General features: G+C 31.1%; 10 protein-coding genes and 1 pseudogene across 16 annotated transcripts in view; 4 read left to right on the top strand and 7 right to left on the bottom strand.

Moving 5' to 3' along the window:
* Window positions 1-8470: 8470 nt before the first annotated feature.
* LOC106796085 (probable LRR receptor-like serine/threonine-protein kinase At1g53440) lies at window positions 8471-9604 on the bottom strand. The gene is made up of 3 exons (XM_014767569.1): window positions 9580-9604; window positions 8800-8918; window positions 8471-8707 (listed from the first exon to the last, which is right to left on the bottom strand). The coding sequence occupies exons 1-3, from the start codon at window positions 9602-9604 to the stop codon at window positions 8471-8473; spliced, it is 381 nt and encodes a 126-aa protein (XP_014623055.1).
* A 2311-nt stretch (window positions 9605-11915) lies between these two features.
* Window positions 11916-13426, bottom strand: LOC732627 (pyridoxine biosynthesis protein). Its single transcript, NM_001251112.2, has one exon. The coding sequence runs from the start codon at window positions 13368-13370 to the stop codon at window positions 12435-12437; it is 936 nt and encodes a 311-aa protein (NP_001238041.2). The 5' UTR covers window positions 13371-13426; the 3' UTR covers window positions 11916-12434.
* Window positions 13427-21154: 7728 nt separating this feature from the next.
* On the top strand, window positions 21155-22326 carry LOC100786396 (probable C-terminal domain small phosphatase). The gene has a single exon (XM_003546000.5). The coding sequence runs from the start codon at window positions 21241-21243 to the stop codon at window positions 22105-22107; it is 867 nt and encodes a 288-aa protein (XP_003546048.1). The 5' UTR covers window positions 21155-21240; the 3' UTR covers window positions 22108-22326.
* Window positions 22327-23032: 706 nt separating this feature from the next.
* On the bottom strand, window positions 23033-25976 carry LOC100785881 (uncharacterized). The gene is given in 2 exon segments (XM_041009950.1): window positions 23033-25656; window positions 25658-25976. Coding segments are annotated over 2 exon segments (354 nt in total). The 5' UTR covers window positions 25748-25976; the 3' UTR covers window positions 23033-25392.
* A 3504-nt stretch (window positions 25977-29480) lies between these two features.
* Window positions 29481-33845, top strand: LOC100785341 (uncharacterized). Its single transcript, XM_003545999.5, has 5 exons — window positions 29481-29866; window positions 30215-31141; window positions 31725-31925; window positions 32313-32508; window positions 33435-33845. The coding sequence occupies exons 1-5, from the start codon at window positions 29753-29755 to the stop codon at window positions 33617-33619; spliced, it is 1623 nt and encodes a 540-aa protein (XP_003546047.1). The 5' UTR covers window positions 29481-29752; the 3' UTR covers window positions 33620-33845.
* Window positions 33846-34367: 522 nt separating this feature from the next.
* On the bottom strand, window positions 34368-39498 carry LOC100795405 (uncharacterized). Of its 2 annotated transcripts, none has more exons than XM_006597430.3 (6): window positions 38883-39498; window positions 38256-38405; window positions 37222-37431; window positions 36270-36314; window positions 35649-36169; window positions 34368-35252 (listed from the first exon to the last, which is right to left on the bottom strand). In XM_006597430.3, the coding sequence occupies exons 1-6, from the start codon at window positions 39457-39459 to the stop codon at window positions 34593-34595; spliced, it is 2163 nt and encodes a 720-aa protein (XP_006597493.1). In that variant the 5' UTR covers window positions 39460-39498; the 3' UTR covers window positions 34368-34592. The 2 variants fall into 2 exon arrangements, with proteins under 2 accessions (XP_006597493.1, XP_006597494.1); XM_006597431.3 differs by having other exon boundaries at window positions 37222-37413; window positions 38883-39490.
* Window positions 39499-40033: 535 nt separating this feature from the next.
* Window positions 40034-40294, bottom strand: LOC121173638 (bZIP transcription factor 44-like). Its single transcript, XM_041010100.1, has one exon. The coding sequence runs from the start codon at window positions 40292-40294 to the stop codon at window positions 40034-40036; it is 261 nt and encodes an 86-aa protein (XP_040866034.1).
* A 1297-nt stretch (window positions 40295-41591) lies between these two features.
* On the bottom strand, window positions 41592-43909 carry LOC102659473 (ankyrin repeat-containing protein ITN1-like; annotated as a pseudogene).
* Window positions 43910-44340: 431 nt separating this feature from the next.
* LOC100784815 (transmembrane protein 230) lies at window positions 44341-48415 on the top strand. Of its 6 annotated transcripts, none has more exons than XM_014768347.3 (6): window positions 44341-44497; window positions 44609-44709; window positions 44897-45007; window positions 46674-46728; window positions 46836-47129; window positions 48081-48415. In XM_014768347.3, the coding sequence occupies exons 5-6, from the start codon at window positions 46859-46861 to the stop codon at window positions 48158-48160; spliced, it is 351 nt and encodes a 116-aa protein (XP_014623833.1). In that variant the 5' UTR covers window positions 44341-44497; window positions 44609-44709; window positions 44897-45007; window positions 46674-46728; window positions 46836-46858; the 3' UTR covers window positions 48161-48415. The 6 variants fall into 6 exon arrangements, with proteins under 6 accessions (XP_014623833.1, XP_040865885.1, XP_006597489.1 ...); XM_041009951.1 differs by having other exon boundaries at window positions 44592-44709; XM_006597426.4 differs by lacking the exon at window positions 44897-45007.
* A 7474-nt stretch (window positions 48416-55889) lies between these two features.
* Window positions 55890-57827, top strand: HSF-31 (heat stress transcription factor 31). The gene is made up of 2 exons (NM_001353464.1): window positions 55890-56567; window positions 56697-57827. The coding sequence occupies exons 1-2, from the start codon at window positions 56349-56351 to the stop codon at window positions 57654-57656; spliced, it is 1179 nt and encodes a 392-aa protein (NP_001340393.1). The 5' UTR covers window positions 55890-56348; the 3' UTR covers window positions 57657-57827.
* A 6451-nt stretch (window positions 57828-64278) lies between these two features.
* The window catches only part of LOC102670537 (transcription repressor OFP5), a 7663-nt gene continuing 657 nt past the window's right edge, over window positions 64279-71284 (bottom strand). Inside the window, exon 2 of the mRNA XM_026125757.2 lies at window positions 64279-65462. Within this exon, the coding sequence (XP_025981542.1) occupies window positions 64419-65462 (1044 nt within the window). The 3' untranslated portion in view covers window positions 64279-64418. The remainder of the gene's footprint in view (window positions 65463-71284) is intronic.

Raw genomic sequence — 71284 nt, 5'->3', positions numbered from 1 at the left:
TCTCTTTCCTTTACAGCAATTTCTTTCTTAAAGATAGTGATTGCATGAGTCATTAGTGATGTATTGCTTATGAACATAAAATGTCTCACTGACTCACGTAGTCCACGGGCAAGATATATATTTAAAAAGTTATAGTAATATTAATATATTATTTAATACACTTTTTTATCAACTAAAATTTATTAAAAATTATGTAATTTTACGAATTATATTTCATATTTAATAAGCTCACTTATAGATATATAGAGTTTATATATACGTTTAATTTTCTTTAAATAATTTTTGAGCCTTTTTTTTCAAAAAAAAAAACCATAGAGAGGATCAGCTCTATCTTGCTGTCAACGTGCTTATTTAAGAAAAACAAAGGAAATAACTAATATACTGATAGAGTTTTGTGCATCTATTTGCGTAATTTTCAAATTGCAACCTCTACGGGCTTACAGTAGACAAAGTTCTTGTTCATTTAATCAACAGCCTATGCATGTTGGTCACTACAGATCGTGAATTAAATAGATTTTTTATCGTGAATTAAATAGATTTTTTCAGCTAGCATATATATGTTGCAAACTAATTTCTTTATTTGCATAAAAATAAAAAACCTTCTAGCTATTTTTAAAGTTAAAAAATACCATTTTAAATTAAATACCACAAACTATTTGAGTTGGTTGTGAAGCAATTATTTTATAAAAATAAAATAAAATGTAGGCATGTAAGCCAAACTATAGTCCAATTCCAAACTCAGTACGGAAATAATAAACTTATTAAATGCCTATCAATTAATTTATGGGGAAATGGGAACAATTCTCTTCAATTAAATTAAATTCATTTTTTCTTCTTTAATTACTAATTTATCAAAGTAAAATTTTAGTTTCTGACCATGCTATAGATGTTTGTAACCTAAATAAAATTGTCTCTTGTAAAAAATACTAATGGTTCTTGACTGAAAAAACTAGGTTTAGTTTATTTAGTTTTTTAATCAATAATCAATTTTCTTCAATCAAATTAGTTTATTATAAAAATTTTATAAATACAATTTTATTATAAAAATTTTCTTATAGACTAAAAAATACTAATGTTTGAAATAATGTTTTTATAAATAATTTTTAATATAACAATTTTATTAATTAAATTAGTTTTAAAAATTTTAAAAAAAATCTATAACTTAGTATTTAGTTTTTTTAACAAACATTTTTTTTTTAATTAAATTTTTAAAATATTTTTAATATTTTCTTTTTACGTTACTTTAAATATTTGTGTGATGCAAATACTTGTCTATTAAGATTACCTTTTTAATAATGTTATTATCATGATGCAATCGAAGGAGAGAAAAAAAAAAGTATAGAATAGTGGTACGCACGTAGTTTTGATTCCTGAATTGCACGTGTATTTACTAGTAGTCGTTAGTTTTTCGTTATAACATGAGATGTAAGTTAATGGAAAATTAGGAAATAGATTAACTATTTATAAAGTAATTTAATCTTAAAATTTAAAAGATGGCGTTATGGACTAAAGTACTCGTATGAATGCTATAAAATATAGAGCTGTCGGTGGGAATTTTTTTCATTAAAAGTGACAATAACTAAAATACGATTGTGTTGACAATAGAACATTTAGGAGACAAAAAAACAGACCGTTTAATTTGTTGACGCCGTTGACTCGGAAAGTGTCCTTGCCTTGGGTGGTTGGGTTACTAAAATGGTAAGTTAGTTGGTCCGGCTGTGCTTTGTTACATAGAGTAATGATTATGTCCATAATTGATAACAAAATTTTGGTTCAGTAATCAACATGAATTGAACACGTTGTGTAACACTGTAACTTCTCCATTTCAGTTTCGTCTTTGTTCACACAATGTTTTACTCACTAAAATAATTACATTTTTTTACAATATTCTTAATAATCTTCTAAGTAATTAAATAAAAGAAATATTATATATGTCATAAAAAATAAATGGAATATTTCTTTCTTTTTATGCTCACAATATTTAAATTTTATGTGTGGATCATGCTCATGGTGTGAAAGAGTGCTTTAGTGAACTTTCCACTTACGTTGTTTGTTTATTAAAAAATATATTGACATTTTTTACTCGTGATCCTTTTACTTAAACTTTTATTTATTTGTATGTCTTTAATTATCAGCGTGAGACTTGTTCTTTAATACTTTCATCACGTGCAACTAGCTTAACCAAATTTTAATTTTTTCAGTTTTTACCCTAAACTTATACTTTATATTTGGACTTCCAAGGCCGCTAGTTTAGCTTTTATTTATTGTATGAACTTATGCTTTTTTTCTTGAGTTTCTAAAAGGGAACAAATCTATTTTTATTTACTTTGTCACAGTTTGTGCCAAGTTTAGTTTTAATATAATAATATTCTTTGTCTTTCAAAAAAAATCTTAGAATACAAAGAATATTAAATAAAATAAATTTTCAAAATTTTAATGTATTAAATATTATATGACGTGAAACCCTAACCATAAAAAGAGAATTCATGCTTACATTCTGTTATTTTGTCATTCCTTAATAATGATTAACTTAAAATGGATCCCTCTTTTATGTTAATACCCTATTGTAATTTTAATTTTCTCTTTAATTTATGAAAAAAATGTTATAATGTTCATTCGTATGATTAAATTAATTTAAATTTACTGCAAATTTCCTTCAAAAGGCTCCAATTTTATATATACCCGAAATCAACCCGCCAACAGGCCAATTCTACCCCATACCCAGCTATAATATGAGTGTGCAAAGTCTATATATCCACCACCATCAGCTATATAATGAGTTAAATGATCAACATACAAACTAGCTTATGGTCTTGTCATCTGTTCAGTCTCTGCAAGGAATTGAAGCAGTCAATTGCTTGAAAGAAAAAAAAAAAAAAACAGATTAGAATCCTCTGTAGTTAAAAATCATCGGTAGGGAGATTTCAACCATGCAAAATTTTTATCTTAAAATAATAGTTATAAGTGTCATTTTATAAATACACACCAGGCCACTTGGAATTAAGGATTAATTCTACTTGGGCGGATGGACCTTCCTCAACAAATAGGGTAAGTACAATTGTAACAGTTGGGTCTGCCATCTTGCATCCATTAGATTGTTCATATGTTCATATTTGCCCACATAAGAATTTGCATCATCAGCTTATATTTTAATTAAGATCTTGCGCAGCCAAGTAGTCGTTTTGATTTGAAGTTTAGAAAGAAACCGCTTGTAAATGGGCATCCGAATGCATTCCAAATACTCATTATATGTGCTAAATAAGAATAGAAATTAACCATTTTATATAGGTCTTGATTGGGTGCATGTGAGTTTCTAATTTTTTATTTTTAAATGTAACTTTTAAAATAAAACACGTTTGACATAAATAAAGTCAAATTAACTTTTAATTCAATTTTAAAATAATTTTATATTTATTATCAAAATCAATTTTTTTTGTGCATTTAATTTTAAAAAACACATTTTAACGATCATCATACTACTACTACCATCACTATCTTCGTTAGTGCAGTCGCTCCCATTATCACACCGTTGCCACCATTGCTACTACTGTCATCACATCCACCATTCTATCGCTTTCATCTTTATTGTTGTTGTCGTTGTCACTATTCCATCCCACTACCATTCATAATTTTAAGCATCGAACCAGTGATCGACCTAATCAAATCATTGGATAATTGAGTCACTGGATCACTAATTGACTCGCATGACCCAACCTTTATTAGGAAAATTAAAATTTTATACCTAAGCTTAATTGACTTGCATGACTAAGTGTGTTTCCTTCCATGGGCGTGACTCAGCCCAAGTCAGTGGGTTATTGATTTAATCACAAATCCGACTAGGTTGCACCAGGTTCAATGCATGATCAATCTGATAGGCAACTCAGTCTAACTAGACCGCTGGGTTGTAGTCAAACCGATTTGACCAAGTTTGAATTTAAAATACTATCATCACAATTTCACCTCTACTATCATTATCATTACCATTCCGCCACCACTATTTCATCCTCACTGTGTCAGTGTCACCATTCCATTGACACAACCACTATCGTCACCATTATCATTACTGTCACTCCCACCACGCTATCTCTATAACCATCATTCTTTCATAATAAAACGAGATAAGATAAAACGATTAATTCATTTTATTTATCTTTAATTCCTAATTTTTTAAAAATTAAAAACGAAAAATCATCCTGAAAAGGTTCTTTTAACTTTTGTGTTTATTAGCCATTTGACCTGATAAACTCCATTTGGAATGTACTTCCAAACACGCTCATTCTTCAATCTCAGTCTGAATCCGGTTAATTAATCAAACAAATCTATAGCAAGGGTCCAGATACGTGAGCTCACCATCAGCCACTCCATTGTTAAGTCAATCAGGACACGATAAAGTACAGTTCTTACATATATATGAATCAGACGTGTTAATTTGGTAGGGAACATTTTCAACTAACATCTACACTAGTAGCAAAATTAATAGAATAAAAGTAGCCTCAAATTAAATGAGTGGTGACTAATTTACCAAGTCTATGCCCACAACATGAAAGCTGGGAGAAGCAATCCCTTAGAGCATCAAAATTAAACAAGTTGTTTACAGACCCTGATTATTCTCTATTCAAATAAAGGCGTTTTCTTTGAGAAATTAGTTCAGATCATCATCACCAGTGGCGGATCTTCACTTTCTCTTATTAGTTAGTGTATGTATGTATTATTTTAACACATGGCCCCCTCTTTGTAATTAAAATTATATATGAATGTTATATATAAGACTGTGGCGCTTATATGAATTAGTAAAAGACAACGTCATGCTATATTAAAATATAAAAAATATGAGGAAGTAACTGCAAAAGTGACACTATCAGGACAGAATTTTACCGAGAAGCTTTTAAAGTTTTGGTTTGAAATTTGAATTTTAAAAGATAGGGAGATAGTAACAACTATTTCTCGGTAGTTAAAAGGCATGGAGATAATTTGATAACTAAGATGGTGGAGAATATTGCATTAAATAAATTTGCAGTTTTCAATTTTGTTTTTTTTTTTTTGCTTAAATTTGTTTATTTAAGAGGATTGTTAGACTAACTTTTCATGAGAGAATGACACTCGTAAAACTTTCCATTTTATGGGGACAGCTTTATTTAGATTATTATTATAGATTATAGATTAGTGCAAAAAAGATATATCGTGCTTGCACCTGAAAGTTACCTGTATATGTACTTAGTTGGATATATTTGTTCTTGTTGAAGTTAACATAAAATATAATAATTAAGAATAAAAATATCCAAAAAAAATAACACCAAATAAGATTATTTTCTAGTTATAGATTATTATACGTCATAGATTATAAATTATAGATTTCATTCAGATCTATTGGCCAACCTCTCAAGTTTATCATCGGCAGGGCCGTGCCAAGAGAATTTGAGGCCTAAGGGGAAAAAAAAAATTAAACAGACTTAACGTGATATTAATTATTTTTATTAATTATTCAGTTTTTTGAGTTGAAAAATAATTCATCAATATTTTATAATTTATTAAATCTAATATTTCAATCTTAATAGATAATCTTAATAAATAATGTTAATAATTTATTTAATCTATCTTATAATATTGTTGATTTTAAATAAAAATTTTAAACAACTTTAATAGTTGCAACTGTTATGGGTATAATATTCTATAAGTTCAGTAAATCTTTAAAAATTCAAGATTAATACAACATTATTTTAATTTATCTTCACCTATTTTTTTATTTTAAATAATAAAAAATAGAAGAAAATGGTTTATAATTAGTTTTAATTAAATTATCTTATAAATGGTAAAATTGTCTTAAAAAACACTATATTCTACTATTAGTTTTAATCACCGGTATTATTCCATAACTTTCACGAGCAGTACATGCGGCAATGTCATGTTGAGGCCTTTTTTATTATATATATAATATAATAATATATTAATCAAAATAAACTGCGCAGACTTTTACATTACATATTAAAACATATTTTTTTTACCCTACTATGCACAAGACAAATAAAGTGTTTTAAAATCTGTGTTTGGTCTTTTTTTATATACTTTGACAGTAAATAATAATATGTAAATAATTATTATATTTTGAGAACAAATAACAATGAAATTGTTCATAAACTAGGATACATGACATTATTCTAAATATAATAACATTTTGTTGACCTTTCTTTCGTGTTTCATAAATGAATAACAAATATTAGAAACACATTACTCAAATAATGTTACAATAACTAAATCTTGAATCCTTCCCTTCAATCATAGAGACATCTGAAAATGGATCATAAATAAAAGAAAAAAGTGAAAAGAAGTAATTATAAAAATATATTCTAAATCATACTTATAATAATATTTTCATAAATGTAAAATAAAAGGGATTATAATTTTTTTCGTAAATTTATCATAGTTAAAATAAATAACAAATAATAAAATGTAACGATACCTACTTATGTATTATGACCTTAAAAATCAAAATGTTTGCTTTTAAAAAAAATTTATCGCCCATAAAATTTTTTTTGTTAAAACGAATGTAAAAAATAAAAAAAATAAAAAATAAAATAATCATAATAATTTTATTATTTAATTCTTTTAATTTTTAATAGTGCAATTCCTCTGAGAAACATCTAACATCTACAGAGGGATGAAATATTTTTGAATTTTTGTCATTACATGATGTATTTTGTATAAACATGTAATATTTTCTTTAAAAAAAATACTATAAATTACTTTTTGCACCCACAAAAAAAAAATCCTGGATCCGTCACTTCTGATCTATTATATTTTATATGCTAAGTTAAGTTTAAATTTCTCTTCATATTTTCATGAAAAACATTTATCCTCATTTATTAATTTTTTTTCATACTTTCTACAATGATTATAATCCCGTGAATTTTGTGTGGAGTTGTTTATTATAACCATTAATATATTTCGTACTTGATTAGATACACAATTTTCTAACTATCATCAAAATTAATATATTAACATTAAAAAAGATAATTCATTCATTATTTTCATTTAGATAATTTTAATCGTAGAATTAAGAACATTAATAAAATAAATTTGGTACCAAAATTAACATTTAATTTAATGTTGAAAACCTCAAAATCAAAGATGAATCATTTGATTTAATCAATCATGTATTATAAACCAGTTTTATATTATAATCATTATAAACCAATTTATTTGATATATAGGCATTTCCCCCCGAACATTTTTAATTACACAACACAATGCAAGAATAACTCTTGTTAAAGAATTATTATTTTAATTAAGTAAAAAATTGGTACAATAGATATTTAATAAATTTATTTTTATATAAGTTCCTATACGTTTCCTACCCTAAAAATAATTAATAAATAAAGTTAGAAACCATTTAATTTTCTCATAACGCTTTTTCAATTATATACAAATTTACTCAGCTAGGATGATTAATATTAATTCCTAAGACAATAAAACATTATAAGATGAATAGAAAAGTAAACCGAAACAAAATAATTAATAGTATTAATAAATTTGGTAATTTTTATAATTCATTTTAGTATTTCAACTTAAAAATTGTTTTAAAACATCAAATATCTTACTTTTTCTAATGATCACAACATAAAGATCATGCGGATTGACAACATCTCTAGCAACTTATTTTTTTATCCTTCAAAAACATGAACTATCCAAGACCGCTCCTTTTACCTTCTCTTTTTGCATAATATTTAAATAGACAATTAACCACATATTCTGAATAATATTTAAAACCAGTTAGATAATTTCAAATACATTTATATATAGGTAATTATATTTTTAAAATCGCACCCAAATATATTCAAATTCCAACATGATCAACCAAAAATACATATATATAGAGTAAACATATCAATAAAAAAATTAAAGACCAAGAAATTTAAAGCATATATTTTTCATCCCTATAAATATCAAAAAAATTTAAATTCATCCTTATAAAATTTTTGATATGATTTTCGTCCTCATAAAATTAAAATGTGTTATTTTTGGTCTAGAACCAAACTTAAATAAATACGAGCCTATGTGTCATTTTTTAAAACTAAATTATAGGTTAAAATATATTTTTAATCTTTATAAATATCAAAATATTTAGTTACTAAGTCTTTTTTTCATCCTCGTAAAATTTAAATTTTTGATTCAGATATAAGTTTGCTATAGAAGCCTACATGTCACTCTTTCAAGTCAATTGCTTGCGGAAGTAAAATTGAGTACTACTCAGATGACCAACCTTAACCGCCTGCTCGAAACCACCAACGACAACATCATAGGAAAATAATTTAGACAGAGAGAAAAATATTTGTTAAAAGAAGGATAAAAAAAACTATTTTAATCTTGTCAAGTTGTTTGAGAAAATTAACTCAAGAAGTTAAAACCACTAATATCTGATTTATTCTTTTTGAGTTTCTCATATGACCACTTCAAACATGAGATGTGAAGAAATTCACGGACAAGTACTGAATGACTCACCAAATAAAGCTCGGGCAAGGCTGTTATTTTCCAAGTACTCATATACCAGCAAGAGTTGTTCCCCTTCAGCACAGTATCCATGAAGCTTTACAAGGTTAGGGTGTTGCACACAAGATATCAAGCCTATTTCATTTATAAATTCACGATTTCCCTGCCTTGATTTTGATGACAGTTGCTTGACTGTTATAAAAGTACCATCTAGCAATTGGCCCTGCATCCAAGTAACCAGAAATCCATTATGCTAGACATTGACAGAAAATTCCCTTTGAATGAAATAATATTATTTGGAAGTCATCCAAAAACCTTGTATACGGGACCAACACCGCCTTCCCCAATCTTATTAGCAGAAGAGAAGTCATTAGTAGCATCTCTGATCTGCTCCAAGCTAAAATTGCCTGCCTGAGTATCTTTATCTTTTGTACCTGTCCATGTAAGCCAAGAGAAATGTGTATTAATCAGCAGTTATCTAAGTTCCAATTATTAACAAAAGCCTCAAATCTGATCAGATCTGCAGAAGAATATTGGTTGAAAACAATATAGTTAGGCTGTGCAAGATGTTGGTGATGTTTATATGGCTACTTCTTGAACCTTTTCGGTGATAAATTGATGGAGATAAATTGATCAATGGCTTTCATATTAAGGACTGTGGTGTCCAAGATGTTGGTGATGCTTATATGGCTACTTCTTGAACCTTTTTTGCATGTTCTTATTTTTTTTTCATATACTTAGTTTATGATGAATTTTACAGTTCCCCGTTTGATCAGGGACATAGTTCTAATATATCATGTTGGATTTTTGGCACTGCTTGAGACCAAAATCAGTCATACATACTAAGGCAAATATGATTATCAAGAATCTTGGAATAGATTCTTGGTATAAGGTGGATGCTTAGGATTTTTTTTTGAAGGTATTTAGGTAGTTTGGGATTTGCTTGTGTTAAAGGTGGATATTATTGGTTCTCATCCCCAGTGTATCCACCTTGATTGATCACCAATGGATGGATCCAATGCTTTCTATACTTTCGTGGTTTATGGAAGTCCTACTTCGGTTGTTAGGGAGGGACTTTGGCAAGAACTTCGTCACCTTGCTGAGACTTTGCAACCACCATTGGTAGTACTAGGTGATTTCAATGCCTATTTAGATAAATCAGAAAAGTCAAGTGGGACTGCCCCTAACCGTGCCTCAGTGAAGCAGTTCAAGCCTTGTTTGTGTCCATTTGCACGACCTGGTTTTTAATTAAAGGGTCTCCCTTCCGAGTCTCTCAACACAGTCTCATTATAAAGAGTTTTGATCATTACAAACTACTTTGTTTTATATATATTTATATAAAAATTCATTCATAGTTGAAAGAGTAAATTATACATGTTTCTCTTGAGATTTAAGAAAATTATATATATTTTTCTTTTATTTTTAAAATTCATACAATGTAAATATTATTTAATTATTTGATAATAATAAGTTATGTGTGTTGATAATTTTGATAAAAAAGATTTAAATATATTTTTTGTCCTCATAAATATGGAAATATTTAAAATTTATAATTTTTTTAATTTATTTTTCGTCCTTACAAAATTTAAATGTGTTATTTTTTTATTTGAAGCTAGGTTCAGGTTATTTGAACTTTTACATCTCAACTTAAGCGAACATTGTTATATAGTGTCAGATCTTTTAACTTTTTTGCATCAATTATATGTATAACAAATATAGAAAAATTTTAAAAAATATGACGCTTTCTAAATTTTACAACAACATACAGATGGATTCAAATGTATCTAAACCTAGTTCCAAATAAAAATAATAGATTTAAATCTTGTCAGGACAAAAAAATTTAAAATGATAAATTTTAAATATTTTTCACATTTATGAGGATGAAAAATATAATTTAGTTTTTTTTAATTAAAATTATCAACGTATAATTATTATTGTCAAACATTTAAACTACATTTAAAAAATTTATGTAAGTTTTAAAAACAGAAGAAAAAGAAAAAGGTGTTTAATTTTCGTAAACCTAAATAAAGATATATTTAATTTCTTTAAATCTTATAAGAAAAATATTTGTAGGTTTTAAAAAAATGTATAATTTTTCTTAATCATATTAGGAGAGAGATGTGTACGAGAATGGGCATGCGGAGTTAAAAGACAAGGTGCACATGAGATGCTAAGCTAGGTGAAGATTATAATCATTACTTAATTAAAGGTGGTACAGTTTGGATTTTGCGCACGAAAGTCGAGCAGGAAACGTTAGACTTACATTGTGTAATACATTTTTCCATCTCACAGCATACATAAAATATTTGTTGCCTGTGAACCTAGTAAGCAAGCGGTATGGGGATTCCAGATTTTCTGCAGTCGGTAAAGTGACTGCAAAAACCTACATCCCAAATCCATGGTTTATATATATTTTCTGCAGTCGGTCAAGAATTTTTTAAAAATAATTAATTAATTTTTTCATAAAAAAATATCATATGATGATAATTTAATTCCTAAAAAATATAAATTTAATCCATATATAAAAATACGATAAATTAATTCTGTAATTAAATTTATGAAATTATTTTATTATTAAATTATAATATTTAAAAGTCAATTTAATAATATATTATATTTTTTATGATTTATTTGATATTAAATTACAAAATTTAGATATGAATTTATTATTAAATTATTTGTAAGATACAAAATTTAAATATCAATTTATTATTAAATTATTTATAAGATTAATTTATCGTATTTTTTAAACATCTAAAAATTAAATTTAAATTTTTTATCTTTAATAAACCAATTTTTTTTATTTTTATGAACCATTTTTTTAATCTTTTTTTTAGCTTTTTTATCTTTAATGAACCAATTTTTTTAGCGCTTCTCATTTTTAAGACGGATTTAGTTATCTATCCAAAATTTAAGCTTACCATTTTGTGCACATGTTGTGCCTGCTGGGAATCCCATTCCGTAAGATTTCAACAGAAGATGTTGGGTAACCTGAGGCTGATATTACAGTAAACTGCTCTTGTCACAGCTACTGCAAGGACAGAACCTGGTATTTTGGGAGATGATACACGGACACTCTCATTAACACATTATTTTTCTTCATCTCTCAATTAACTCAGGCATGCAGGCATAATTTTCCATTTTTAAAACTAATTTGATACAATCCAAGCAGTTTCACAACCTTTATTAGCTCGGTTCAGAAAAGGAGTTACATATATGATATATGCATCTCTAAACATCGAGACTGAAAACACGGAAAGGAGAAAAAATAAATTCTGTCCACAACTCAATCTTTGCAACGGAAGAAGGTATCTAGTCTAGTACTAGTAAACATCACGAATCGTACGCTTAGAAGTTCGAATTTAATGCAATTAAGAATACAAGAAAAAGTCAAGCTACTGAATGGATATTAGAGACCGCACATGTACATCAACAGAAGGATGAGCAAAAATTACAAATAAAGTGAATTGAGTTACAATTGATATTCAGATACACAGAACAGTAACCTTCCTTTTCAGCATCCAATTTTCACTTCAGCGGACATAAAAATTGCCAATTTCGAATCGAACTCGTTCAACTAATGCAAAAACTAGAACGAGAAGCTGAAAGCAACAGACTTTGAATCCAATAAAAAAAATTAAACCCAAAAATAGGATTGAATATCCAAAAACAAGAATGATTCGATTCTCGTTTACCACGAACGCACTACTAACTCAACACAATACCACGACGCTGAATATGTAAAAACAAGTATAGGCATATTACAAGGCATGCCCAAATAGCTACCTATCTATTTTTTCTTTTTGGTTTTTCTAAAATCCAATTAACACGGTTCAAAACACCGAAAACTAAAAACATAACCTTATTATAATATATAAGAAGCAACTAAAACCCTTAATAGTCCAAATTGAAGCGCCACAGAGAAACAAATCTGAGAATTATTATTCATTTCATTCAGAGCGATTGGCGAACCTCTCAACCTTGTCATCGGTCAAATTGATACCAACCATGGCTTCACCCAATCCGCAGCTAACCTCCGCCAAAATCTCAGGGTCGCTGTAGTGAGTCACGGCCTGAACAATCGCCCTGGCGCGCTTCGCGGGATCGCCGCTCTTGAAAACGCCGGAGCCGACGAAGACGCCGTCGCAGCCGAGCTGCATCATGAGCGCGGCGTCGGCGGGGGTGGCGACTCCGCCGGCGGCGAAGTGGACAACGGGGAGGCGGCCAAGCTGCTTGGTCTGCATGACGAGGTCATAAGGCGCAGCGATGTTCTTGGCGAAGGTGAAGACCTCGTCGTCGTCCATGTTGCGGAGAACCCTAATGTCGCTCATGACGGAGCGGACGTGGCGAACGGCCTCGATGATGTTGCCGGTGCCGGCCTCGCCCTTGGTGCGGATCATGGCGGCGCCCTCGCGGATGCGGCGGAGGGCCTCGCCGAGGTTGCGGCAGCCACAGACGAAGGGGATGCGGAAGTTGTGTTTGTTGATGTGGTTGGCGTCGTCGGCGAGGGTGAGGACCTCGCTCTCGTCGACGTAGTCGATGCCGATGGCTTCGAGGATCTGGGCTTCGACGAAGTGGCCGATGCGGGCCTTGGCCATCACGGGGATGGTGACGGCCCGCTTGATATCCTTGATGAGCTGCGGATCGCTCATGCGGGCCACGCCGCCCTGGGCCCGGATGTCGGCGGGGACACGCTCCAGGGCCATCACCGCGCAGGCACCGGCCTCCTCCGCGATGCGGGCCTGCTCGGCGTCGACGACGTCCATGATGACGCCGCCGCGGAGCATCTGGGCTAGGCCGACTTTGACGGAGAAGGGGGACTTCTTGGTCTCGGTGATGGCGCCGTTGCCGTAGACTGTAACCACACCGGATCCTGATCCTTCCATTGAGGGACAGAAGAGGAAGAGATATGTTTGTTGTGTGAGAAGAGAAGGAAGGGATTGTTGTTGTGCGGTGAGAGAAGCCTTAAGTAGGACTCATATCTCTCCCATTGGGCCAGCCTTCACCCCTTCCAATCAAAACCACCCACGCATTCTTCTACTCCCTCATCAACTCATTGTTATCTTTCTCTCTTATTATTGTTCAATAATTTACTTTAAAATATACTAACAAGTTATTTTTTAAAGTTTAAGTATAATAGTGATTTTTTTTGCTACAAAAAGTATAATAGTGATTGTTTTAGATATATCAAAGAATAAATTATTTTTCATTTAATAATAATTAATAGTGATAAGGATTACAATAATTATTAGATTAAATTGTATTTCTAGTCATTTTTTAGTCCTTTAATTTCAAATACATGATTTTAGTCTTTTTATTTTTAAATTAAGACATAGTTTTCTTATTTTTTTAAAAATAAGTAATTTTGATCATTTTATCATTTGATAGATGGGTACTAATGTTAAAAAGATTTTAGTAGAAATTGAATTCTTGATCTTTTATTTAAAAATAAACTAATAAACTCTTAAGATGTTTGTTTTGTTTAATTAATTTTATAAATAATATTTTATATGTATCATTAATTAAGAGTTATTGTTTTTTTCGAATTATAAAATTTATAGATTAAAATTAAAAATAATTTTATTTAAAATATTTGGAAAAATTAAAAATATAAATAAATATTTATTATCAAAGAAAATACATGGATTTAAAAAAATGAAAATATTTTCTTTTAATAATGTAAACTCAAATTTATAATCATTAATTAAAATAAATTAATTTCAGCATATTTAATTCATAATTTATTTCTTTATACTGATAAAAAAAATATTTCTTTATGACCAGATAAGGATACTAGCTAGTAATAATATCTTTTGCATTTAATGATAAATTTTAATTTAAAAGAATAAGAATAAGTTTGCACCAAAGATTTTGAGTAAAAATAATTTTTAAATTTGTCAAACTTACTATTTTTCACTAATTTTTGCTCATTTTTTAATTTTTTTTTATTTCCACTCTTTATTCAAACACTTTTTATTTCAATTTTATTTTCCATTTATTTTTACTCATACATCTTATTTTTATTTACTCTATTTCTCTCCTCTGGTCAAACAAGACATGAGGTGGTACATAAAGAATAATCATTGTTAAAGTCAATAAATATTTTATATTTATTATATTTTAAAAAAATTATATAGAATTATTTTATGGCATTAATAATTAGGAATTCAAATATAAATTATTTTAATATAAAAAATTAAAATAATTAATAATTAGACATTTTAGAAATATATAAAAATGTCAAGTTATATAATCAGATATTGTAAAACATTGTCATAATAATGGTCGGTCTTATGATGCATATTTCTGTATTAAAAAATTATTCGGTCTGGATATAGATTTGTGTGTATGTTATGCCATTTTATGTTATTACTAGTTTTGATTTCAATTAAAAATTGCAGAAAAACAACCCACCAAATCATATCATTATCATGTCGTCAAGTCAGCATTTTAGACTTTATCGTAGCGGCGTCTTGAGTGCGTGCTTTTATTAAGTACATATGATTTCTTTCCATATTTTATAAAACAGGGGTTCATATAATATGTTTGGCAATTAGCACCTAGCTTTATGTAGAATTGCGACGCATCAATGTATCATTATGTCTCTTCTCTGTTTAAATACGTTGTATTATGATTGTTTTCTAAAATAGATATGAATTTTTTCCGAAACGGAATTTATTTTTCATATATATTAAATTAATTTTAAAATACAAGTCATTATCTTTTTGTTTATGTTTTAATTATAGTAATAATTTTGATTTTACTTTAATTTTTCATAATATTTTTTATTTTACGTTAAATTAAACAAAGTCCGAATATACCAATAGTTTATTTTTCTTTTCAGAGGAACCTTATTCAAATGAATTTGTGGCTACGATCTACATGAATAAATATTAATAAAGACAGTTTTCCTTAATTATTTAAAAACCCTGGTGGCATATCCTATGCCAAAAAAAAAGGAGTGGAAATAACAAAAACAAAATAGGAAGGTGACAGATTTTTCAGTTATCTACTGAATAAGAGAGAAATTATGACACATCGATGTCCTAAAAGCATGCTTTTATTTAATTATGTACTATTGCATTACTTAATAAATAAATAAAAATCTTTAAAGTACATTTGGTTACCAAAATGAGTAAATAATGATAAATGTACCATTGAATTTGAATATGCTAAAGTTATTACATAGTTTAAATTAAATAAAGTCTGAATATATCAATAATTTGTTTCCTTTTCAATGAAGCCTTATTCAAATAAATTTGTCGCTACAATTTAAACAAATAATAAAAAGCTGGTTCTTTTTAATTATTTTGAGCCCTGTTGCCATATCCTAGGCCAACAAAAAAGGTGGTTAAAAACAAAAACAAAAGGTGACTGATTTTTTGGTTATCCGATGAAACAGAGAGAAAGTATGACACATCGATGTAGTAAAAATATAATAGGAATACAGATATAATTCTGTACGGTCAAAATACATTTAACAATATTACTATATTTAACTAAAATATAAATTGAGAATAACATTACTATCAAAATATTTTAAGTATTTCTTTCCGTTGAGATGACAGCTGCCCTTTATTATATAAAAATAACAGAATATTGTTGTAGTATAAAACTTTTTGGCATGCAAGGATGACAAGTTTTTTATCATGTTAGAAAAAATATTAAACCAAAGGAACAATCGTCGCATAAACAGTTAAACACAATGTTTATAAGAATAACAATATAAAAAAACAAATATCTCAGTTGAATAAAAAAAATTCAAATATTAATACTATAATAATATGCTCAGTTGCTCACATAAAAAAAAAAAAATTATCGTTTAAACAAAGGCTTATTTAGAGGACGAGATAAAGAAATCAAGAATGGCCGTTCGTATCCAATCTTGAGTTTGCTTCCTCTCCAATGGTGAATATCAGTGGAACGTGGAAATGAGAAGAGAAGAGATTATATTTGAATTCAACATGTCCACTACACTACACTCTTCCACCTCCACTTGTCTTTGTTTTTGTTGATTTGTTCCTCAATTACTACGTCACACAAACAATAATCAATTCAATTGTTTTTTTTTTTCGTCATCATGTGTGGTCTGGCGTCGTCTAAGTGTCTTATAACCAATTAGAGTTGCCAGTCTCTTTCACTGAATCCTCCTTTACTCTTATTTTGACTCTCTCTAGACCAATTACGTTTTCTATTAATGAAAAAAAAATCTTCCACTGGTGTCACTCTCACTCCCAGGTTTGGGCTAATATTGGATTCTTGTTTTAGTTCAATCTCAATAATATCATTTATTTTTATTAATTTGGACAAGTTATCATACCAGTTTTTTTACCTAAATAATACAAAAAATTAAAAAATTACCCAAATAATATAACTAAAAAATTATCTATCCAAATGATACACTTTACTATGTTAGATATGAAATTGGTTTCCTCCAAATCAAGTTCACACCGTGATTCTCTTTTTAACGTGAAAAAGTCGGTTTTTTAGGAACTGATTTCTTAATATGATATATTTTTATATTTTTTTTTGTATTTGACATTTTTCTGGAGAACCAATTTCTTAACATGATCTTTTTTTCTAAATTGATTTTTTTATTTTTAATTGTTTTTTGTTTTTATTTTGTAATTATTTTTTGCTTTTAATTAGTTTTTCTAAAAAAATTATTCTATTTTGTTTTTTTTATGTCTTTGTATATTTTTGTTTATTCACTCAATTTCTATAAAATTATCTCAATCTTTCTATAAAAAAAATGTTATTTTTGTTAATAAAATTTATAGTAACCCACACATTTAGTTGAACTAAAACATAGATCATGTCAACATAATATTTAATGATATCAATTTTATTGTTCTACAATAAGAAGAATCATACATGAAATTCATAAAACAAACATAATTAGGACCATACAAAACAAACATAAATGTGAAAACTATTGCTCAAACATATTATTGAAACATTATTTATCATATTTGAAGACATGTTGTACGCACAAAATACACACTTGTTATCATGAGATCAATTCTCTTTCAAAAACACATGTGTCACATATTAACAACACATAGACATACCATGAAAATTTGTGAATACCAAATTTATTTGTAACCTAAAATGAAAAATATTTCCTTGATAATATTATGCAGTGTAATATTCAAATAACATTTGGAGTGAGGAGAAAATGGAGAAAACACAACCACTTGTAGAGTATATAATTTAGTGCCACAAAAAATAAACTTTATGTGACACATAAATTAAGAACCTAACAAGAATAGTAAGAAACTTTCCTCTTGCAGAACTAAGACACAACTAACCATATATTGGCCAAAATCTTCATCTTATATGATTGTTTGTCACAAAGTGATATCAGTAATGTTTGTAGGATCTTGAAATTAAAACTCCCATGAATGAATATCCCAAAAATAATAATGTAATCATTAGAGATTGAATAAGCTAAACTACCTTGAGTGTAACTCTCATGTCACCAAAACTGTTGGTGGTACAAGTTTTGATAATGACGACTTTTAAAGGTACACGGTCAAAAGTATAATCAATGGACCCAACGGTGTCTTGTGAAGTGTGTCACTAGCATTTAAAAATCCTATAATTATACGAATCAACAATCAATTGAGGGTTTAGGTGTATCAAATACAAGAAATGTTTTATAGTAGCTGACCACATGATTGAACGAATTCTAAGGCACATAACCATGAATTTATGTTAAATTCACGTTGGTTTTCTTGGTGGGCACACATTATGAATTCTTGAGTTGAGAGTGACTCCCTAGATTGGCGATTCACTATGATAGCTTGTACGACCCTTGCAAGACCAAGGACAAGTGCTATTGAACTAGAGGATGACTAATTTGGGTTAGAAGGGCGAGCAAAGAATGGGAGGTTTGATTCGTCAATGTCGAGAAATTTCCCCGATGTACTGTCCATGATGAATGGGAGCTTGTGAGAAAAATAAATGATTTGAAAATTATGAGATATTAAAGTTAACATCCATACATTACCCATATTTATACAAATACGTTGTCGAGCATTTTCATTCATTGTCATCTTGGTCAATCCTTTTTTGGCACAAAACTCGAAGCTCTACAGGATTCTTGACGGGTGAACAATAACCTCATTTACACCAATACATTTTGGGTTGTTGATTGTCATCGGTGTTATCTCAACCATTGTTTTTCTTCCATAATATTAAAATTTCTTGTTTCTAACTGCTCAACATATGCAAGAATAAAGCCTACTTTCTAATTAGAGCAGTCAAAATGGGTTCCGATCTGTGGGTCAGCCCGGCCCACTGTGGGACCAGAGGTGGGTCGGGCTCAATTTTAAAAAAAATTCGGTACCGGTAACTTTTCAACCTGGCCCACTTAGCCTGTGGGTTAGGTGGGCTCAATCCGTGGGTTGGTGGGCCAGCCCGTCAACCCACCAAATTTAAATAATATATTGTTTTATTTTATTATTATTATAAATTTATAATTGTTAAAAAATTAAATTTTTTATTTTGTAGCTAGCAACCCAATTGACAATTCACATCCGGTGATAGAGCAAGCCCAAACAATAGCAAAGCCTACTTGAATTAGCATTTGTTAATTTGTTAATGGTCCACAACACAACTTCGCAAAGCCTGCACCTTTCTTAATTTCTTTGCAACCTAAAGCAACACCAACACATTTCATTTGACATTACGCTTACGCACAAACAGAAAAGAGAAAAGTAGGCCAGCTCGCAAAGCCCAATTGAATTAGTAATTATCATGTTGAATGTTTATTTTGAAGACTTCAATCACTTTAATATTGAATGTTTGGATTTGATTTAGTTTGTTTTTTATATTGGATTTTATTTTAAGTTGTTTGTAATATTTTATTTTTTTTTACAAAAAAAAGTAGAAAAAATGGGACAGCCCGCATAACCCACCAACCTGTGGTGGGTCGGACCGGGCTGGCATTTTGTTAGCCCACATAAAAGTGGGCCGAGCTGGGCTAGCCCACTTTTAGCTCAACCCGTTGCGGGCCAGCCCACGTAGGACAGGCTGACCGGTTTTAACAACTCTATTTCTAATTGTTTTTCTCCCATAATATTCCAATTTTGTTTAGCCTCTTATACATCTCTATTCTTAATGTAATTTGATTGTTTTATCTCTTAAAGGGATTTGAGAGAAAAAATACATAAATTAGACTCTTTCACTTGAGAGATCAATGTTAGAGTATATAAGTAGATGATTGACTTCCTTCATGTTGTCTATTTTAATTAATAAATTCTCTTTTATGTTTGTTTTTCTCTTGTTTAATTTAAATTAATTTTGTGTCAATTTATTTTACTATCTTTTTTCACAACCTTTTAAACCAATTTATTTATTACTTGAAGATTATATATTCACCTACCTAAATACAAATAAAGTTTATATGAACTCGACACTCGAACTTCCATTTTACTTTATTACTTAAAATAATTAAGTACACTTACCAATCGTTGAATAATACACAATAAGAAAAAGAATATAACAATGATGCATTAGACAATGTGAACCATTGGGACTAACCTAGTGCTTAAGCTTGGCATTTGTTTGTTGTGGAACTTCTTAGATTCTTGGTTAAGTACTTAATTTGAGTCCATAATTACCATCTACCAAACTCAGAGACATTAATCAAGTTACAAGTTAAGGACCGATTAACCCAAATTCTAGCTAATCAACCCCTAACATGTCTCATTAAATTAATGATATTATTCTATATGAAAACTCACCCACAACAAAAAGAAGATAGAAAAAACATAGTAAAATATCAAATGGTGTTAATCTTTAAAACTAAGCTAATACTTAGAGTTCAACCTTAGTTGCAACGGTGGTAAATATTTTTTTATAATAAATTAATAATCGATCTAACTTAAGGTACATTATGAACACCATAACCACTTTTTTTTAAGAAAAGAAAATATGATTTTTAACTAACTAGAAATTTTCTATTTTTTACTCATTAACATTCACAGTATAATTAGATAATTTTATCATCTTCTAATTTTAGGTACGTAAATTAAAAAATAATAAAATAATATAATGTAATATTTTTTTTGTTAGAAACATAACAAATTCTTTATTTTCTAATATTAGTTTTCATGTTTTAACAAATATTTTTTTTTATAGGAATCAATGTAACTCAAATTTCGATACGAGCACCTTAACTTGTTGCGGTAACAATTACTAAAAAAAACTTTATATTTCTCACCTTCTAACCTATACATTTTGATGCATACAATAAAAGTATTTTTTTATTATTACAATAAAAGTATTATTAATTCATGGTTTAATTGGATAATTTAATCTTATCTAATTTTGCAAATACGAAAACAAAAATATACACTAGGAATTATTTATTTCAAGTAGTTTTTTTTAAAAATAAATAACTACAATATATTTTTATGTAAATTACCATTTCATTAACAACAAAACCAGTTGTTTTTGCTGGGCATTTTTATTAATCTAAAAAAAACGAAGCTTCGTTATCTGAAGATAAGATAAGCATAAAAAACAAACAACAGTACAACACAAAACAACACAACACAACATTAACAAACCAAAAGGCAAAAATGCCAAACAAAAGGTTGGAATATAGCTTCGGTTCCGAAGCTGCTCTTGACCGTTGCACCGTACCTAGAGTTTAAAATTGCCCCTTAACTCAACACAACAGCACAGACACAATCACAAACCACATCATTTTCGCCACTCTCTCTCTCTCTCTCTGATATCCAAATAATGGTATCAAAGGTGAAGAGAAGCCCAGTGAAGTCCATCAAGGACCTCCGCAACAACAACAACCGTCGCTGGCGACGGAAAACCCCCATAAAAAATGTGGTGGCGGCTTCCTCCGCCGCGCTGGCCACCATCCGCCGCCGTATCACGAAACTCTTCTCGAAGATCGCGCGCCTCAGCACCAGCGCCCACAAGAAAAAAGCAACCTCCTACAAAATCCTCAAAAAGACTACAACAACCGACGGAGAACTCGACAACATTCGCCGAACCCTCGTGTTCGACGACACCACCGCCACCACCACCACCCCGCTCCTCCCTCCGTTGTTCTCCGTCCGAAAAACGGTGTTCCTCGACCTCGACGAAACGCTCGTCCACTCGCACCCCTCGCCGCCGCCGGAGCGCTTCGACTTCGTCGTCCGGCCGGTCATCGACGGCGAGCCCATGGATTTCTACGTCCTGAAGCGCCCCGGCGTCGACGAGTTCCTCGAGTCCCTCGCCGCCAAGTACGAGGTTGTCGTTTTCACCGCGGCGCTTAAGGAGTACGCCTCCATGGTCCTGGACCGGCTCGACCGGAACCGGTTCATCTCGCACCGGCTCTACCGCGACTCGTGCCGAAACATTGACGGGAAGCTCGTGAAGGACCTTAACGAAACGGGTCGCGACCTCAAACGGGTCGTTATCGTCGACGATAACCCGAATTCGTTCGCGAACCAACCCGAGAACGCGATTCTGATAAGGCCCTTCGTGGACGATATTCTCGACCGGGAGCTTTGGAAATTGAGAAGCTTTTTTAATGGGTCGGATTGCTGTGAATGTGATGATATGAGGGATGCTGTTAAGCACTACGTCACTGTGCAGCATCGACGTTAGATTGTTAGATTCTTTTTATTATTATTTTTTTCATGATTTATGTCTTTACTTCCCCTCGTGAGTTGAGAAATCAACAATGAGTTGTTTGTTCAATGCCTGGTTGTGAGTAGGGAGGGAAAATGCTGCTTATTACTAATTCTTTAGATTGAATAATCAACTTTGATTTAATTGATGTATCAAATGATGGTATGTATCAAATGGATAGCACACTTCCATTCAGACATGATGTATGTTAAGGATTAAGTTTGTTAAGTTGCAGCAAATAATTCTCCAATGATTAGAATCTCACATTTTAAGAAAAGGGTTGCTGCCAATTAAATGATCAACTATTAGAAAACTCTGGTTCGTTTAGAGGAAACAAAATAAGGAGGGAGAAATTTTTAAAATTTGAATTGAAGAGTAGGAGAAATAAAGAAAAGTTTTGAATTTTTGCTTTTAAAAAGTCTGTTCAGACATTTTTCTTCCTTTTTGTTTTAATTGCATAGGTTTGAGATTTAGCGCTTGATTGGATAATAATGAATTGCACAATTCAATCGCACACCCAGTTTACCAGAAAGAACAATTACGATTAACAAAAAATACACTTAACTAAGTAAATTCGAAACTTATCACTACCATTTCAGGACTCATTTTGGCATAATAATATCCCAGTGTTAGAAAATGTGAAAGTGAATAAGAAATTCCGAATTCAACGGTATCCCTATTTTGAAGCCCAGTTAGAGGCAGAAGGCATGTTCTTAGATTTCAGTGTTCACCATTACAGTATTTCATTTTTTGGCCCCATGTTATTACAGTATTTAGTCTAACCCAGTAGAACCTCTCTGTGATCGAAGCTTACTTTTTTGAAATTTTTAATGGCACATACGAAATTGAACTATACCACTGCCGTTACATATGGAAATCTCTCATTTGCTGGGAAGAGAAATTGACTCAACCGAAAATTTGATGTATTCTTTTGTCACCACATTTTTTTACCCCAGTAATACTCTAGGGAGGAAGAAACACTAGCTTTGAGCATTGGTAATATGAAGGTTGGTATTTTAAAGTAAAGTACATCTTTTCTGCTCATCAGTAGATTTGAAGAATTGTAGTTTCATGTAGCATGGAAAATTTCACAAACGACTTTAGATAATCCATTACATGGCAAATAAAGCTCACCAGCCATTTTTTTGTCCCCATTTTATAATCTAATTTATTTCAATGGCTTTTGAGCTCACATGAGTGACCTGCACCTGCAAAAAAAAATCAGAAAGATAACCACAAATTCTGTTTCAGAGAGTATACTGTTATATCTACTCACCCAGACACCTTTTGCACTATTAAGGTATTTCTGAAAATGACAGATGCATCTGAAGAAATTAACATGACATCCCTGTCACAATTTGTAACATTTTACCATGTTTAAATTCTACCATGGTGATCCACTGGTAACTGGAAAAGAAAGTTTAGGAAACACTGTAAACAAACTGAAGCTTTTGATGCAACTTATTATGAATTTCATGAATACAATGAGATTGAATCAATAAATCAATTAATCTATCAATCTTTCTCTTTTCTCTCTCAATAGTTTCCATATCAGCTATCCTGTCACAGTAAGCCTATCCTTAAACACAGATTTTATTTTATTTTTTAGCATATTGCTCAGTGAAGATCAGTCACAAATGTGAAAGAAAAATTTCAGTTCTCTATTCTCTAGTGTACAGTGAAAGTTGTAGCTGGTAGATTACATAAGCCACTGTTGTCTCCTTTAACTACATTTTTAATGCCATAGCTGAGTTACTATACAATACTAATAAAGAGCAAGAAAATTGCTGCTCATGGAGAACATAAGAATTTCTCCAAGAAACACGGTCCGGATAGGAATATATTATATATGTAGCATCAAAGATTGGACCTTTTAAGCTATCTTAGACTTAGTTGTCTCCCAGATGGCACAGAAATGCAGATTTCAGGCACTGTATATATGGATTAACATAATTCTGTTTATCATGAAGAAACTGGGTTTTGAAGTTATGATGATTCATTCTCAACTATACAAGGAAAAAAAGGATCTATTTTTTTCTTTTCTAGTTGATGGATCTGTTTTATTGTTTGATTTGTGCACTGATTTTCGTAATCACTAATCAATCATGGTTTTGTTCATCATCTTTGCTTCAATTTCTTCTACTGTTTTTTTTAGTTGCTGCCTAGGTTGATTTCCCTACATGCATTGATGGGTCCATTTTTTACTTTCTGATATAGTGATATGCAAACATTGATTCTGCAAGATGCGGTTCCTTATTTCAGATGCCAACTCACACTGTTCTAATGAGGAACGGTAGGGAAATCAATGTATGTAAATTAACAGGAAATCTTTGATCAGGCTCAACCTTGATTGCCTTTGTTTGCCATCTTACTCGTGGCTATTTGGCTCAGTTGGAATGTGTTTTGTGATGTATAATGCTCAAATCTGACATGTTCTCTTTCTCTCTCTCCATTTGGTTTGACATTTCCAGGTTGTTCTTGGCATTGTTTGTTGTGGTCATAGCTGGTTTGTTTTTATTTTGACTATTGTATGAATCCTATAACATATTGTATAAATCTTTTCCAATGCAGATATAGCATTGGGGAGGGAGCGAGTTTTGATGGTGTTTGACTTCACCAGCCTCTTTAGTTCTAGACACAAATTCTGCCTTGTGGTCTCCTCCATTTCCAGCCATTATCATCTGGCACTCCATTAAACCTCTGTCTCAAATGCAGTCTAGTCCTGCTAGTCCCTAATCCTAGATAGAGCCTGTACTTTCCATTTCCATTTCCATTCCCAGATTACACTTCCAACTTTCTGAATCTCTCGATTTCATTTTATTGTTGTTTGAATCTTCCAAATGTTGTTTTAGGGTATCTTAAATCATCTCTAAGAAATAGTTTGCTTGTTTTTAATTCCATGATTTGTTTCCTTATTTAATTATGATCAGGAGTATATCATTAGTATAGTTAGAGCTTAGTGCTCAGTCTTTTGGATCACATCCTTCACACCAATATCAATATAATTTTGTTATTCTTAGTACACCAATGCTCATTTTAATGATGTCAATAACTTTCCCAAAACCATCAGGTCAGAGGACAAAATTACACATGATTCCAATCTAACAAATCATAGATCGAATCAACAAAACAATAACAATTACAAGTTACAACAACAACCCTCCAACATCAACTGAAGATTTCATACACAATGAGAGTAAAAAATTGCAGCTTTGGGTGGCACAGATCCCAATGACAAATAGGAGCAAAACATAATGGATCTCACCGGATCAAGCTGCAAGAGTAAACCTGTTGTGGCAACCTCCACGCCTCAGCTGGTGCACCTGTTGTGGCAAAGCTGAAACACATGTCATCAAGGTCCTCACTGGTGCACCAGCTGCACTTTGAGTTCTGTGAGCACTGAGACTGCGCCACCAACTCTCCACAGTTGTTGGGGTGGTGCTTAGTGTTCCTCGACTCAAATAGGTGCCGAGTTGAACCATCCTTGGAAATTCTAGCGCCATATCAGGAGAACCCGTGAGAGGGGTTCGCAGAGAGAGGCGTGGAGGAGAACAAGGAGAAGAAGGGTTGGCACCAGAGTGAAGGGTTGGTTGGGGATGAAGAGACAGAACGCCATGGATGAAATGAATAAGCTCCAAGTTTTGAAGTTGGTAAAGCTCTCAGCACACACATACACTACAATGAAAAAAATAGAAAAGGAAAAGAAAAGAAAAGAAAAAAGGTTCGTTTTATATTTGACTCATTATTGAAATGTTTTTTTTTTTTTTCAAAACGAAAATTTCTACCTCTTCCCCCGGTAAATGTCGTTTTTTCCTTTGACGTGACCGGTAAATGTCGTTGAAAACAAGAAACATTGTTTGTTTTTTTTAAAACAATAAAATTATACATTCCATACAACGGCATCGTATCTGCTTTTCTGATGACAACGAAATAGTTTATAAAATAGTTAAGATGTATAAATCGTAAAATATAAAAATATAAAATAAATTAAAGTGTTGGGATTGAAAATATATATTAATGTTTGGAATTTTATTTTTTATTTAAAATACTTTTATTAATAGTTATAATAAAGGTATAACATTTTTTTATTTTGTAGATATGTAAATGATGAATAACCAGCTAATCAATATAAAGACTTATCATCATAATAGCTGGAGTTCAGTTGATAAGAAATTACAGCTGAATGTATAATGAATTTATGCAATTTTTTTTCTTTACAATCGTATACGAATTTAAAATTAATATTTGTTTTACTCGTGAGTCATGATTGGAAGGTCTCCATTCCATTCAGCATGTGTTTAGAAGGTTAATTGCTGGCCGATCACAAGCAGCAGGGGCTGCGTCATTTCCAGGAGTTTCTGGTTGTTTCTTCCCTTCTCAACTCACAAGCCTTGCACTTGCAGGCTGCAACAACGGTTACTTTTTTTCTTCTGTTTAAATTTTAGTTTCGCTTTTCTTTTTTAGAATTTAATTTTCATGTGTTATTCGTTTAATTTTTTAATAGTGATAGCCAATTAAAATTTATTTAAGATAACTTTTAAAAATAATTAGAAAATGTTTAATGAATACCCATAATATTATCTTATATCCATGGAGAGTTAAAAAAAATAATTATAAATGTGATAAAATTTATGATGTGATGAGAAGAAATAAAAAAATAAATAAATGAGGTTAATGACGTGTTTAAAATAGATGGATGTATGCTGATTATTATTTAAATAATTATTATAAAAATCAAGTTGTGATTCAATAATAATAGTTTGAAAAGCTTTTACACACGTTTTAATTAAATTCTCTCTTTTTTTTTCTTAAGAAAATCATGATAAATTTATTTGACATAAAAAAATGTAATAATTATAAAAGAATTAGCATGTATTTAATTTATAATCCCCTTTTAAGAATGTGAGAAATATAACTTTCGTTCATATTTACTGGGTTGTGTTAGTGATGAGGAAGTTTAAGTAATATATACACGTTCCTAAGCTCTAACTTTGTTATTGTTGTAGTACTAAAAAATATTAAAAGTTAATTAATGTTTCAACTAAGTTCATTGCATTTGAAGTATTCTCAATTTTGATTTTCATGGGCCTTTCAATTTTATCCTTTAAAGATGTTAAATGGATTAAGAGGAAAAAAGATGTTTAAAAATTATTATTGAACTCAATTTTTAAATAACTAGACTTTTTGGTTCGAAATATTATTTATTTTGATTGTTGCCGACCTTTGGGTAAAATAACGTCATAGGGTTTTTTTTACAAATTTATTTTCAAAAGGGGTTCATTTTTAAACATATTTCTCAGGGGTCTGTTTTGTAAAAAAAAATCACGTGATATCGCCATTCCCATCAGTGTAACCCCACTGTTCATGTCAGTAAAAAAAAAAATCACGTGTGCCAAGTGTGTTTCGCCATCACCACTGACGAAACACACTGCTTGCATGACATGCATATCGCCAACTCCAACTGTGTAACACCATTGCAACAACATTGTTCATGCAGAAAAAGCATTCACGTGCCATGTGAGGTTTCGCCTTGATAGTGGCGAAACACACTGTGCATGTCAGCAGCATCCCCATGATCATGTCATGTATCGCGACACCATCCAGCATAGGTTCCGCTAGTAGTATTGGTGAAAACCATCCCCATAGGTTCCACCATCTACATTGGTGGGATGCATGTCACTATACGCTTATGTTTCCCATGTTCATTTTCCCTTTTGATGAAGCCTTTGATTTTTACAGATGTTTCTTATGTTTCGCCTTCTCTTACATAAATTCAATTGAAATCTTAGAATGACATAAAGTGTTAACTTTAACTTTCTCTAGTCTTTTATCACTGCGACAAAAGTTAATCCAATTGATAAAAAATTAACTCATATTTTAAAAAAAATAAAGTCTAATAATCTTTCATATCTCAAAAGAACGTAGGAAATAAGTATTGAGTTAGTAATTTTATTAAAAAAATATTTTTAAGAGTTTTTCTTTATTGAAAATGTGTTTATATTTTTTTAAATTTCTTATTTTTTTATCCATCCTTTTCATTTTTATTTTTAAACTAAATTTTAATAGAAGTTATTAATAATTAAAACAATCTTATATTACAATGTATATATTTTTTATCAATCTAAAATATAATTCATATATCTAAAAAGTAAGCTTACAATAAAATAAACATTTGACCTGGATTAAAGCACAAGTATATTTAAAATTGCGCATGTTTACATTTTGGGCCTATACATAAAAAATAAATAAATAAAGTTTGCAGCAGTATGTACCAGAAAAAAGTTTCCAGTACTAAAGGTGTAAGGGATATCTCCATTAGGGTAATTTGTTTCAAAATATTATCGTAGGATGAGGATAGGTAGCATATGCAATCAATTAAATCAACTCCTATGGGGATGATTTTTGCCAATACTGTTGGCGGAACCTATGCTGGATGGTGCGGGGATACATGGCATGGCCATGGGGATGCTGCTGATATGCACAGTGTGTTTCGCCACTATCATTGGCGAAACCCACATGGTATGTGAATGCTTTTTTTGCATGAAGTGTTGTTGGAGTGGTGTTACACGGTTGGAGTTGACGATATGCATATCATGTAAACAGTGTGTTTCGCTACTGGTGATGGTGAAACACACTTGGCACACATGATTTTTTTTTACTGACATGAATAATGGGATTACGTTGATGGGAATGACGATATTACATGATTTTTTTTTTTTTACAAAACAGATTTATTGAGGAATATGTTTAAAAAAGGACCCCTTTTAAAAATAAGTTTCTAAAAGAAACCCCATGAGTCATTTTACCGAAACCTTTGCAATATTGTTTTAAAAGAGAGCACTTATAGAATCTGTGAGACTCACACAATAAGATTCAATCGTGCAATTATATGCCATATGAATTTAACCTTTATTAATGGGATAAAATAAAATAAAGATTTAATTATTTAATTTTTATAATTTTTAAATTTCTCTTTTAATTCTTGTAGTCAACAAGTAGATGTTTTAGTATAGAAGTTTATTAAATAAATTTTTTAATTCCTAAAATTTATATTTTAATTTTTAAAAAGTTTATATGTTAAATTTTTTTGAAAATTAAAATGTCGTTAGGAATTAAAAATGTCCAGGATTAAATCGAATAAATTTAAAAAATAAAAATGAAATGAGTAATTAAATCTAAAATAAATGATGAAGACTTATTTTTTAATATAATCATTGAAAAAATAAATTTCTTTTAGATTATAAAAAATATTAATCATTAAAATAATTATTTTAAAAACAATCAATTTAAAAAATACATGTATAAGATAACAAATTAAAAAAATCCAGCAAAAAAAAAGGATAACAAATTAAAAAATACGACAAGGAGAAGAAAGTCGAAAATATTCAGGGTCTGCACGCAAAGAAGACGTAAAACCTTTGGGGAACTCTGTATTGATTACACGCCATTGAATCTCTAATTCGAATTCTATCGCAGACCCTTTTCGTTTGTCCTCTCAAAGTTTCGTTCTTTTGGCCCGGAATTGATATATTCAGTGCAAAATTTTCTTTTTGCCTGATAATATATGTAAACAGTATATGCACATACATGCCCTATTTTGGTGTTTGTTTTAGGTGTGCCAATGGAGGGCAAAATCTTGGATTCTCGGAATCAGGCGCAAGTTGTGGAAAATTTATCTGCAAGGGTTTCTAGTTGCTCCCTTGGCGACAAGATATCCTATTCCGATTCTCCTCTGGTGAATTTTCTCCTTCCCTAATTAGATATGCATGTGTTTTTGTTTGGGGAATTGGAAATTTCTGCACCTGTTTGGATTTTTGTGTTGTTTGTGTATGTGTGGAATTTAACCTTGCATATCTTTTTTTTTATTGGGGGGTAATTTGATGTATTGATGTTGCGTTTAAAAATGAAACTGGAAGAGAAAGAGGAATAAGGGAACTATTCATGGATCGTTTACGGACATTAAATTATAATATATTACTTTAAAGTTCAAATGATATTGATTTTTCCCTTTGAGACTGGGTGTAGTTTAGTGCTCTATGGTTTATATGGTTAATTTGTTTGTGGTGTTTGATATCATTGACAGGATGATGAGGTGGTTGGTATGAGGAAGAATTCTGTTACTAAAGAGTATTGTGATTCTTTTTCCACTGATAGCACTGAAGGGCATTGTATAAATTCTTCTAGATTATATCCTGAATTACCTGAAAAACAAATGGAAAAGAATAACGAGGACATGGAGTCTTCAGCTAATCTTCAGAAGCGGGGAAGGTACTTCTATTATGATACTCCACTGCATGAAGATACTGGAGTTTGGATACCAGTTTCAGTTCCACCTATGTTGGAAGATGATCACAAAGAGTGGACCAAGGGTTTTCACTCGAATGGTGGCTATTTTCCTGATGATGATATGGGATGGAATCAATATGTTGGAGATGAAAGGGAATTGACTATGTGGGATGTGCTAGCAGAAATGTTACTTGTGGCTCGAGGAAAAGTGACTTCTTTGGCATTAGGAGATATTCATACATGTAATTTTTCATGGATATCCAGCCATGTGCTTGAACAAGCTTGGAGAGAAATGGCACAAACTCTTACAGAGGCCAACTTTGGTAATGTAAAGGAACTACTGGAAGCAGAGCCTCCAAAATGGTTAGCAGATAGTGCTGCTGCTTCTTGTATGCTTTGTGGTGTGAGATTTCATCCCATCATGTGCTCCCGGCATCACTGCCGATTTTGTGGAGGAATATTTTGTGGTGAGTGTTCCAAGGGGCGGAGCTTGTTGCCATCAAAATTCCAAGTTTCTGACCCCCAAAGAGTATGCGATGTATGCTGTGTCCGACTTGATTCAGTACAGCCTTATTTGATGGATCATGTAAGCAATGCTGCTCAGTTGCCAACCCATGACCTGACAGATCTGAGCACTTTGCGATCGTGGATTAATTTTCCTTGGGGGCAGTCCATGGAATATGAAATTTACAAGGCAACTAACACTATCAAGGCTTATAATCAGGTATCATTTCCAATTCTTGAAGCAGAAACCATGAATGACTTGTGCTAATTATTATGGACCTTACATCTATAAAGAACTTTCTCCAATGCTGATCTGAACTAGAAAATCCATTATAACTATCCTGTTATTTTGTTCAGGATTCTTAGTTGTTTGTGAAGTGCGTTGTTCTAAAAAATAATGGTGAGCAGTTGGTTTTTTGTTTTTAGGGACTGGTGTAGTGACATAGATGAAATCATGAAATGTTAATCTAGTATCATGTGGGTGGAGCTGTTATGTAATTACTTGGTAATAATCAAAGATTCAGCAGCTATGTTGATTGTCTGTCTTCCTGACCCTAAACTGCATGTCACACAATTCTTTTCCCCCTCCCCCAAATTGTAAATTTGATTGTGTCTTGGCATGATTGTTCGTCTTCATATCTGTATATTTTCTTGATGTTGGCACCCCTCTGTAAATTTTAAGATTAAAAGTTTAGGTTATTGATGATATTATGTCTATACGACATATTGTGAATATGGAAGTCTACTGTTTAAATTTATGTGCTAAAATAAGTTTTACTTCATCTAGAATTTCACTTTTGCAGATAGGTTTTCTAAAGCTCGAGAAGTCAATTCCAGATGCCATTCTAAGACAAGCAAAAGGCCTTGCAATTATCACTGTGGTCAAAGTAGGAGTGGGGGTTACTTACAATATTGGAACAGGACTTGTGGTTGCCCGTAGGGAAGACGGTTCATGGTCTCCTCCATCTGCTGTTTCCACCTTTGGTGTAGGGTGGGGGGCTCAGGTGAAGTAACTAATCTTTAACAATATTGGCCAAACAGGGCAATTACTAATGACTTTGCTTGTGAATGACTATGGATCAATTGCCAAAAATCTATCACTATATGCTGTGCATACTGTTTCCAGTCAACTGTAATACTAGAACATTTTATTTTGTTGGACTCTAGAATTTCATAGTTACTTCTGATGAAATTTACCGAAATATATGTTATGCAATAGCTAAGTTTCCACACGGATCTTCATTTTAATATTATTCTGTTTACTCCTCAACTGTACCAAGCATTGGTTCTGACTTCCTACTCCATACATATGTGGCCCGTCTCCAGGTTTTATTGATATTTATTTATTTCTATATATTCTGAAGTGTTGATTTATTTCTTTAACTGCATAGGCTGGAGGCGAGTTGACAGACTTCATCATTGTTTTGAGAACAAATGATGCTGTCAAGACATTTGGTGGCAATATGCATCTTTCACTTGGAGCAGGTTTGAGTGCTGCAGTAGGCTTTGTTGGTAGGTCAGTTAAAGCTGATGTTCGAGCTGGTGATGGTGGCTATGCTGCTTGTTATACCTACAACTGCAGTAAAGGTATGTTTCTTATTTGTGGTCATCTAGTATACTGAAACCTTTGTTTTTGCAACAGTATGCAACTTGATCTTTTCTTTTTGTTATTCAATGTAAATATTTCTTAGTCTGGTAGTTCAACTTCAATATACTCTGTTTAGTCTCTGCCTATAGGATCATATGACTCTTTTGTTTTTATCAACTACCAATGAATATATATATATATAATATATATATATGTTTGAACTGGAATGACTGTAAACTATTACACTGCTGTTTGTGAAAATTTAGTAACTGAAGATGCTATCATTGTCATAATTATCTAAGTATTGATTTGTAGATAAAATTCTTCAATAGAAACGTGTGCAGCTAATGTTCCACTCTTAAGTGAGCACAGTTCAGTAAAAGGTTTTCTTGAGGGTGGAAGAAGGGAGAGGAAAACATAATCTGAGACTAACCTTGACTGCTAAATTCCATTTGTCATTGATGTAGCTCAATTTCTTAATTAATTGATTGCTACAGAAAATATGAGAGCAAATAAGCAAAGAATTCTCTCTTCTATTTTTCATTTTATCTTTCCTCTTCATACAATCTTCAGGTATTTGTGATCACATGGTGGTTAAAATTGACTTAAATATGGAACCCATGGAAGGCTGGTTGAGGGGACTTGATTGTTTCTCACTTAACAAGACACACTGAAACTTGTATTTTAGCAATGAACAAGCATGCTGCAATTGAATCTCCAATATCCAGATTCGCTCATAAACTTCTCAGATTGATGTTATGAAGTTAATAGTGTAACCTTTATATCCTAGGATTAACTTGGTTTATGTTGATTGAACTTGATGGTTCTTTGTTCCATTTGGAGTTTTTGCTTAGGTGATTCAAGTTGAGTCTGATCTGTTTTTGTTTTAGGGTGTAATGTTTGACCACAATAATACTACATGCAGGTGCATTTGTTGGATGTTCACTTGAAGGAAGTATGGTGACTACTCGCACGCAAGAAAATTCCCGTTTCTATGGCAGCCAGTCTATAACTGCAACAGATATACTTTTTGGCTCGTTGCCTAGGCCACCTGCCGCTGCCATTCTCTATCGTGCACTTGCTGATTTGTATTCGAAGTTTGATGATTAATTGAATGGTTCAACGTCGCCTTTCATTCCTTTCTCCTTTTGGACATTGGCATTGAAGACATAGTTTGTACAGCTGCTAAGTCACACTCATTGTAAATGTTCATCGCGTCATTATTTGTCTTGTAAATATGTAAATGTTGATATTGTACACTCCACGTTGACCAAGATGGAGGGATTGGTGACCTGCTTTAAGGTTAATTTTATTTGGCTAGAACTGCCTTTGATGATTTTTGAAGTTCCTCAACTCAAAAAAAAAAAAAAAATTATCAACTATATGTATTTTAAATTTACAATAATAATTTCCACTTTATACATTTAGTAATATAATTAAGTGTCTTGTTAACTAATGTTCTTAGGACTTTTGTTAAAAAAGGAGAAAGTATTTATTGTGAAAATCAAATCCAATAAATTTTTTCTCTTTTTAGTTCTTTAACTAATGTTTTAAGAATATTGGTTAACATTTTCCTATAATTAATTAATTTTTATAATATTACTATTCATAGGGCATCTGAGAATGTAGGATTGTTTTTCACTGCTGTCATTGTAAAACAAATAAAAAAAATCATGCATTTGATGATATTAATTATTGTCTCAAGGTGATGCAGTGTATGGTTCAGATTTTTTGTCGTAGAAGGGATAGAGAGAGCTGCTAGAGTGGATGGCAGACTTTACTAGCGTTCATTTAACAACACCAGATGACCATAAATGTTATGTTTAAAATACCTATTGCTGTTTCATGTTACCAAAAGTCACGATAAAGACGTAATATGCTCTTATTCATGGACATCCATGTCCAATGGTTATTTTACCACAAATAACCCATACAGCTATACAATCACTGCATGTTGACGACCTTAAAAAAGTAAAGTGGCATAGCCAATAGCCAAATGCACAAAAACAAAAGAAACTACAATTGAAGATAAAATATGAAAAAAAAAAGGAAGGGGAGGGGGGCACAAAATAGAATTTCCAATTCAAATGTCCCACAATTTCTTTCTCCTGCTCTTTTTGAGCAAGTTGAGGAGGAAACGAGGAATGATCTTCTTAAGGTTCCTAAGCATGCTCCGCACACATCCTTTCATGGCAACATATAGAGGGAACTGCACCAATGCAAATATACAGACAGGAAAGAATGCTGCAGCATATGTCAAACTTGAAGTCCATTTGTTCTTCTCTAACTTGATGTTGATCAGAATTGTTGCACTGAATGATAGCATTGTTGTGGCCATGGAGAAGAACAGCAAGGCAAAACCTGTGTTCAGTTTCCTCGGGAGAGACTTCCGAAAATCCCACATCTCACAAGGTGATGTGAGGATTGAAAGGAACATAATCACCGAACCGAGTGAACTTACAAGAGCCACAATATCCATAATTGTGAACACCATGAATATAGTTTCATGAAGAAATCTAGGGAATCCATTGTCATCTGTGCCTCCAGGGACAGTGTATGCCGCGGCAAAGACAACAGTGGCAACAAGAACAGCTACTGCAGAGCATGATTGAGCAGTTTCTTTTATCCATTCACGAGCATCGTTGAGCAGTGCTTCATGCTTTTCCACAAAAAGTTGCTTTGCTGTTTTGTTGTATTGGTTCTTGTGAATGGTGTAATGATAAGGGAGTCTCTTTTCTATCCGCTGTACAAGTATGAATGCACAATATGTAGACACAAAAAGATTAGAAACAAGGGTATCAGTTAGAGACATACAACTAGAGATAGACACAGATTAGATTGTAAGCAATGATTACTTGTAGTCTTTTTTACTACCTTTTTTTTTTTTTGCAAACTTTAATAACTATGTGAATGATGTTTTGCAAAATTAAGGTTTTATAAAGTTAAGACTAAAATGGTGGTATTTACAATGCTTTACTAAAGTGAGAGTATTGTATCAGCAAGGTTATTTTTATTTTTCTCTTGAGCACATTTACTCTTGTTATGATTAGAATATGAATGAACACATCAAAATTGTGAAGTAGGAGGAAACTGTTTATGAATATCATTTCTCATTAGGACAAAATATAATGATACTTACATCGAACCAATGCAACTCCTCTTGCAGTTGCAGAGCAAAACCCGGTTGGGAACCCCCTTGAAATTCTGCAGTGTAGTGAAGGACAGTGTTACTTTCCTTGTCAATTTTTCCAGCAAGACTTCTTACCATTTTCAATTTCTTTAAGATTTGGTAAATTTTCTTCTGGCGGTGTTTGACAGCCATGTATAATATGTTCTGCTCGTCGTCACTAACATGCTCAATCGAATGAGGATGGAAATGAATTATAACTTCAACAATCTCTGTAATTCCATTGCAAGCAGCCATAAGCAAGGGGGTATATGTTGGTTTGCTTGCACCCTCTTGTTTTTCTCCTTCCTCTTGTTTCCCTTTTATTTCTTTAGGCTTTCCTTCTTGTTGTGATCTCCCCATGGAAACTGTTCTATCCCTTGCAATAGCAGTATTTCGCCATGAATAGTCTTTTTGTGCTAGCAAGTTTACAAGTTCCTTTGCTAAATTATGCATTTCCTTTTTCCTCCAAAGTTTATCAATCTCTTTCCATTCTGAGCATTAACAAAGCATACAAGTAACATATGAGAAGGAAAAAATAATGTCCAAACAATAGAAATACTTTTTGTTTGAAGATGTATCATGAACTTGCACCTTTGGCCATAATCTTCCACATGGTATACCACATCCATGAAAAAGCTGCAATTTTGAAGATATATATTTTAGCAAGAGCATCAAAGGAGTTACTCTTGATTATACCAGTTATACATAAATGATCATGATTTTTTTAATTAAATTTAATCTTAATCATTCTTTTATAATTACATGATAAATTATTTAATTTTATTTTAGATTCCTAATAATTTTTTTCTTTCTAACGAGTCCTTAATAAAATAAAAATTTAGAAAGAAAAAATTGATTTTTGATTCTTGTTATTTTGTTTTAGTTTTTTTAATATATTGATTTTTTCATTTTATTCTTTGTAATATTTTATTATTTTGTGTTAGTTTCTTGGAAAAATATTTGATAAAAATTAATAATAAATTATTTATATATTTTAGGCACTAATAACATAATGATCATTTGGTAATAGACTATGGGCATCTTATTGGTCCATGTGGGCAACAACGTAGGCCTGGGTTCATGGTGAGAGATGCAGAGGGTTGATATATACTGATAGTTGGGTTCCTTTTGTCATCATTATGATTATAATTGCTTGCTTTATGGCTTGTTTTGTTTTTAACCGTGATTGAAAATATTATCATGTGGAGGAAGACTCGGCTTTTTTATTTGCGTTCTGCAGGAAATTTATTGCGCAATATAATGGTGACTGTAATCATGTGTCCTAATTTCCTGTAATATTATAATTGTTATGTGCTTAATTTTTTCTTATAGGTCTCTCATCCATTGAAATCACCCATTTCCTCCTTGCATTTAAAACTTTCCTATTCCCCGCATCTTTTAAATAGTGAATAAATTAAAATGTTTAATATAATAAATAATTTTTTCTAATAAAAATGATACATTTATAGTTTTTTAAAATTAATCTTATACCAATATTATCCAAAATTGATATTTATATTTTAACCTATCCTTTCATGCATACCTGATAGTTTCCTTTGAGTTGTAGGTGGTTCATTTCTCCTTGCCTTCCCGCCACTTTTCAAAATTTGCCCTTCTCTCGTATTATCCTCGAGCTTCATTTGAGTTGGAGATGGCTCATTTTTGTCCTCCCTGCCACTCTCCAAATCTTCCTTTTTGGTTGTGTATTCCTTATTTTGATTGTAGTATTTGTAATCTTGAAAGTTAGGAAGCACTGTGTCATAATAGTACAACTATTAACTTGCTATATAACTTGAACTAGGATTTTACTCCTTATCCCAGTCTACCCACACTTAAGATTAGAAACCAACGTTGTAACTAATGTGAAACGTTGTAACTAATGATCACATTAAAATAACTATAATGATAATTACAATTTAAAACCTTGTTTGAGCACATAAGTATTTCTAGTCTCCTAATCTTAGGTATCATAATGTGTGATTTTAATCCATTAAGTTTCAATTGTGCCAATTAGATGTCTACAATGTAATATGTAATTTTAATCCATCAAATTCAATTGAGCCAATTAAGTTCACTAAATATTACAATAATATGATTTTAGTTCCTAACTATATATATTAACAAAAATGATGTTGGTCTATTAAACAAAATGATTAAAATCGCATAATTAAGATATCTAAAAACCTAATTGACTTAAGTAAAATTTTAGAGATTAAAATCACAAAATTATCAAACCTAGAAAACAAAAGTACAATTAAGTTTTCTCTTAATTTGAATCCTCTAAAAGAAAAGAAATTACATTTTAGATGATAAAGTGTAATAAATTAATAATAAATATTAATTAAAAACTTAATATTGAAATTTCAATTAATTTCAAATCATTATATATATGATATGAATTTGATTTTATCACAATTTTCAAATCTATATTTTTTAATCAACGAAGCACAATATTTTTTAATGTAACTATACAAGCTTAATTTTGAACTTTTTTTTCTTTGATAAAATTGATGTGTTTTTTATGGGTATATGTGCATGCTTGTTATTCAAAAGCCGAAATAGCTGGCGGAGACTTACAGAGGTATATGAAATTTTTCAAAGGCCCCATTTGGGTTTGACTTTTAAACGTAGAGGGCATTTTGGCTAGCAATTGCAGAGTTGTGAGTTCATTGTCTTCCTTTTCATAAGCGAGGTGTTCATATCTTTCCAATATCCATAAAGCTGTGCCTGCATTGAAAATCAACAACATTTGTAGTTCTTACAAAGGTAAAACTTAGGTATATATAATTCTCTAAATCATTTTAGTATTGGTTATTAAAGCTTCACCTCATAATTCAACGACCACTTTAAATATCAACATTATGTTGCATGTGCAAGCAAGAACACCATCACTGTACATATTTGTATGCACGTATGCATGAAGAGAACATCATCGACTCAATAATACAATTAAAATTTAAATTATAGATTTATCAATAAAAAAATATTTTGTTAATTTTTACAAGTGATTAATACACTAAAATTATGATAATTTTATCGTTTAGATATTAGTTAAGTTGGATCTTTGTCAGAAATAATTATTAGACAAACTTACTTATTTTTATGTTGAATCCTGAATTAATCATTTTTTTTTTCTGTGATCAACTGAAGGATTAAGACGAAAAGAGATATATATAAAGAATGGAGAGAACTAGACATAGGTACCAAAGAATTGATCAATGACAGCAGTGTGCAGAATGGACATCTTATCCCCCTTTCGGTGAAAATGTATATCACGATGAGCATCTGCTCCCAAGTCTTGAAGGAAGAAGCTGAGCAAGTCAGTTTTTCCAAGTGCAGCAGCTCTATAGACGGCGGTTTCTCCCAATTTGTTTCTCATTCGCAGCAATGGCTCATACTGCTGATTTGGGCCTTCTTCCTCCTCGTGCTCCAGAATGCTCTTGGTCATTTCCACTTCTCCAGTGAATGCCACCTCGTGAAGCGGAGTGTTCCCCATGTCGTCCTGCAACCTCAGCACACGCTTGATGTCTCCCTCTCCCACCCACTCGATCATTTCCCTGTACATTGTTGGGTTCCCACAGTGAGCTGCGTAGTGAAGAGGAGTGCTGTGGTGCAAGTCAATTTGCTTGTCCAATAGATCCTTGTGTTTGTTGAAAAATCTGCCGAATTCTTCCCATTCGTATCTCTTGGCCAGTATATATGGCTTTTTCATTTTCTCAATTAAGGCTACGGAGTGCCTTGTCATCTCTAATTTCTTTCTCCCTATCTGCAGCTCTCTCATAGCTACTGATTATGATTACTCACCACTAGTACTGATCATGGAACAGTTATTATTAATGTCTCCTTATATCATGGAAAGGAATATATTTTTATCAGCATATATGCCTTGCTTAATTAATTAAAAGCTAGAATAACTAAAGTTAGAGGTTTACCTTTACTTTCCAACATTATTTATTCCTTGATCCTTGTAGTTGGGTTGCCCTCGATGATACTCTACCTTCTAGAATTTTATTAGGTAAAATTACATTTTTAATCCCCTACTTTAGGTTTAATTTCGTATTTGGTCCCCCGGTAATTTAATTCGCACTCCCCTGTTTTGTAAAATCCTGCAATGTTGGTCACGGACGCCTTAATTGGACGTTGACTGTTAAGCTCAGACATTGATTGTCACGTGTCAACGTCTGAGAGGCTTTTGAAAATTTTTATTCTTCTGTGGTAAAAAAAAATTACGCTAACCCAATCCCCCATAACCCTAATCCCTAACCTTAAATGAAAACCTTAAAACAAATGTCAATTAATTTGTAGAAGAAGAAGAAGAAATCCTGATCAAATCTCAGACTCAGAGACCATGGATCTCAGTACTGCAATATATCCGCAGAAGTCATAATAGGGTGGTTCAGATACCCCATATTCAACGGGTTGAAGAAGCTATTATTATTATTATTATTAATTGGCTCAACGAAGGTGCTCGATGTTGTTGCTGCTCCAAAACCCGCCACAATAGTGGCATTCAACACGTCAACGATCTCATTCAGAGACTCTAACCTGTGACTAAGCTCACCCACCTGAGCCCTAAGCACCGAGTTCTCAACCTCAACACTCAGGTACTGTTGCATGGTGATGTTGATGCTTGTGAGTATTTGTTGGTTCTCTTTTCTGAGTTGAGCCACTTGGGAAACAAGAGCTTCGGGAACGACACCTTCCGGCAACTAGGGATTAACTTTCTGAGAACGTGCGCTTTCTTCTGCACCGCCGGTAACCTTCTCCGAATCTCCGGTGTGGTCTTCTTCATACATTTGTTGGCGGAGTAGTTCTTGACCTTCTTGTGGTGCCTCTGCTTCTGCTTCCTCCACCGACCGAATGAATTTGCAAGAATGGCGCGGCTCCAGCGAGTTCGGCCTTTGGTAGTGGCGGCGAGGACGCGGTCTGCGGTGGCGCGGACTTGGAGGGCGGAGGTAGGATTGTTGTTGCGGCGGAGCGCGTGGAGGAGGTTGGAAGAGTATAAGCGGTGTTCGGTATGGGAAGTCCAAGGAGTGAGAGTTAAGGAGTTTTGGTGTGTGATTTTCCGGCGCTTGTTGTAGCAAAGTAAGGGAATGGAGGTTTGAGTGCAAAGACAAAAACATCATTATTGGAATGGCAAATTTTTTACCACAAATGGATAAAAAAAATTCAAGGTGCCTCTTAGACGTTGACACATGACAGTCAACATCTGAGCTTAACGGTCAACGTCCAATTGAGAGGTTCGGGACCAACATTGCAGGATTTTACTAAATAAAGGGATCCAATTTGTAAATTAAATTACTAGAGGACCAAATACGAAATTGAACCTAAAGTGGGAGACCAAAAGTATAATTTTACTAATTTATTATATATTTATTAATTTTTTTATGTATAATAACAATAATGAAACAAGAACTTGAGACTTCATTTATTTAAAATTATGATAGTAGGTCATTTTTACCTATTAGAAACAATTTAAGTCCCTATAATTTTAAAATTTTACTTTTGGTTCTTCTGATAGTCTATGTTAAAGAGACAACTTCACACTACTCAAGACACAATTACAAGCAATCAACACATGATTTTGTAATTATTTAAAGCACTAGCAGGCAACAACATACAAAGACTCTAATCATATTGTTAGAGAAAGCATATAAAAGGAACATCATATACCTACTGTCACATTTAAATGTTCTTTCTCCATAGCTTACGGAAGGTTAAATTACAAGTTGAACCTGGATAGGCAGAATCACTTATACTTGGTTTTGCAAAGTACACATCAGGTGTTGGAGGCATAGTAAAGCTTATCACTATATGCAGAATTTTGGTTATGTTGGTCGAAAATTAGTATTCGCCTATAATTGACGATAAAGTATTAGGGACACACAAAATAGGCAACTAACAACTCAAATGTCACGTAATTTGTTTGACCTAGTTGAGGAGGAAACGAGGAATGATCTTCTTAAGTGTCTTAAGGATGGTCCGCACACATCCTTTGACGGCAACATATAGAGGGAACTCCACCAATGCAAATATGCAGACAGCAAGAATGTTGCACTATATGTCAAACTTGAAGTCCATTTGTTCTTCTCTAACTTGATTTTGATCAGAATTGTTGAACCGAATGCTAGAATTCTTGTGGTCAAGGAGAAGAACAGCAAGGCAAAACCAGCTGGGGGAGAGATTTCCGAAAATCCCACATCTCACAAGGTGACGTGAGGATTGAAAGGAGCATAACCACTGAAGCCAATGAACTTACAAGAGCCACAACATACATGACTGTGAACACTATGAATATAGGGTTATCAAGAAATATAGGGAAGCCATTGTCATTTGCGCCTCCAGGGATAGTGTATGCTGCGGCAAAGACAACAGTGGCAACAAGAACAGCTACAGCAGAGCATGACTGAGAAGTCTCTTTTATCCATTGACGAGCATCCTTGAACAGAGGTTCATGCTTTTCCATAAAAAGCTGCTTTGCGGTTTTGTTGCTATTGTTCTTGTGAATGGTGTAATGATAAGGTAGTCTTTATTCTATTCGCTGTTTATGAGTCAGTGCACACAAAAAAAAGATTAGATAGTTCACATTGAAGTTGAGAAACAATATGAAAATACTTACATCGAACCAATGCAACTCCTCTTGCAGTTGCACAGCATAACCAGGTTGGGATCCCCCATGAAATTCTGCAGTGTAGTGAAGGACAGTGTTACCTTCCCTGTCTATTGTTCAAGGGAGACTGTTCTCTATATTCCTTTTCTTTCTGGCGATGTTTGACAGCCAAGTTCAATATGTTCTGTTCGTCTTCACTAACATGCTCAATTGAATGAGGATGAAAACTAGTTATTGATTCAACAATCTCTGTAATTGCATTGCAAGCAACCATAAGCAATGGGGTATATGTAGGATTGCCTGCATCTTGTTCTATGGGGGCGTTCATGTGATCTCACCACGGAAATTGTTCTATGCCTTGCTGTAGTTGTATTTTTCCATGAATCATCTGTTTCTGCTAGCAAGTCTACAAGTTGCTTTGCTAAATTATGCATTTCCTTTTTCCTCCAAGGTTTATTAATCTCTATCCATCCTGAGCATGAACAAAGCATACAAGATTACAAGTAACTTGTGAGAAGTAAAAAAAAAATTATGATAAAACAATAGAAATACTTTTTGTTTCAAGAAATGTATCATGAACTCACACTTTTGGCTAGAACACTCCACGTGGTATACCACATCCATGAAAAAGCTGCAATTTTATTGGCAAGAGAATCAAAGGAGTTAATCTTCACAATATAAATATAAAGGGTGAAAAATATTTCAATTAATTCTATTCTTAATTATTCATTTTAGTTATTATACGATTAAAAGTCCGCTCTTCTCATGCTTTTGTCTCTTACTTAATACACTTGCAATGTGTTGTGTGTGTAACTTGACAGTGGATTAAACTCATAGTTAAAAGAACCAATTCATAAAGACGTGCATATTTATACTGGTCTACATTTAATTACTCCATATAAGTTTATGGTTAAACATATCGGTACACATTAATATTTTTTAAAATCCTTTTTAATAAAAGAAAGTTAATAAAAGGGCTAATGTGCGAGTCTATCAATGTAATAAAGGGTTAAAATATAAGTTTAACCACTTATTTATATTTAAAGTTTGAGTTTGGTCTCTTAGGTTTAAAATTTTTCATTTTAATTTCTTATTTCCTTTTTACACCAAATTAATTTTTTTTAGTTTATCTCACTAATTTGATAATCTGTGACAAACTATAAAAAATGTAATATTAACCAAAATTTACATAATTAATGTCAAAATCTGACAACAGACTAATTTAGTGTAACAAAAACAAAAAATCTAAGACTTTAAAAACTTAAAGAATCAAGACCGAAAGGATTTAATATCTTTTTAGTTGATAAATTTTTTTTTAAAACAACGCTTCTTTGCCATCCATTAAAATCCCTCATTTACTCTTTCTTTTATTAAAAGTCCCTCCATACGTTTACTACATTAATTATACTTTTTATATATTAATCTTTTTTCTTAAAATTCTTGCGTTTTTGAATTAATGATTTTACCCAAAACTGTGTTATTTATGTTTTAGACTATCAAGACATACCCGAAAGAATCCTTTGAGTTAGAGATGGTACATTTCTACCGTTCCACCTTCCAAATCATTTCTTCTCATGTCATCTTCCCTTTGATGGTAGTATATATAATCTTCCCTTCTCATGTCATCTTGGTCTAATTTTTAATTATATATGTTGATTGTTTATCTAAACCGTTGACTAATAATGTGTCAATATTTTGATGGGTGAAAATTAACATTTGATAATTAAAATTAAAATTAAAAATTAAAAATTAAAATTGAAGATTAAATAAAAAATATGATTTTTCTAAGTTATCCAATGGATATAGGTCAGTTGACAATACACTACCATAGAATTTGAAAATGAAAAAAAAAAGTTTAATTGTGATTAAATTTTGACCAAAAATTAATCAGATAATCAATTTAAAGGATCAAACTTATAAGAATATAATAAAAAAAAATCTAAGGTTCTTATTACTGTAGTACCAAATAAAAAAAAATTAAGATCTGAAGACCAAAATTTGTAGAGAAAAAAAAAATATAGAAAATCAAAATCACAGATGAAGAATAGAAGAAACAAAATTGCAATTTACCTTAATTCTTTTTAGTCAATGGTGATATACTTTTCCCAATTTCATTAGACTTGGACCAGCCCAAACACCCATCCATTGCACGTATCACCATAAACCCACCATCGGACACAAGAGCACAATTCAAGGCCAGCGAAAACAGGTTCCGATTCTCTTCTCGCGATTTTGCAATGATCTGCACAATTTTTAATTTTTTGAGACAGTTTCTCTAAAAAAATTGATTTTTTATGTATGAGGTTGCAAATTGCTGCAGTACTTGTTCCCTGAAACCCAAACCAGTATCCACAATAAACTATAGAGTTCCTTCGCTCACACAATATTCGCCCTTTTCAATTTGAAATTGAGGGGAAGACGGTAATTCACCCTTCGTATTCATTAGCTATGTTTATCCATATGTTCTGTTTTGAGCTGCTTGTTGATGATTGTAGAAGTTAGTAATGGTAATTTCACCCTTATTCATCTGTGTTGTGGGGAAATTTTAATTCTCTTATTTTTCTTATTTGAGCTCAATTTTCATTGAAATCATGTATTCATGTCACAGTTTTAAATATGGATTTTCTCATAAATAAGGGTTGGTGTCAAGTAAATATGGTTTACCGCACAATAGCTGCAAAGGCTCTTTTACACGTGGCTATGCATTACGGAAGAGTGGGTTTGTGTTGAATTGCTCTTTTTCTTCTTTTATGTTAACTGTCTCTGCTCTCTGGTACTTAAGTACTTTAGTGCGATGATAGGTGTGAATTAAATCATTAATGGCAATGGGAGAAAACAACTGGCATGCCTAATGAGTAGAATTGTTTGTTGACTAAGCATTTGTTCTTAGTCTTCCTATATGATAATTTTAGACTGATTGGACATATGAAACTGTGTCAGTTTGTTTATTAGACAGTTCCAGTTATGCGTGCTGCACCTGTTTTGACTCGTGCAGGTATTTGGAATAATTTTTTGAGTACTTTCCTAATTGCTAATTTTCTGATCGAGAAAACTTTGATTTGTTCTTAATTTTTCCAAACTGTTTATGACTCTTTTAGATTGGACCTGAGATAGGAAATGTTTTCTTAAACAACTAGACTAGGAAATAGGAAATGGATTCATAATTGGACCTGAGAGATTCTATCCCAAGACTAAAACAACTGGACCTTAATTTCTCAAATTATTGGAAATTAGTCCCTATATCTTTAGATATAAACTCTAATTCCCAGTTTAAAATTACCATGTAAATTAATATGATAATCCTAAATATCATCCCCTCATACTGCAGTACTTAATATGATAATTCTAATAAGCTTAATTACTATTCTTCAAATCTTTGGAAAAAACATTTCTTCACTTTAGAACCTGTTGTCATAGTTCATTATTTCTATTTGTTTTCTGTAATTTGTGAACAGATGTTATCACTTAGAACTTGTGAAATTTTTTCTTAATGAATATAGGTTTTCTTAAACTAAATGTCCAAGATTTTTCAAAATTGGGTGAGAATCTTTCTGCTGATCTTACATGGAAATAGTTCCATTAGATATTCTAGAAATAATGAAGATGATACCCAACCTATCTGAGTTTTAAATCAAAATTCTCTTCAGTTCCATTTATTCTGCCCGGTAACTACGAAAAAATTCTAGTGCCAATAAAATCAACTTAATTTTAGTCAATAATAGCAAAAAGGGTATTCATGTTTTAAATTTTATCACCCTAGTGTTAGTTAACAGAACCTGCCAAGATCTTTAACAGTTTTTCCCTAGTACAATTACAACATGGCATATCACCGAATAAAGATTTGAAAGCAGATCTATTACATTTACATATGACTGTATTTAATATTGTTCCAACATTAGAATTGGATATATGATGCATTTATTTTATTCATTGTGATGCTCCATTCGTCTGATTCTGAATTTTGGCTTTTCTAGAGGGAAAAGTACAGATATATAACCATCGATTAAAAAGTCAATGAAAATGTGAGCAGATACATGCATATATGTAACAAACCATGAAATCGTTAAAATTTACTCTGTTGATTAGCAACTGCTATTACTCTGCATTTTTTTTTCTCCCGTGCATCCCTCACTTTAGAGGATCCAAATTCTCTGTTTATTTATACTGCTTTTTCACCATCATCACTATCACAATAGGCCTGTGCAGACTGCAGAGTCTCTAAACTGACTCCTAAGTCCCTTATGCTCACATAATTGAATTATGGCTCTAAATTAGAGTTTGTGTAATAACTTTTAAATGTTGAAAACTTGAAATTGTGCATATTATTGTATCTCTATTGTTTATGAATTTGTTAGTTTAGTGATGGATTTTTTTTTCTTATGCAGCACAACCTTCCCTTGACTAGAAGAACCTCAATCTTCAACAATCTGCCAATTAATTGTAAGTCTTTTCATCCCTTGTAGTGTTAAAGTTTTGGTTTTGTTCTTTCTCTGCACCTGTCAGATCTAAATCTAATGTGGTCCATTTTTTTGGGTTAAAAAACTTAGGAGTAAATAACTCAGGAATAAATATGGCTACTAGACGTGTTCGTTACTCCCCTCTTGCCACGGATGAGGATGATTATATTGGTGATAGGAATAGACCTTTTGACCCACGATTTGATTATACACCGAAAGCCTTGGATAAAGTTCCCTGGAAATCAATTGCTCTGGCACTGTTCCTGTTATTCCTTGGTACAGGACTTTTGTTCCTTTCATACTTTATCTTCACTGGTCATATGGGGGGAGAAAAGTCTCAAGCATATGGCCTTTTAGCCCTAGGGTTCCTTAGCTTTCTCCCAGGTATGTTGATTTTCTAAATGTCATATGCATTATATATGTTAAGTACTCTAGTTTAATACAAAAACAAAGGAAATTAATTGTTTTTGACAACTCTGAGACTGTTGATATCCTTTTGGACGAATTTGTTGATAGTTATGGATTATGAACTACAAAAATGTTTTTCACTCCAACTTACCTTTTAGTTTTACACCGAGAAACACAGAAAGCATGTCGATTTTGTCAATATTCAAGTGAATTTGGTCAAATTGGGAATAATGAATGCACTTCATGATTAGCAGAAAAATAATTCCTATATCATAAACTAGATAAACTATGCATCATTAAAAAAATGTTCCAACCTTTACAATGAATCATTAAAAAATGTTCCAAAGTAATCGAATACACCAATACTCACCAAGAACATAAATAATTGTTCCATAGAAAAGTTGCGACTTCACAATGTAAGTTGCATACTATGTTTGAACTAGAATTGCAAATAATATGAGGCTTACAATTATGGATCCATATCACCTGCCCTCATTGTCTATCCCACCACTTAAAATATGCTACCTAGACATTAACGTGTCATTAATACTATAGTCTATAGTAACACAATTTCAATTGCTAACACTTTAATGTTCACTTTATTGGTGGGAGTAAAACTAGAGATGGGCATGGAATGGGGATATGTGATCTCCATCCCTATAATTATGTTTAGAATTATGAATTAATGATTCTTTCCATCTTATTTATATGTGGAATGATGTTGCTTGCGTTGATTTTTTTTTGCCGGTTTTATGTGTTCTATATCTTTAAATGTCTAATAACTATTTTTTTTCATAGATGCTTCTTCAATAATAGAGAATAATTTAGTTTGTATCTACCATGACTATGCAGATATTATCATATCTGTCATGTGGATCTTTTGCTGGATAAACTTGCAACCTAATTTTTATTGATTTTTGGATACAGGTTTTTATGAGACTCGAATTGCATATTATGCATGGAGGGGTGCTAAAGGATACCGCTTTTCTGCCATCCCTGATTATTAGAGTGTGACGGTAAATGAGAAATAGAGCTATCTATACCGTGAAAACATAGTAATGATCAAATTCGGTTGCAACTTGTATGCTTCAATGGCAAAGATGGAACAAAATGGTAGAAAAGTGTAATCGTACTTGATACTTAAGTAGTTAATTAGGTAACAAAATTTAGAAAAATGATGCATTAAAGTTTGAGGTTAGAAAAATAAGCTTAAATTGTATCGTGAAATTGTTTCTTTTAGGCAATATTATTGCCTTTGTGCCTGTTTTGTTCCCTTAAACTCGTGATTGACGTTTGGTTGTGACAAGGTTTGCTAAGGATAGTCTTTTAGAATGACCCTCGCACAATTTTATTGAACTAGTTTAAAATATGTTATTATTTAATACATGATAGAAGTGTAGAAATTATATAACTATATAGATTGCACTTCTGCACGGAGATCCTTCTCACGTGCAGCTGAATTATAGTCTCTTGGAATAATTACAAACTATAGGTAGCCCCATTGATATTATCAACAACAACAAAAAAACCCCCATGGAATACTTCAATAATTAACTAATAATATTGGTTATCAACCTATCATGGGTGAGTTTTTTAAAAACCTCTAGCTTTTCAATTTGCGGTTTCATCTATCGTATTATAACAATCACTTTCAATCGTGCATTTTTCATAACTACCCAGGGCTTAGATAAATGAAGAACGTGTGGTAAGATCATTTTGCTCGGGGATAAGGTCAGATGAAAGCATTAAGATAATAGTTCTTATGATCACTGTGATTTAAATTTGCGAGGTGGGCCTACACAGTGCACAATAATATTGCTTTTTTTTTTTTTACAAGTTGATAGGAGTAGTCTTAGGCTTGATTTTCTTAAATAAGATCTTGGGTTTGAATTTTATAGATGAAAAAAATATGATTGAAATAAGAGATTTTATTAAAAGTGATTAGTGAGGTCTCTAGATAAAGATTAATCATTAATAAAATTAATGAATATTCTGTATTAATATCACGGTGATAAAAAAATATTTTTTTTTTGTATTGATGCTTTTTATTGTGATTAATAACAGAAATTAAAGTAATAGTAGAGGAGGAATTCAGAAAGGTAACAAGGCCTTCATTTTCAAAGTTTAAGAGAAGAAGGATCAACAAAAGTCAACTGGTTGCATTTTTACTTGTATAGTCTGTTAATCTTTTTCTAGGACAGTATAATATGATTATTGAACAAATGGAATAAACAAATTTACCCTTATATCGTCTTAATGATCATTACAACCATCCATACAGACAAATAAGCTTATCTTTCCATAAAATATAAAAATCAAATTTATTTTACAAGTGTCTTTAACTAAGACATGATAACATAGCCTTGTAATGTAACATCAGAAGAAACAATTTTGATTTTATCCACTACACACAGGAGATAGCGGAAAGTCACTTGACTATCGAATTTATAAGTCTCACGTGTTATGTGCTATGTTTTTCTCCCCTCCAACTATAGGATTCGGATTTGAAACAATTCCCATGAATTAAAAATGAGAATTTCAACATTTTTTATATATAAAAAACAGTTTAATAAAATGAGTAGTCATTTAAATAATAAAACATTAATCCTTTTTATTCCTATGTTCTTTTAGTAAATTGGAGTAAAAATGGGGGAGAAAAAACTAAAGAAAGAAAAGAGAAAAAAAAAGGGAAGTGTAACCCATTTTCCTTAAGAACTTTTTCAATAGATTAGTAGCATTGTAGCAACCCTAGCGAGGCGCTATTGAATTAAAGGCGTTCTAATTAAAAAACTAAATGATAGGAAAATATATAGTAAAGCATGTACATTTTATTTTAGTTCTAATTCAATGAGTTACTTCTTTTTAGACATTATTGTTTAATTTTTTTATTCATTAAAAGAGATTTATGTGTCATATTGGGGTTGATTAAAATTAAACTTTGATTACTTCTATAAGTAACAATTACTTATGATTAAAAAAATATTTTTTTGTCATTTAAAGATCATTTAAAAAGATTACTTAAAATTATATCATTAGAATAAAATATGTATGAATTACTTTTGTGAGGAACAACTAACAGGAGATTTAGAACTCAAATTATCTTGCTTAAATTATATTTATTAGAGATGCTCTAAAGTTTTCATATTTATAATCTTGAGAGTCTTCTGCCAAAAAAAGATCTTTGAGAGTCTATTCAGTTTTTTTTTTTGTTAGGGACCAAATAAGGTCTTATAATTTTTTTAGAGATGGAAATGGGTGTTTACTCATTTTAAAAATAAAAGGACTAATCAACTTAATAATTAACCAAAATCACACACAATCTAAAAATTAAGATATGATGTGTTTCTTTCGTTAACGCGGATATGGCATCGACTTTTTCCCCTTGGAAGAGAAAATTATCAATGACTTTTAAACGCTCCTTCATAAACTAAGGCACAATAATTTGATTTTAAAAAAAAAGTGACAGAGATTTATTCTTCCTTAATTAATATCTGCATTCTGTATTGCGTGGGATACTTTTCTTTTGAATTTTTTAATACACTTTTTTTCTCTTCCAAATTAATATCTGCATTCTGCAATCTCCAGTTGCTTCTAATTTAATCTTACATCTATAAATTTAACCCCACCAAATTATCAGAAGCCTAAATAGACCGAGGCTGAAAGTGATATAGGCTGAAAGCACTTCTCTCAGAACTATTCTACATTTATAATCACAAACTCGGCTTCTCTTTTTTTTATTTTTATTTACTCCTAACGAATAATCATAGCAACATTCAAATAATAGACCAGCATAATTCTTCTCTCAATCATTCATTTTACCAAACCATATAGATGCAAGCCACGCGTTCCCTTAAGGAGCTTTTTCTGTTTCTCTCTCTGCATAACGTGGGAAAATTCTTTCAAACTTTTAGCCTTTCCCTTTATATATATATATAGAGAGAGAGAGAGAGAATAAAGAGAAGTTATTAACACATTCTCTAATATACTTTTAATCGCAAAGTTTTAACTCATTTTGTATTTAATAATTATTTATAATTTTAAAAGTTTTAACTAATAAAAAATATATATATTAAAAAAAATATAATAATAACAACAAAATCTTATCTTATTAGATGTAATTGTGAGAGACGGAGACAAAATTTTTATATGGGGTAAAAAAAACACAGGTGCCCATAAAAAAGCAGCAAAATATATATATATATATATATATATATATATATATATATATATATATATATATATATATATATATATATATATATATAAAATAGGAAAATCCTTCTAAAAAAAATAGCATCCCTTATCTCTCCCGGATGAAGATGAAACTTATAAAGTATAATGCTAACAACAATGCTAATGATTTTCTTATTATCAAAATATACATCCATAAAAAATTAATACATTCCAAATTTTATATATGTTCTATGAATTTTATCTTGTTTATTAATATGTTAATTTCAAATTGATGAGCTTTTTCAGGATCACATATCAAAGTATTAATATTTAGAACTAGGTGATTGCTTTTTGGTTGACACTCTGGATTGTTATTCTTCAACTATACTTTGAACATTACAACATTGTGATTTGTGAATAGCTTTAGTGTCGATTGGGGAAACAACACAAAGAGAGGAGATGCCCACATGAAAGACGGTTGTAAGCATAACAAAGAAGTTATAAGTTCAAGATGGCACAAAAGAAAATTTTCTAATTTTGAAATGACATATTTTAATAATAAGTTATAAACAAGTAGAGTGCTAAAATTTGAGAGCCCAAATAAATAAGTAAAGTGCTGAAATTTGGAACCCAAATAAACAAGTAGATTGATAAAATTTTAAGGCAGCCAAATCATAGGCTCTCCACTCGGGTGCTTCTTGACATCGATAGATTATACGATGTCTTTTAACACGGTTAAAAAAATAATGTTTAGAAATATTGTTTAACAATTAAAACAGTTATCACTAGCAATCTTCGTATCGAATATAATATTCTTATATTTTAAGATTCATCCAAAATTAGGGCAAACTATATTCCCTTGAATTCAGCTGCATCCACTGTATCCCAAATGTCATCCTCACGGTTACCCAAAGACAATTCCAATTTCCAGTATCCTGAAACAAAATATAATAGTGATGATAAGCAATATAAAATAATAATAATAATAATCACGAGATAGAGACAAGAAGGAGGCAGGAATATTGCATTAATGTTTATTATTGAGCCCTCGGTACTTCCATCCTATCAGGCTTAGCTTCAATATTGTTTCTTTTATTTATATGAAAGCTTCAATATTATTATTTGTTACGTAAAGTGTATTTTATAAGCAATCTCATTTTTCATTTGTCTCGCATCGCATTAAATGTTTTTTTAGGGAAAAAAATCTTAGTCCAATTTTTTTTTTAATGTCCAAAATTCATTCTTACCCATCGTTAAACCTGATTGGTTGATTTTGAATTTTATATATTTTGGTTAATTTCAAACACCTATCTCATTGGTTACTTTTGTCATTTATTACAATTCCTATTTCCTATTCTCATCATCAATTGAACTAGATCATGTGAAATTTAAAGTTGCGGTTAGAAGAGAAAGGCTGTCATTAGAACTTATAAGAGTTTATTTATCAATATTATATTTAAATTTATCTCAAACAAAAATAATTGCATAAATATTAAGAAGAGCTTTGATAATTGTCAAAAATATTTAATTGAGATATGTGAATTTAGATAATTATTCCATCTTTTCTCTTATTTAAGACTTTATTCATGTCTTTTTTATGTTAATTTGTGAATTTGTAGTTTTTCTCTTTAACTTATTATTTTGCTAGGTTGCATGTGTGGATTATTTTTGTAGGAATTTGAAGTGACTTGGAGTAAAGTTTGTCAAAGCTTGAAGTGGAAAATTGTAGCAAATTGTACTCAAGCTATGAAATGTGGGCTTGAATTGAAGTTCCTTTTTGAAGAAAATGCAAAGAAATTGTAGATGAGAAATCAATTTCAACCAAACAACTTTTGGCTTAAGTTAAAACAAGAAAGAAATGTAGAATTGCAAAGTTGCAGAATCATCTACTTAAACCTAAAAAATTTTGCTTAAGCAATTTTTCATTAGAGTTCAGATTTTTAGAGATTGTATAAATAGATTTCATGTCCATTTGGAAAAACATGTGTTTTATCTTGTAAAAAACACTCCTTTGGGAGAAAAAGGACTCTCCTTGCTACACATAGGAATGAGTAGCTAGATTTTGCCATTGCTTGGGATTAAATTATAACTTAACCTTATAGTCTCATGTGTTTCATTTGAACTATGCTTATATATTTATCTTGTTCTTCAATATTAATGTTTTGCTTCTATTATTAATGCTTGTTATGGTTTGTTATTGAGAAATACTTTCATAGCTTGATTTTAGGATGTGACTATGATTGAGAATACTCTCTTTATCTTGATTTGCGGTAGAACACTCATTAACTCTTGGAACTGGGAATATGATGAAGGTTATTGGTTAACTTTGGGTCATTAAACTTAAAACAAGTTCATTTGTCAAATGTGTAAGGAATTAACATTTAATGGAGAAACTTATATTTTTTCACTTCAGAAATTAGTGATTAAAATACCTTTTTTGAACAATGACTAATATTAATATTGAATCTCAAGTTGGATACGATGCTTTAGAGTAAAGGGAGTTTAATTTGGTGAAAATCTAACCTTGACAAGCTTTATTATTTGTATTTCATTTGCTTTTAACATGTTCTTATCCAAAACCCCCCAAAAACATTTTGAAAATTTTGGTGTTGTTTAACATGTTCTTTATCTTTGAATGCTAAAAGACTAATATTATTTTATTTATTAGTTTAGATGGTAAAAACTTATGATATTTATTAAGTATTATATAAATTTTTGTGGGGAGGATAACTCTTACTTATCAAATATAATTCGATGACTTGATAAGTTTGTCAATGAGTCAACAAACTTTCAAAAATAACTTATAGTGATATATTTCATAAATTATTTTTATTTTATCCCATTAAACTTTTCTTTTATTTGAATCTAAAATCTTATGCAAATTATTTAAATTTTAGTGTCACTAGATCAACCTTAATAGATTTTATCATATTTAACTTTTCAACATAACTTATAAAAATAATTGACAATTTATATGAAAATAGTTTATTTCATATCCTCTTTAATTATAAAAAGAAAACCTATACATAGACAAGACTCTATGTAGAATTTAGATATTTTTTATTCAAACAATCTCTTGAATTCAAGCCTTATATAAAAAAAAAGATTGTTAGAGAAAACTTTGCTAAAAAAGGTCAATTAAATTCTCTAAGAATAATTAAATATAAAAAATGTTGATAAACACTCCATCCCAATAATATGATAATGAAAAAAAATGTACTAAAGTTTGTTAAATGTAAAAAGATGCATATGCCCCAAATAAAAAAAAAACAAAATCATGTTGTTGAAAGGTAGGACATGATTTTGTTATTATGAGTTCAATTTTAATACATCAGTTGTGTAAATATTTGTATATTATTAATTAAAAATTATTCTTGAATATTAATTTTAAAATGATTATTAAAAATTTAATATTTTTAACATATTTTAATCCATATTTAGATAATAGTTAAAAAATTACATTTCCTTTTATATTAATTGAATTTTTATTATTGAAAAATGAAAGAAAATAAAGAATTGAAATAAAGACTTTACTATTATAAAAATATTGCATTGACTATGATCTATGTTTTTTTTCCTTTCATTTTAACTGTGTTCTCAAAGAATATTTTAAAATTTCAATTCAATTTAAAAAATATAAAATAAACAATTAAATTCTAAGAAGATATGCATAATTATTTAATACAAAATGAAAATAGATATAAAAAGAATAATGTTTTGAATTTATACAATTTATAAATAAACAATTTTAAAATAAATTCTGAATTTAAAAGAAGAAGATAATTATTAAAAATATTATAATATTTTTTTACTTCATTATAATATTGTTTATAAATTCCATAAATATAATTTTAAAAAATACTTTTAATTATTTTTTCTTTATATATAACAAAAGGATTTTTCAAGTTATTGCCATTTATTTTTTGAATTTTCATTTGTCTAAGTAATTAAAAACTTTGAACAACATATAAAAAGAAATATTAAATATATTTGTTTTTAATATAATAAATATTAATATTTTTATTTTTAAACTAATGATTCAGGGACACTCATTATATCGTACACATTCATGAACTTCCAATCCATGTACGAGGTCACAGCAACTAAATTTCTGTGCTCGATGAGTCAAAGACACTTGGAATTTTCTTTTAATATTTTTTTTATTTTTGGGTAATTTATATCATCTTTTTCTTTTGTTTTTATTTTCAGATAAAATCAACCAGAATAGATAATGTTGAAAAAGAGAAACAAATCAAAGAAGAAAATTCAAAATTGTCTACCTTGTAGCCTCGAAGGATCCAAACATATTTGGAAGCACTAAATAGCTAAAAGATCTCTTTTTCCCTGCACCTTCTCATCAATCTCCTTCAAAATGGTAATTTACCTTATTTTATTGTATTTCTAGTTTTTTATTAAAAAAACTAGTAATTAAATATTCATTTATTATTTACTTGACCTGCAAGTTCTTTTTCCTTTTTAAAACTTTATGAAATTAGATATTCCATTTTCTCTGGAAAAAAAAAACCAATTCATTAATACTGTCGAAAAACATGGTCAGAATTTGAGCTTTTGGCAACTATGGACAGAGATATGAACTTTCCATATTTGGAGGAGAAGCAATCCCTTTTGTGTTTCGCTGTTTCCATTTTCAGCTTTTTTCTTGTGTTTGAGCATTTGAATCTGGACAAAGGTTTCACCTTTGGGTGAGTGATTCAACACCAGCTATAGCTGGGGGAGTGAAGGTAAGGTTGTGAGCATTAATTTGCTTGAAGGAGGGTTTGTGAATTGAATTGGTAAAAAGGGTCTCTGTTTTATGGGAATTATTAATTGGTGTTTACTGGGATTAATGAAACCTAGATAGAAAGGAAAAGGGGGAAGAACAAGGGAGTCTATTTTTTATATAAATATGTATATTGTTTTGTAGTGGTTAAATTTGTGAAAAGGTAAAAGGTTTTTTTCTTTCTTTCTGGGTATACTAAAGGGCTTTTGAGAGTTCACTTTGCTGTGAGATTTGTGTTTTTGATGATGGAGGAAGCTCAGGGCAATTCTAGTTCCCTGCCACCTTTCCTCACCAAGACTTATGAGATGGTGGATGATCCTTCCACTAATTCTATTGTTTCATGGAGTGCCACCAATAGGAGTTTCATTGTTTGGAACCCACCAGAGTTTTCAAGGGATTTGTTACCCAAATACTTTAAGCACAACAACTTTTCCAGTTTCATCAGGCAGCTCAACACTTATGTAAGCAAATTCAATCTTCTTCATATTTATGGATTTGATAACTTGTTTTTTTCTTCTTTGTTTTGTTTTCTTGTTTTCACATGAATGGTTTGATTGCTTGAACTATGCCATGGTTTTCTGTTTGATCAGGGCTTTAGAAAGATTGATCCTGAACAATGGGAATTTGCAAATGATGATTTTGTAAGAGGCCAGCCACATCTTTTGAAGAATATCCATAGGCGCAAACCTGTTCATAGCCATTCTTTGCAGAATATCCAGGGTCAAGGGTCTTCTTTGCTGACTGAATCCGAAAGGCGGAGTTTTAAAGATGAGATAGAGAAGCTTAAACATGAAAAAGAAAGACTTCTTCGGGAGTTAGAGAGGCATGAACAGGAGTGGAAAATGTACGAGGTACAATTACAACACTCCAATGATTGTTTGGAAAAGTTGGAAAAGAAGCAAGAAAGTTTGGTTTCTTCTGTTTCTCAAGTGTTGCAGAAACCTGGGATAGCCTTGAATCTCTTACTGCTGACAGAAAACATGGATAGAAAAAGGAGGTTGCCAAGAAGTGGTCTCTTTAGTGATGACGCTGGCATTGAAGATCATATGGAAACTTCCCCAGTATTACCAAGGGAAAATGCAGATGGTTCCTCTATTTTCTCATCGAGCACAGAGCGATTGGATCTGCTCGAGTCATCCATGACGTTTTGGGAGGATATTACACATGATGTTGGTGACATCTTTGTTCAAAGTCATTTAAACCTGGATTTTGATGCATCTACAAGTTGTGCAGATAGTCCAGCTATATCTTGTGTGCAACTAGAAGTTGAAGATCAGCCTAAGTCACCTGGAATCAACATGAATTCTGAGCCATCTGTAGTTGCTGTTCCTGATCTTGATGCATCAAAAGAACAACCAGTGGGAAAAGCCCCTGTGACTACTGGTGTTAATGACATATTCTGGGAACGATTCTTGACAGAGAATCCTGGTTCATCTGAAATGCAGGAAGCACAGTCTGAAAGAAAGGATTCTGATGGCAGAAGTAATGCCAAATTTTGGTGGAACATTAGGAATGTAAATAACCCTCCAGAACAGATGGGGCATTCTTAGTCAAGCACAGCAAACTTAGTTGCAATTGATTATTACTTTTAGCTTGTGATACTCCTCACTTTTCATGTAATAAATGTAGGTATGCATGGTTTTGGCTCTGCTATATATACATATACCATATTTTTGGTTAAATGATTGCCTCCTCTATAGAATTTAGTCAATTCTTATACTGCTCACTCTCTTATAGTTCTACCGTGCCAAAACCTGTGCTGTAGTGTGGTTCATTTTTCTACACTTTTCTCCCTATTGACCATTCTTTATGTTGCTTTGCCATATAATAGAAACCAACTGCATATACCATCTGTTGCTGTCTCCTGCAGGGTGGTACCCAATATTGACATTTAAAAGGGGTCTATAATGGGATTTTGTTAAATCATGTAATGGATGACATTATCTGTAAATAGATAAGTTAGAAAAGAATGCATACCCTTTTACCCCATATTGTACTACTTGTGAAGAAGTAATTGTAGTAAGTACCTCTTGTCTTGTTTGGGATTAAGGTTGAAGAGTGGTAGTTCTTGTCCCTTGCTTTCACTATGAACACAAATATTTTTTGAGATTGTTTAGGGCTATGTTGCCCCACTAATTAGGATGGAGAGAGCTGTTGCATATTGAATTTATGAGATTTAAATGATACCAGGCTTAAGAGTATCACATTTAAAAACAGATTACTGGAAATTGATATTTTATGTATTGGGAACAAGAAGATATCGTGAGTAGATACTTTTAGCTCTAATATCATCATTCAATGATTTTCACAGGTCTTCTGATTAATGAATTTAGAGTCTCGAGTTGAGAGTATTTAAACAATAGATAACTAGAAAACTCGGATTTTTCATATTAGGAAATACAAGATAAAATGATTTATGATTGTGAGTGTATAATTCTAGTTCGATTTTCCTCATTCAACTATTTTCACAGGGTTTTACATCTTTCTGTCAATCTCACTATATTATTATATTACACAAAAACTACATTAGTGCAAGGCTGAACAGTGACCACATATAAGTACAAGTTGCAAGAAAAGAAATTCTAGATAGAATGAGGGGGATGACCTACTATGATGTGAAATTAACTTCTAGATTTATAGTCTACATTACATTCTTTGTACTTGTGTTTCTAAATTGGGTTGGAATTCTTAGAAAATGCTGATTGCTAGTTGTAGCTTAAACTTCGATGAGATTGGCTAGGGAAACATTCACATACATTGATAAGCAAAATTTCAATTGACAGAAGTAATGCTTTGCTTAGTTGAAGCTGTTTAAAGCAAATTAAATCTGCATTTGCATGTATAAGGAGGAACGTGGAAGATTATTGCTTCATGCACATTGAGACACACGCACACACACCAGAGACTATGGATATTTTATTTTTTACATATGAAAGAGGGGGAATTGTTAACTGATAGGTCAGGGATGTAAGGGACTTGTGATCTATTTCTGGTTATGTATAGTGTATGTATCTATCAACTTTCTTTCTTTAAATAATTTTTTTATCCATAATATTTTAATTTTTTTACTGAATCTGGAGAACTTGTCAGCCATTCCTTTCTATGTTCAAATTGTCCATTTTAATAATTTTCTCTCCGCTTTTCTTTGATTATTGCTATTGTTGATTTCCCTGGAGTTCTGGTTATTCAAGTTTGGATTTGACTATTACATGTTTAGATTTGCTTATTTTAGGGGCTCGGTTTATTTTGGTCATGAAGCTTTCTGCTCAACCATGTGATGGCATGATGTGCACCTAATTTCTTAGTGGAGTCCTTATATTACTCTTGGCTGCTGCATCTAGCAGTTTATCTTTATTTTTATTTCAAATTAGGTTTATAGAAAGTAGAAGAATAGGAGTATGGTAGAAATAATAAAAGAAATTTCAATTTATGTTGCAGACTTGTGAATTTAAGTTGCTGATTAACTGGAAAACGTGCAATTTATATTTGATTTATACTTGACATATCGCAGGCATGTGTATTTAAAAGAAATTCTCTGACCAATATCTCATTGATATCACAGGACACTTTTTAATATTGATTAAAATCCAAGTTAAATTTGCTGATTCTATTAGATAATTGGTTAAGTTATCGGTTCAGACAACTCATGATACTGATGGAGTGAAAATTCAATCGATCGAACCAGTTTAAAATTGGCCAAAATTTTGGCAATAAGAAATTGGTTTAAAATGTTTTTGCTTTTATGAATATCTTTTTATTTATTTGAAAAATCTTTTGAGAGAAATAGTTACATAGAAAAAGTTAATGTATAGATTGATATTTACTCTTTCATTATTGATTTTTTATTTTATTTTGTAAGACATGTTTGCTTTCTATGTTAATTTAAAAGTTTGTTTATTTTTTGTTATATGATTATATCAGTTTATTATTTAATATATCATATAGTATTAAAAATAATTTACCAATTCGATGATGATACATCTTATGAATTTAGTGAGATTTTCTAAACATTGCTTACAGAGTTCAAAGAACTTCCAACATATTTTCAGCAGTTTTGTAACGATCTATTTAATAATGTGTTCAGCCTTTGTCTTCACGTGTTATGTTTTTATTAGGGTAGGGTTATATTCTAAAAAATACACAAAACTTGTCGCTTTCAAATGCCTGCAGCAAAATACCAAGGCTGTGATGAAATCATGATAAGTGATTTGAAGATGCAGTTGCCCAGCAATTGGACATTTAAATAATTTTGTTCGTCAATTTTCTTTTTTACGATTTTTTTTCCAGTTCCTCGAGCCCCAAAATGCAAAACAAAAGTTAAACAAAAAAGTTCATTGCAATTGAAAATTTCATCAACTTTTAGTTATTTTTTCATAACCGCCGATTTAACATTTGACATTCGATTAATGTACTATAAATTAACCCAAATAAAATTATTATAAACAACAAATTTTTATTTCAAATTATCTCGGTTGCACTTTTAAAAATTCAACGGCAGCTTTCCGTGCTTGGTGAAATTAAAGCGTTAAATCTTTCTTTTACATAAAAAAAAACTTCTTGTATAAAAAAATAATATCAAATCAGTGAAATAATCATTAGTAAAATGTTTTTGCTTGCAACTTGTGAACAATATACAAAAAGCAGAAGTTGCTCACAAGTCACAAGTTGTTATCCACTTCACTTTCACAAACCCACTGAAAATGAAACTGAATGGGGGTAGTGGACGAGACCCAGTCAAAGGCAAAACAAAACCGTAGACTTTGACCAAAGTGGAAGATCGCACCCATCGCATGGCCAAATCATTGTGCTCGTAACTATGATAAGTAAATATACAATTTGTTTGTGAAAGTGAAAAATGTGTTTGATTTAATCCCTATATACAATGTTATGGAATATGCAAAATTTATTACAATTTTTTTCCTTTATTGACAATGGTTAAGATTTTAATACTTTATAATGAAATGGTTAGACTCACATATTAATTGAACTTATGAAGTGTTAAATGTCCATGAGCAACCACATGTATATATAAAAAAAAAAGCAAAGTTTTATTACGAATTAGATCTTCTACTGCTGTAGTAATTAAGATTGTTTAATATAGTAATTAAATTGATATTTATGTTAACTTAACACATAGAGAGTTGAATATCGTACGGAATATACACATACGTAAACATAAACAGAAAAATGAAAAAGAATAATCATTAAAATATAAGTATGAAATAAAATCTGAGAAATAAAAAAATTAAATATAAATGAGGAGAAAACCTATAAATTAAAATCTTAATATTTTGAATTAAATCATGGTGTCAAATTTATTTATATGATTATTCTTATAACAAAATATAAAAGAAACAATCATGCAATTATGAAATATTAATATTTAAAATATAAATGATTTTTTATTTGATGATCATCATGATTATCAATTATTAGGTAGACTTATAAGTCAAAGTATAAAGTCTTCCAAAACTAAGTTAGATGTATTTCATGCAACTTAATTTAGGAAATTGATAACTTTTTATCTATATGCCTAAATCTGGTCTGCCTCATGGTGCTTAAACTAAACTTTTTATTTATTTATTTAAAGAATAAAGGTGACACATATTGAATTCTAGACCACTTGGCCATAGTAAAAGCTTTTATACCATGTTAAATAAATATGGATTATCTGTAACTCAAGTCCAAGAGTTAGTCTAGAGAAGAGGGTTAGCCAAACTTTATTAAGAATATTTTGCCTGTATTTCTAATAAACATGGATCATATTAACTCGACTAATCTTATTCATATGTATGTTGCATGTCATCCATTGTTAAAACTTTAATTGCTTTGAAATTCGAATCTTTCAAAAATATGATGTTAAGTCAAGAGTCAAATAGGGTATCTTTTTTGTATTATTTATTCTTTTATATGAGGTAGTTAGTCAAATTTTAAATCATACCTTACAGCTAAAAGTTTTACCTTTATTGACGAGGATCATTTTTATTTTTTAATGATTTTGAGTTGTGTTTTATTTAAGCCTTTTGAAATTGAAAGTAGTTTGAAAGTAAGATAATTAATATTTTACGTTATTATTATGGAAGAGATTATTACTTTTCTAGTTTTTCTTCATTTATGTCTTCTGATGGTATTTTATATCAAATTTTCCCTATTTTTTTTAACTTTTTGATAAGTCCTTATTATTATTACTTTTTAATGTTCACATCCGTCTAGGATTGCTTTAATGTTGTATACATCATTTAATGTTTTATGTATGCAGTTAATGTGCCAAACTCAACTATTTGATAAAAAAAATCTTAAACCATCGATAAAAAGAGACTCATTTATAGTAAGTTTATCATGTTTAAAGACTAAATATAATTCACTAGGATGAACTTAATGGTATAGAGTTTGAGTTGTATACATGAGAATATAGGTTTGAGCCTCATTATCGTTACCGAAAAAAGACCATATAAGTCATTCCATATATTTATTCTTATGCATACTAAACAAATACATATTTCTACTTTAAATCTTTTTTGCTTTAACATTTTTTTATTATCAAAATATTTCTTTATATAATCATTTTAAACTAAGATTGCATATTATAATATTTTCAAAGTAAATATTTCAGTGACTGATTTAGTTTAGATTTGATTGTGTTAGGAGAAAAAAAAAACTAGAGTAACAAGGAATCACAGTTTCAGAAACTAACTTAATTTGTCATTTACTAAGGCTATAAATTATAAGGTAAAGGCTAATCACTATTTTAAGGGTATTAGTTAAACAAAGTAGAAATATTTTTATTGGAAGACGAAAAAATGTTATCTATTTTTTTATATATTTTTTTATGATTTACCTAATAAATATTTTCTTTTTTTAATTTTTTAATCAATATTTTAAGAACATTGATTAACCAGATCCAAATTATAAAAGGGTTCATGAAAACAGTGCTAAACAGAAAGCTTTAATGATTCAGAAATTGGTTGGCTTCAATAGTGGATCTAGCTAGCATAGACTCATGCCATAAGTTGAGAGAATGTCAAGGAGTTAGCTCTATTCATTTCTGCTATTTTTATGTATATATCAAAGCTTTAACTCAAAATATCAAGTTGCTGAGAAAAAAGCCTGCTGAAGCATGGTTCAAGCAGATAGCATTAAAGGGAAATGAAGCTTAATTGCTTCTGCTTTTCAACAGTTATCCCAAGTACCATATTCAGGCATTGTAACTTGTATCCGCAAGTGAATTGGATGCAGAATCTAGTTGTACTTAACCAAATTGTGTATTGGGGCACCAATAGCTCCCAATTTCTTCACATTGTTTTTTTCCCCCCTCGAATTGTAGTTTTCCCTTTTTCTCTTACTTACATATATATTGTAGTTTTTGATAATGGTCATATGTAATACTTTTTTTTTCATATTGTATCATTTATTTATCTCAAAATATTAATTCAACATATCAGGTGACACTTACAACTGTACACATTGTCACATAGGGAGCATTGGTGAACTGTGAAAAAGAAACGTTGTTTGACATATGGATAGAGGCTTCACTGATGCACTGAGTGCCTCCAAAGGAGCGCACATACTACTTTATTTAAGCAGATAAATTTATGCAATGTTGAGATAAAGGGTAGACATAGAAAGGGGAGAGGAAGAAAGCTTCTTCATCTTTTTTTTTCTTCTTCTTATTTTTGGTTGAGACTGGAGAAGTGAAGAAATGGGAGGAATAGTCCACTTGGTAGCCCTGACAGTTCACGTTTTCTTGGCCCCATATGAGGTTAAAAAATTTACTCGTCTAAAAGTTTATATGTAAATTTAGTATTTATACTCTTCGCATTTTTTTCCTTTACTCATTGCTCTTACAAAAACAACAATAAATATCATTTCATTTCATCTCTTTTCCTTGCTTTCCCTTCTTTCTTCCCGAAAAGCCATACATGATGTGCATAGCAGTGTGTGCGTTAACTCTTGTTAGCTAATATTGTCATTTGGGTTCCTAATGTAACACCTACTTCCAAAAACAATGCTACCAAATGCGGATTGAATATAATGCTGAGCCAAACATTTGGCAGATTATTAATCATGATTTGATTGTGATTGTTTGTCAACAATTGCACCATGCTTCCAAATACTAACAAGAGTTCTTTGTGCATGTTATGTACATATCCATGCACATTGCACAATGAAGAAAGAACTCCTATTAATAGTTATTTGGAAGCATGGAGAGAATATTGAGTTCCAAGAAAAACTAAAGCATGGCAAGAACAACATATATATGCTTTTAGAACGAATATACGTTGGGTTCAAGTCTGTCAACTGGACACAGGTTTTTATTCATAGTAACTCCATTGCATGTTTAGTTTAATACCTAAACCACCTTGGCTCATGTCAGACCATACCTGCCGGAACACTTTGATGATGAGATCATGATACTCATCTGCATTCAAAGTCAGATAACATGCCAAAAGATCTTCCATTTCTTCTGGCCTGCTAATCCGATTCTCCGTGATCATCTCAGTCATTGAATCACTGAAATCTTGCTTTGGATCCAATGAAGACTTAATCATAGCAAAGCTTTCTAATCCCGATGTTTCTGTTTCCTCTACAATTTCCTCCCTTTCTTTCTTCATCTTTAGTTTTGCTTTCTTCATGTCTTCTAGAGCCTTTATTTTGCAGATTTCAACCTTGGAAACCATTCTTGGAGAATGTATTTTGACCCTAGAGCTTGGCTTTTGTTTCCTCCTCTTAAGTTCTCTGCTGGGAGGAAGATGATGTGGTTGCTTCTGCCTGTTAGTCTTTACCTTCAACTCCTCAGATTGTTTCAAGTTCTGCCTCTCAGAACTCATTTTCTTGTGAGATGGCCTCTCAGTTTTCTCAATCTCTTCTATAATATTTCCAAGTATAGAATTCTTTGAAACTGCTGAAGAGGAAAAAGCATGTGTACTTGGGGTGCAAATTGTTCTAGGTGATTCAGATTGCAACACATCTTTTTCCACTATTTTACTGGATCCAAACTCAACTTCCTCTACTTCTCTTCCTAATGTCAAGAGTTGCTCTTGAAAAACTTTCTTTGCTTTCCTCTCAAATCTCCTCCTTAAGTTTTCATATTCCTTTTCTCTATTGTACTCATCCTTCTCCTTTGAAACCTTCCCATCATTCAGCAACTTCCTTTCTTCTCCAAGACCAATATTATCCTTCTCCTTTAACTTGAGTGTGCCTTCTCTCTTTCCATGTTTCTTAGCATCCCTTCTAACACCAAGGCAACTTGAGGTTGAGGAGGGAATGACATCATCACCAATATCTTCATTCTTCTTATCCTCATAACTCTCTTCATTAAATGGTTGTCTACAGAAATCACCATACTCACAAGAATACTATGGTGAACCACTCTGCTTGGCCTTGTGCTTCATTTTTCCAGCAGCAGGCTCTGAGTTGATTCTCATGTGTTTCAACTTGGACAACCAAGAGAAAGGAGATGCATGAGAAATGAAAGAAGAGCTAGAAGAAGAAGAAGAAGATGCTGAAGAGTGTTTTCTTCCTACCCACTTCATCATTTGCTTTTTAGGCAAGGTGATTATCCTCCTTTTGATTTGGTTAAGGTTTTTACTATAGTTTGTAGAAGATAGAAATAAAATAGAAAGGAAAAAAACTCAAAGTGGAAGATAATGTTTCGTAGTGGCATAACTCGTGAGGCATAGTAGTGGGACGGTTGGGTTGTTAAACAGGAACGTGGGTTTCCTACTGTTTTCTTCTGCAGTCTTTCAAAAGACACAACAACCCAAAACCTGTGACCATTTACCCACTTTTGGTGCTTTTTAGTTTGTACTTGCAAAAAGTTATGTGCCAATGAGGGGGGGCCTGTTTTAAGGTCAAAGGAGTGAGTAATGGTTACATATTAACAATTTATTGCCATTGATTAAAGAAGAGGTTAGAGGAGAAAGAAATGTTACACTCTTACTTTACACACTTTTAAATATAATGTTTTATTAATTAAAATTTATTAAAAATAATAAAATCGTATATCTCACAAATTTTTATTTTGTGGATTAGTTGAAAAATTCATGTCTCAATCTTTATTTAAAAAAAATAGTTAAAAAAAATAATAACAGTTTTTTTAGAGAAAAAAAATTGTATATCTCACTTCTTATCGTAGTACCCCTTTAATTTTGATGTTATTGGCTGGAATATGAATAGGATTATTGAAATTTTAATTTTATTTATATATTTTGTATTTTTTAAAACATTTTTTTATGAAGTAAAAGCAAAATCATTTAAGCCTACTTTTTCATATATCACATACAATACATAAAAGTATGGTAAAAATAATATAAAATCAAAATTCAAACATTTTTAATTTTATTTACATAAAATAAATATCATATGTAATTGTGATGCCTTAATTTGATTGGAAATTTTATTCTAATATTATCTTTCATCTTTAAATATAAAACTCTTTCCATTAATTCACATCTATTCAGAAATTTAGTTAAATAGAAAATCACTATTATAATACTTCAAGGAAGAAAATAAAATTAAGTCTAACCTCGCCATGAGTTAAGAGTCTTTTAATTAAGGATGAAGGTTAATATTTTATCCATTCCCATACATTTTTGTTTATGAACTTCATTGTATATCACATTTATCGTGAGGATAATGGTTGTGCAGATAAATTGGTCTCTCACGATACTACTTTAGATACTTTTGGTTGGTGGGATTTCATCCCTTCCATCATTACAATTCCTTTTGTACATGATAGACAAACTCTTCCCTATTACAGGTTTAGATATTTCGCTCCTCTCTCCCATGGGTTTGGTTTCATGTCTCCTATGGTTTTTTTGTATGATTTTCTTTATTCCTTAATTAATATATGGATTCATCTGTGCAACTTTTTGCTAATGGTTGATGGGGTGTCAACCTGGTTGGAATGGTAGCAACCATTTAACTAGTTGTGTAGGCTATTTTGCTTGAAAAAGAGAGAGAGAGAGAGAGAAGAAAGGAACAAAATTTCAAATCTTTCTTATTGCTGATTGAATGTCTCAATATTTGCTAAAAAGACTTTTAATTAAGGCCGAAAGTGAATCTTATTTCATTAGCATATATTCTTGTGTAAAATGACGACAAACATGAAGAACGGTGTGGCAGTATGAAGGAGCAAAATTGTAAATATTTATTATTGTTTATTGAATTTCTTGTTGTTAGCTTTTTTTTTTTTGGTGATTTCTTGTTGTTAGCTAAAACATTTAAATTAAGTGAACACTAGGGCTAAAACTTTAATCTAAAATCTTAAAATTTAAATTTATGAGTTTTATTTTTATTTACATAATGTTCAATCTTTTTATTTTTATTTGATGTTATCTCACACTTATTCTCTAACATTAATATATGATTGATGGTTCTAATTTCACACCCCGCTGTTCGGAAGGTCAAAATTATGCTCGTGAAATCACTGTTATTTCAGCTAAGGTTCTTACTACTTGCTCATTAAGTTAACTATTGGCTTCAAATGCATTGAATGGTGTGATAATGGCAATGAGTTGGAATTGCTAAATTTCAACCAATGTTGAAATAGATGGATAATCATCACTTACCACAGTTATGCCTTGCTTTGAAATTTTCTTCCCTTGATCATAAAACTATTTATTAAAAGCAGCTTTTAGCTAGTAAATGCAGAATCCGATCCTTTAAAGAGAAGCACCAAATTAGAGGTTCGTTAGAAGAGCCCTCACAAAGGAACATTCATTTTTAGCTAAATACAAAACATTTAGTATTCATGAGTATATCTAGATCCTGAAAGTGTATTTAGCACTTTAAGAAAAACTAACCGAAGTGTTTGATGTGTGCCAAAAAGTAAGGAAACTGGAGAAGTGGTCAAATTGGAAATATTGTTCTTTCCTTTTTATGCATACTACTTTTTTATGAAACGATATGCATGTAACCACAGGCGGATCCGGAAACTTATTAAAGGTTTAAAAAAATCTTCCTTTGAATTTGTAATTGTTTAAAACTAACATTTATTATTTTTACACATAAAATCGAAATATTTTTTAAAATGATAATAATCTTAACAGTACGTTATCGTAAAAACAACAAATACATAGTTTTACACAACTAATTTTATAATAACTAATCTTAATGATTATTATTATAATAACAATAATTAATTTTATATAATTTTACATTTATTAAATTATATATATATATATATATATATATATATATATATATATATATATATATATATATATATATATATACACACACACATGAGAAGTGTGATGGAAGAGGAACTTGAGGCAGGAATCAGTGCCCTGTCTGCCCTGTCAATATCATCAGAAAAATCCGATTATCTTTCATGCAGCTGCTGATTCTACATGTTTTGCAATAATTGGTCACTGTAATGAAAAACTTTTGGACTCCCAGCCCAACTAAATGAACGAGAAAGAAACGCTCAAATTTTCCACATTTCAAAATTTGTCTATTTTTTCTTCTTGTGATATTATACAGTCATGTTTTAAGGAAAATAAGGATCCATCCGTTGATATGAATTTGACAAAGGTGTTAAAGAGCCCCGTCATATTTGAGAGGAAATTTGCAGCAGCATAAATAAGACGTTACTTTAAAGTAAAACACTTGGAGATCGTAATGCTTACGTCACCTTCATGTTGAGCAACAAAAAGCATTTATAAGAAAGTGCGGGCTCAATTCAACAATACTAGTCATGATTTTTCATAGACTAATAATACATGAACACCCAATGTATTAATTGACACATAAAGAGAAAAATAAAAAGAATGAAAAAATGTTTATTAGGTGTTTAAAAAATATAAATATTTATATATCACCACTCTTTTCATACTCGTTGGCAAATGATTCCTGCCTGAGGGGTCTTCATTTTTTCACTAATGGTAAAACGTAGGAACTTGTTACAAGAGAGAGAGAAATAATTCACTTTTTCTAACATATTCTTTATTATTGACTAAAATTTATTATAAGTCACAAAATTGTGTTTGCCTGACTTTTTATTTAATAAACTTCACTCATTATTTTGTATTTTTGTAATGATTTTAACTAATAGGAGAGTTTGATACATTCTTTAGAGAAAAAAAAGAGTATAATAGAAAGTGTATGTTTAAGAGTGTAGTTTGAAAAAACAAACATTTTTTTAATTTTGCTGCAGCCAAGTATATTCGAGCTGTAGGTGGTCCATGAACAACAAAGCTTGGCCCTAGAGAAATCAAGTAAAGGAATCAGTGCAATAAGTTTCGAGAAGAAAGAAAGCCCAATAAGCAAAGGCTATCAATTACTTTCACATTATGGTGTCTTCGTGGGCCTATGATAAGCTCTTTTCAATATGTACAATGTATATACAGATTAAACTTGTGAACATGACCATTATTGCTTCAAGATGACATCAATTGTACTCAAACGTGACTATGGTCTATAAAGAGACACAGTACAAGCCCATCTCCGCAATGCAAATTGACAATTAATCCTCCTATGTTTAATTTAATATTTCTGGAACAGATTTGTAGGCTTCTGACACTTGTCATTATTTGTTATGCAACAGAAAAACTGCCCTTTACCAATATAGTATGGTTGGCATATATCCATGTGATTAGGAGTTCAACCTTCAGTGTGTATGAAAAAAATCTATTAAGAGAAGTAAGTTCCTAAAATAAATTTTCCTAACTCAACGGATATTTGTCCGTGACTTTCGATCAGGAATATTACCATGGACAACCAAAAAATTTCTCTTTCTTGAATTACCCTCCGTCCACAGAAACAGAATAAAGAAGAAGAAAACAAACTACTAGGTGGTTCGGGAATCTGATGATCATGCTCAAGAGTCAAGACTATGAATATGGACATATTGGTATCCAAGTGACCACAAACTGTGATAGAAGCTTGTCTACCATAAAAAAATGTGATTGAGCCCACGACGCCAAGTCACCAAATTATCTAACTGTGCTTAATAATATAACTCCTTGTAGGAGGCTGACATTCCACCAGATTTAACTGTCGAAATTAAAATATACTATTAAGGAGGTACTATTATAAGCTTAGAAATTTGTATTGACCGCTCCAAATTCCTTAGCTCTCAGTTCATATTTTTTTGGGTTATACAGTTCATCATTTATTTGCTGAAGAATTGCTTCATGGATTGTGTTTTGGGAAACAAATATGGCCTCATATCCCCTCTGATGGTTCCATTTCAGTAAACATATTTTTGTCCGTGTATAGTGGAGTTAATGTTCTTTTAGTCTTTTACATATTGTCCTAGTCATAGATTCTTATTCCATTATTGAAGAACTGATTATTGTTCTTGCTTTTGAAAGCAAAATATAAGCTCTCATTTGCAACTGGGTGATTCCATTCTAGAGTACTTATTTGCCTCATATACTGCACAATCAAATTATACATTTTCTTTTTCTAGATTAATATAAATTAACTGAAGTCCCTAAGTCCTTAATCTCAGATTTGCCCAAACAACAAACTTGACATTTTTTTATATATTAATAATTTTATTCTCAATAAATCCTTTAATTTGTTTGTAACCGTTCATCTGAGTTTAACATTAATTATATTTACCCCATTATTCCTAATTCCTTTTTATTAGGAAGAGTAAGCCTATTTCCTTTCCCTTTACACATGGAACAATAAAATTTTGCAATGGAAACTAGGGATGGAATAGCATTCCTTGCTCATGGCAACAAATTAGTTTAGTGAGAAATGAGGATTTTTTTTTCCTTTTTAACACACATTAATAGCCATTATTTTTAAAAAAATTACACTTACTTCTTCTATTTTTGTATACAGACCACATATCAATACCCTTTAAAACTACAAAGCAAGAGAAATATAAAAGAAGTGTGCTTAATTTTTCAATAAAAAATGTAAATATTACTAATACTAACTTTATGGGAACTTAGTCTTATTATCTTGTTTGTTTTATCTTACTAAAATTTCATAAATTATACGGTGTAATAAATTATGATATAATAAATAAGATATATACAAAGTTGAGAAAAAAGTATTTTGAGAAATTCAAAATTAACTAATTGCCCATGATGACCAAATATAACTAAATGAAAACCACACATAACTCTAGACATCTGATTAAGAACTATACCAAAAAAAAGAGGGGAATACATTATACTATATGTGTCAATGTTATCATGACTATAAATTTTGAAGA

The sequence above is a fragment of the Glycine max genome, chromosome 15 (genome assembly GCF_000004515.6).
Source record: "Glycine max cultivar Williams 82 chromosome 15, Glycine_max_v4.0, whole genome shotgun sequence".
Taxonomy (NCBI): domain Eukaryota; kingdom Viridiplantae; phylum Streptophyta; class Magnoliopsida; order Fabales; family Fabaceae; genus Glycine; species Glycine max.
The sequence above is the reverse complement of the archived record's forward strand: the minus strand, read 5'-3'. Positions and strand labels throughout refer to the sequence as shown.

Bases quoted from the DNA above. Each gene is read 5' to 3' on its own strand.
- LOC106796085 (XM_014767569.1), bottom strand. From the start codon at position 9,604: ATGGTGGTTGCAAAGTCTCAGCAAG. The intron at 8,919-9,579 runs GTGACGAAGTTC...TTACATGGACAG, and splicing joins GGTTGCAAAGTCTCAGCAAG to GTACAAAAGATAAAGATACT. The intron at 8,708-8,799 runs GTTTTTGGATGA...ACTTGGATGCAG, and splicing joins GTGTTGGTCCCGTATACAAG to GGCCAATTGCTAGATGGTAC.
- LOC732627 (NM_001251112.2), bottom strand. From the start codon at position 13,370: ATGGAAGGATCAGGATCCGGTGTGGTTACAGTCTACGGCAACGGCGCC.
- LOC100786396 (XM_003546000.5), top strand. From the start codon at position 21,241: ATGGTATCAAAGGTGAAGAGAAGCCCAGTGAAGTCCATCAAGGACCTC.
- LOC100785341 (XM_003545999.5), top strand. From the start codon at position 29,753: ATGGAGGGCAAAATCTTGGATTCTCGGAATCAGGCGCAAGTTGTGGAA. The intron at 31,142-31,724 runs GTATCATTTCCA...TCACTTTTGCAG, and splicing joins CTATCAAGGCTTATAATCAG to ATAGGTTTTCTAAAGCTCGA. The intron at 32,509-33,434 runs GTATGTTTCTTA...TACTACATGCAG, and splicing joins TACCTACAACTGCAGTAAAG to GTGCATTTGTTGGATGTTCA.
- LOC100795405 (XM_006597430.3), bottom strand. From the start codon at position 39,459: ATGAGAGAGCTGCAGATAGGGAGAAAGAAATTAGAGATGACAAGGCAC. The intron at 36,170-36,269 runs GTGCAAGTTCAT...GTTAATGCTCAG, and splicing joins GTGGAAGATTATGGCCAAAG to AATGGAAAGAGATTGATAAA. The intron at 35,253-35,648 runs GTAAGTATCATT...ATACTTGTACAG, and splicing joins AGGAGTTGCATTGGTTCGAT to CGGATAGAAAAGAGACTCCC.
- LOC121173638 (XM_041010100.1), bottom strand. From the start codon at position 40,294: ATGCAACAGTACCTGAGTGTTGAGGTTGAGAACTCGGTGCTTAGGGCT.
- LOC100784815 (XM_006597426.4), top strand. From the start codon at position 46,859: ATGGCTACTAGACGTGTTCGTTACTCCCCTCTTGCCACGGATGAGGAT. The intron at 47,130-48,080 runs GTATGTTGATTT...TTTTGGATACAG, and splicing joins GTTCCTTAGCTTTCTCCCAG to GTTTTTATGAGACTCGAATT.
- HSF-31 (NM_001353464.1), top strand. From the start codon at position 56,349: ATGATGGAGGAAGCTCAGGGCAATTCTAGTTCCCTGCCACCTTTCCTC. The intron at 56,568-56,696 runs GTAAGCAAATTC...CTGTTTGATCAG, and splicing joins TCAGGCAGCTCAACACTTAT to GGCTTTAGAAAGATTGATCC.